The sequence below is a fragment of the Dendrobium catenatum genome, unplaced genomic scaffold (genome assembly GCF_001605985.2).
Source record: "Dendrobium catenatum unplaced genomic scaffold, ASM160598v2 fragScaff_scaffold_1504, whole genome shotgun sequence".
NCBI classification, from domain to species: Eukaryota; Viridiplantae; Streptophyta; class Magnoliopsida; order Asparagales; family Orchidaceae; genus Dendrobium; species Dendrobium catenatum.
In genome coordinates this window covers 478,149-545,247 of record NW_021319966.1, presented here as the reverse complement: position 1 = coordinate 545,247, position 67,099 = coordinate 478,149, and the positions used below count along the sequence as shown (strand labels likewise).

General features: G+C 34.9%; 3 protein-coding genes across 3 annotated transcripts; 1 reads left to right on the top strand and 2 right to left on the bottom strand.

The window, feature by feature from the left end:
• Positions 1 to 14,936: 14,936 nt before the first annotated feature.
• On the bottom strand, positions 14,937 to 16,905 carry LOC110109120 (cytochrome P450 71A1). The gene is made up of 2 exons (XM_020840046.2): positions 15,896 to 16,905; positions 14,937 to 15,756 (listed from the first exon to the last, which is right to left on the bottom strand). Exons 1-2 carry the CDS (start codon positions 16,820 to 16,822, stop codon positions 15,121 to 15,123), a joined length of 1,563 nt encoding a protein of 520 aa, XP_020695705.1. The 5' UTR covers positions 16,823 to 16,905; the 3' UTR covers positions 14,937 to 15,120.
• A 13,232-nt stretch (positions 16,906 to 30,137) lies between these two features.
• LOC110109131 (flavonoid 3'-monooxygenase-like) lies at positions 30,138 to 32,212 on the top strand. Its single transcript, XM_020840065.2, has 2 exons — positions 30,138 to 31,125; positions 31,223 to 32,212. The coding sequence occupies exons 1-2, from the start codon at positions 30,196 to 30,198 to the stop codon at positions 31,853 to 31,855; spliced, it is 1,563 nt and encodes a 520-aa protein (XP_020695724.1). The 5' UTR covers positions 30,138 to 30,195; the 3' UTR covers positions 31,856 to 32,212.
• An 11,157-nt stretch (positions 32,213 to 43,369) lies between these two features.
• Positions 43,370 to 49,206, bottom strand: LOC110109134 (serine/threonine-protein kinase RIPK). Its single transcript, XM_020840070.2, has 5 exons — positions 48,789 to 49,206; positions 48,555 to 48,690; positions 46,676 to 46,812; positions 44,575 to 44,698; positions 43,370 to 44,046 (listed from the first exon to the last, which is right to left on the bottom strand). Exons 1-5 carry the CDS (start codon positions 49,179 to 49,181, stop codon positions 43,544 to 43,546), a joined length of 1,293 nt encoding a protein of 430 aa, XP_020695729.2. The 5' UTR covers positions 49,182 to 49,206; the 3' UTR covers positions 43,370 to 43,543.
• Between the last annotated feature and the right edge of the window lie 17,893 nt (positions 49,207 to 67,099).

The following is a 67,099-nucleotide window of genomic DNA, read 5'->3' as shown; positions in this document are numbered from 1 at the left end:
AGAGCGCCAGCAGCGCGGGCAGCAGCGCGCGAGGGTGGACGCGGACGCGGTCGGGCTGGCTCGGACTCGGACTGCGTGTTTCGGGTCGAACGGGTTGGACCCGACCCGATTTCAAAACGCGTCGGGTTCGGGTTCCATAAATCGACCCGTTTGAAAAACGGGTCGGATTCGGGTTGACCCGACGGGCTGGCTCGGACTCGGACTGCATGTTTTGAAAGAGCATCTGCCTTCATTTTATCAATTCCCTGTGGATTCCTACCCATTCAATTGTGCTCATCCTTTTATTATATATTGACGGTTTGTGCTTCAGAGTGCTTCTTTGGAGATCATTAAAGAACATACATTTTGTTGATTACGAATAAGTTTTGTTAGCATCTGTCATCAACTAATTCTCTTTGTTATTTGTTCTACGAATTCAGTAAAGAGGATATCCATCTGGCATTAAAACAGACTCATTTATCTAAGCCTAACTCATACAACTTGGCTTTGTTGTTTTTCTATTTGTGTGCTTCTCTTGATTTTGCACCACTTGGGATGTCAAATAATAGATCTATAACTTAGAAAAACTTATCAGCACTAATGAAGATAATACGATCAAAATCAAAGATAGACTTGAAAAGATAAATAAATATTAAAATTTTAGATCCAAATGAAACAATACACTAATTTGATTAACAACTATTTTCACTTGAATCATCAATACTGAGAGAAAGTTAATGAAGAAAAATATTTTCAGTTGAGAATAATAAAGTAATTCAAAATTGTGCTAAAAAAAAAAATCAATCTTCATATGCAATTTCAAGAATTAAATAATTATTTTACATAGATAAATATTGAGTTTCTTCTATTGATTGCCTATTTGAATTCAAATAATTCATTTTATTCGTTCAATAAAAAAAGATTAATTCGACAAGCACAACTTTATATATATGATTCTAGCTCTGTTGATCTAACGATTTTTGATAATCAGCTGAAAACTTATATCATATACATATGCAATCTAATGCATAATTTTTATTATTAAAAGATATTAGAAGTTTTGCTGAGAAAATGATATAGTGTAGGAAGGATATTTTATATATCATTATTTTCAGGCCGTTAAAATTGACATTAGTGTTAGTTGTTATAACAACAGAAGTTGAATGAGTATTTTATGCAATAACTATCATAAAAAAATCAATCACAAAATAAAATTGGAGATAAGTGGATGAATGCTGTTTAAGTTGTTTATATTATTGAGAAAGAAATATTTGATTGTATTGATAATGAAGTTATTATTCAACTTTTGCAGAATATGAAGAGCATATGCTATAAATTATAAGTGTTTTTCAATTCATGTTTACTAGTTTCTCTTTTAAACAAATAAATTTAACAAAAAATTAAAATTAAAACTGTCAATGCTGATCCCAAATATGGATGAAAAAAGTTGGAGGAGGTTTTTAAAAAATTAAGTTATGCCCCCGCTGTAAGAAATTTCTAGCTCTTCTACTTTCTGATTTGATTCGAGTTCAAATGAGCTCATATCGAGCACTTGAAGCATCAGTAATTGAAAACTTAAAGTCATTAATTAGGTGAACAAATGATCTACAAATCTATTTTATTTATCGTCAAATTGAGTGTCTCAATGAGACAAAACCAATAAGTCTAAGATTCTATAATTCTTATATCATAAAGTTGTATACATAGCATACATAGCAAAGAATTAGTTAGTGATTGAGTTAATTAATATAGCTCGTTTGATGTAGTGTTTTAAAGCTAGCTTTATTCACAGGGGATGCTACTCTTCAAAAAGGTTATAATAAGTATGAGAGGATGATTATTCCAAATTGCAGGATTGCTAATAATGACGATTATGCTCCCATTTAAATCCACCCTTGATTTCTGATGCTGCTTGTTGGAATAAAAGTTGTATCAGTATAAGCTAATATAAATTATATTAGATGATGTTGGAAATTAATATATTGCTCTTAAATTAGTACAATACAAACTCTTCATAAAACAACAACAACAATAATATTAAGCTTTTGTCTCACTTTGTGGGATCGGCTACATGAATCTTTTTATCCATTGTATTATGTTAATTAAGAGTCAAATTCTCATTTAAATATGATCGATAAAGAAATGTCATTTCTAATATTTTCTAACCAAGTCTTTTTAGGTATAACTCTACCTTTCTTAACATAAGTCAAATTAATATATCTACTCTTCTAACCTGGTCATCTAAGGCGACTCTCTCTAAGCTTATTTGCCATTGGAGTTGCTCCAACATTTTCACGTATATGCTCGTTTCGTATCCTATCTCTAAGAGCAAAGTCACTCATCCACCTGAAAATCCTCATCTCTATAACATTTAACTTAATGTTATGCTTCTACTTTAACAGTCAACATTATACGCCATAAAGCAAATGCAAGATCTTCATATACAATACTAAATAAATTTAGCGATTCTACATGCATCATATCATAATACAATTTGTATATGAGTATATGCTCATATGCAGGCACGATTTTTCCCATGCTCATAAACTCCAAGATCTCATGTCAACGTTTTTAGAATAATATTTGAAAAGTGTATATGAACCAATTGAAATATAGACTATGCAACTCAATTTGATATGTTGGATAGGAGTTTTGGCTACTAATCCCGAGGCATTGAGTTTAAGTTTTGTATATATGATTTTTGTGTTAGTTTACTTTAATTGACCTAAATATTAAAAAAAAAAGACTTAAAGCTGCAATTTGTCACATCTAAAGCAGTATTTTATAGAAAGGGTGTTTTTTTTATAAAAAAATGAAATATATGTAAAATGAGAATCAATCGCTTAGATTAAGATGCTCATTATCCTATTAATAATAAATAAAATTTTTATTCTCTATGCATAAAAAACTCCATATAAATTCATTAATTATCTTAAAAATGAAATAACAATTAATTCTCAAATAAATAATAATTTACATAAATTTAAAAATAAATAATTAATATTTATGTATTAACCAACATCAACTTCTGTCGTATATTTATAGGGATATATCTATTCATCCGATCTTTCAAGAAAGTTGCAGTGAGATACAGTAGTGATCGATGACAGCTCCAAACACATACACACTAAAGCTGCTACTATCTCAACCACTGGATCATAATCGTCTGGCCTCATCTCAGCCATTTATTTACCTTGTATCTATTTCTGCTTGTGTATACATGGGTCTAGGCTCCCTCAGAGCTAAACAGCTTTTCAATAGAATTATCTTTCTGTCTAATCTATTCTCTCCTACGCTTTTCGGGAATATAGACTTAGGCTTCCTTTGGGACGTCTTTTTTATTGCTTTCTAAAACGGAGTTTTAGTTCAAAAATAAAAAAATTTGTACTAAAACTCCGTTTTAGAAAGCAATAAAAAAGCCGTCCCAAACGAAGCCTTAGATGGCAAGCTATTTGAGACTCGGCTTGTGATAAAAGTTCATTTTTTATCATTTAATTAAGTAATCACATAAGCTTGAATGTTTTCTTAAATATTCTATGCTTTAATTTACAAGATTGAGCGAATATGTGTTCGCCTAGTTTATGTTCATGAACAACATTGTCCGAAGTTTGTAAACATGCTCAATATGAAGATCGATAAGAAGCTAGTTAGGAGCTTGATTCTTGATTGATAAGAAAGCTTAATAAATCTAATATAATGATTTTATGTTTATTATAACTTTAAAATATAATAATAAGTGTTCTAGAACAAGCTTTATTATAAGAAGAATTATAGCTCATTTGTTTGTGAACGAACTCGTTCGGTGGTTCAAAAATACTCGTTATATGTGTTTATGTAGTAGCTTGTTTTATAGTTTTTGCTAGATAAGTTTATGAATAGGCTTGTTTGGTTGCTCAAAAGTATTCACTATATATGTTTGTGAAAATGCTCATTTGATAGTTCAAAACAATTGTTGAAAATGTTCATTGACATGTTTGTTAGTAGGCTTGTTAATGCATTTTCATTAAGCTAATGAATATTTAAAAGAAAAGCTTATTTATAGCTCGATAAGACTTATTTGTTTAAAGTTCATAATCACGAAGCGAATCGAACATAAACCAACACAAACCAAATACGAACATCCATCAACTTAAATGAACCAATTGAACATGAATAGGAAAGCTCGAGTCGTGCTCGAACGAACATGAACAAGCTGATAATAAACAAACACAAATATGAACAAGTACATGCTCAGTTTGACTCAGCTCGGCTTGGTTCGTTTACAGCCTTATATATCATTCTCAATTTATAATTTTATATGCCGATAAATAATGACCCTACACATCATGTGGTGCTGAAGAGAAAATTAGGTGGGAGATAAGGGTGATGTGACATATTGTGGTTGGTATCCGGATGAGATAAGGGTGATGTGGCATATTCTGATTGGTATCTGAATGACATTCGGCATCCGCATGGAATAATTAATCTGTTAGGTGGCGTGAGAGCATCTGGTTGAGGTACGAGCCGATGGGGGAGGTAGAGGCGTCCACTGTCCACGGGTTCCTTTTATTTTAAGGTTTGAAATTACTTATTTTATGCCAAAGCATTCACTATATTGATTGGAAGACTTCTGGAAGAAAGAGAAATAATAACAACGTCACATTATAAATATTAAAAAATAGCAATAATTTCAAGTATTAAATAATTAAAATAATACATATTATGCAATCTGTTTTTCGTCTAATTCATTTTCATTTTTCTTTGTATCATCATAAAATGATTGCTCTTTAATTTTCTTTAGTACTATTAACCTCTATCTCATTATTATTTATGGATGCAATATTGCTACCATTTTCATAAATCTTTTTATGTTCGCCTTCAGTATCCATTAAAGTTGTGCTTAGCTTTAGGCTTAGCCAATTAAAGTTGTGCTTAGCTTTAGGCTTAGCCAATTTTCTATTAGGTTAATTATTTAAGTTTTATTTGAAATAACTTTTTTATTGCTTCTTAGAACAGTTTTTTAATACAAAATTAAAAAAAAAATAGAAAGAAAACTGCCTCAAATGAAACTTTAATTTTAAATACTTTCATCAGTAATATCATTTTCAAATACAAACTTGCTTCTAAAATATCTTTCGATTTGTCTTTGATAGTCATTATAGAATTATAGTATTAAAAATATTATCAAATATATGTTTCTCCAAATATATTTACAGCAATTGAATGAATATTTTTTCTTCCGTTCTTTAAAGCAAAGGCTTTTGATAACTCCATGAAATACTGACATGTTAATTAGCCCATTGTATTTCATCCAGAGATTGAACCATAAGCAAGGAAGTATCTAAGATTTTTTTTTTTGGGGCAGCTTTTTTTTATTGCTTTTAAAAATAGTATTTTTTAATATTAATTGACCAATATGACAAGCTACATGCAATGAGTTCATCTGCATAAATAAAAAACTAAATATTTTATGACTCGGCGACAAATTTAGAACAAATTCAATCAAAATTCATGCAAGCTTCACAATCATAGGGGTGATAATTCACACGTGATTCTTAATTTCTTATTGGTGATGTTTATAGCATCTCGTATGTTTGGCAGGACCAAGTGAAGCTATTGTTTTTTAAGACTTGGTATTAAAGGTAAAGATTGCATTTTTTTTTTTAGAAATCACTTTAATTTTTCTTTTGCTAGGAATTTATATCTATAGAAATAGAGGAGTCAAAATAGGTTTTCGGGGAGGACAGGTTTGGATCAAACCCAAAAATGATATGCCATCAATTGTCTCGACCTGAATCGATTATGAAAATGGGTCATAGAACTAGATTTGAAACTGACCCAATTCAAATCAGGGTCGACCCGACATGACTGTTGAGCCTGGCAAGAGTGACCAAGTGTGGGGCCAACAAAACAATGTGCACGTTCGGCAGTTAGTGGTAGCAGGAGAGTGTGAGCAGCGTGCGAGCGATCACGAGCAAGTGAGTGCGTGCAGGTGACCGCGAGCGTGATGAGCGGCAAAGTTGGCAAGCGCAAGGGTGCGACGGAGGACATGTGTGGAATAGCGGGTTGATGTTGGGTTTTCAGGTTGACTCGAATCTAACCTAAATTTTCAATCGGATCAAGATTTGAAACTGAAACCGGATCGGGTAAATATTTGAATCTTGAATCGGATCCGATTTTTAATCAGATTGATCCGAATCCGAAATTTTCGAGTTAGGTTTGATCGGTTTTTCATATCATGTCAAATATTGACACCAACATAGATATAAACCACAAAATTTATAGGTTCTTAATTCTTCATCATCTTTATGATAAATCTTGCATCCATTAAGGCAATAATTACTTTTTTTTACTTGATCTAAGCCTAATTTAAAAACTAATTTTTTTTTGCTTGATAAAAATCATTAGGAACTAAATTCTAATTAAGCACAATTTGTTTTTATTAATCCACTAAATTGATTGTAGAACTATTAAGGGACATTATATTTTAACAGTATTCTTAACACATATTTACCGTAATATATTTCGATCATAACGGTTGTCATGCAATATCTGACCTATATATGGAGCAAATAAATATTTCAACTCCGTGACTAAATTCATTAGTCAATCCAGGAATGTGCCTATTGTACATCCAATTGCGACATATTTCGATGTCAATAATACTCTTATGACTGATATATCATAAATTAACTATAAATAAGTAATTATATGCTCAAACATGTATTACTACTATTAAAGTTGCATAAATTATAATTAAATTATTGAATTTAAAATATTTAGAAACATAAATGTATAAAAAATATACTAAAAAAATTTATGTAACTTACATTATATAACACATACATGAACAAAAAAAATATTTTTTATATGTAAATGATCTCTCCTCTGTATGTTCCATTGTATAATAAAAAAGAATAAAAGAAAATGAAACCTACGTATCTCATAAAAGAGTTTACAAGTTCTATTTAATTATAAACTCCCCTGCTTTGCTAGGGTTTTCCCTAGCGCCTTTTCGGTGGCTCTGACCGTCTCGTCTTCGTCTCAATCGCAGGGAGTTAGCCTCCTGTCTTTTGATTCTTTTGCTACTATCTTGGTTCGTCCACCTCTGGCCATTCTTGGCCAGAACGGCTGTGAACCGGTTGGTTGATCTGGGTTTTTTTTTGATGGAAGAACCAAATCTTCTACTTTTTGTGGTTTGCCATCTCTTTGGATATCAGAGGAGGAGATCCTAGAGCTTGTAGCTCCTTCTATATACTCTTTGGTTGAAAAGTTTTCACTTGCCGTCCTACCCTTGATGTTATTCGCAGGTTTTTCTTTAATCTCAAACACATTGGCACATTTTTGTTGACGCTTTTGAATCCTTTGCATGTTCTCATTAAGTTGGTTAATGACTAAACTATAGCAAAGTTTTCTTTCATAGATCCTACTTTGTTAACAATTGTTATAGAAAATTAACAAAATGGTCCCCTTTATTTGATATTGGTGTGGAATCTCCTGTTATCCACACTACCCTGGTGAATGTGACTTATGTGGGTACCCGTCCTTCTGTGGTTAGAGTTTTGGCTGAGATCGGCCTCACGAAAAAGTACCCTGATAGAGTTTGGCTTGGTCTAGAAGATTTTGGGTATATTAAACATGTTGAGCTGAAAGATTTTCCTCCATTTTTTGTTCAATGTAAATCGATTAGTCATTTGAAAGGTGAATGTCGGCCTCCTCCATCCTCTCTTCTGGTTACTACTTGTGCTAATGTTAATATCCCTATTAGTTTTGGTGGGAATGTGAATAGAATTATGAAATTTTCTAAAAATCTATCCCTACTTTGTATCCCCTCTCGATGGTGGCTGATCTAGTGGTTAATGGGGAAAATACTTTGAAAATTGTTATGGATGGGGCTATTAGTACTGTTGTGCTTGACAATGTGGATCAGGGTGAGGTAGGGGATAATTTTGTGTCTACTGTGGATGTTGTTGCTTCGTTGGTTTCTTTTTTGCTGGTTAATGACTTGGTGGCCAATAAGGAGGCTTGTATTGATAATGCTAATGATGTGGAAAACGTGAACATTGAGTTGGCGAATTCTTTAGATTCTTCTTTAGAAGCTACCACCCCTCCTCTTGTGGATGAAATTGTTAACGATCTCTCTTGTCATCCCAGCAATCAGTTAGCTAACACGCCCCAATTGGACAATTTGTCTTCTTGTCTACAACATGAAACTATGGTTGACCCTATTAATGTGAATTTGGTTGATCATGATGGATTTGTGGTTTCTAACAAGACTACTTTATTTGCCTTACCTTCTCCTCCTATTTCTAATGTTGATGATTCTGCTTTATGTAGTGGGGATTTTTTGGTTGACATTCTTGTTGGCCATGCAATGAGGAAACTCATATTTTGTATAATTCCCTGATTAATGATTGCAATTTAAATGTGATTCAAGTGAATACTGAGGGTTTCGCTGGAAAGATTAATAGGAAAAAAGATGAAGAGTTGTTGTTGTGGGTCTTAATTTTTGTTTTGGACGCTGGTCTCTTCCTTGGGTACTGTTGTTTTCCTTTGTTTTTTAGGTGGCTGATGTTTTTGGTGGTTTTTTGGTTGGGGTCATTAGTGTGCTGTGGTGCTTATGGTTGTTTTCTACCAATGTGTTTGGGATCAATGTTTTCTTTCCTTTGTTTGCTTGTTCTTTCCTTAACGTTTTTTACAGGTGTCATCCTTCTACTGTTTCTGATGGTTGGAGTCATCTCATGCTGACAAGCTGCTCCTGCCTTATGTGGTTCCCCGTTTGGATGACTACTAGAATTTATGAGTGTTTTGCTTATTTCTTGTTCTCTATATTTTGTACTTTGATTATAATTGATTGAATCATTTGGTCATAGGTTTTCCTTTAAGTATTGTATTTTTAGAGAGTTGATGATTTACTAAGGACTTGTAATTCCTATTTTTAATTAACGTGTAAGCCCCTCCATAGGTTTTATCCAAAAAAAAAAAACATTTTATTTAATTATCCTCAAGCTCCCGTACATTTTCCCCTTTCAAGGGGAGGGCTAGCCTCTTTCACTCAGGGAAGTCTCTCTGCATCCTTAATTAAGCCTTGTCCTCCTCTTATCTTGATCGTTTCACCATGCTTAGGCAAATAGTGGTTAATTAATAACAGTTGGATGACCATGGTATCTTGAACGGCAAAACCAACTCTCTTTCTTTTCTTGATGCCCTTTCGGGGGGTTCATCATCGGTTCCTTTTTCGGTCCTCAATACCACCACTTTTCAAGGGTTACCTACTCTATGGATTTCTGAGGAAGAAGTGCTTGCTCTCGCCGCCCCTTTTTCCTTTTCTCTTGTCGATTATTTCCCCAATCGAAAGTCGTCCTCTTTGGATGTGATTAGGATGTTCTTTTTTAATTTGAAATTGGCTGGTGAGTTCTCTATCACCTTGTTGGATCCTCTTCATGTGTTGATAAAATTGTATTGTGATTCGGATTATTGTCGTGTGCTTGTTCATCGTTCTTATTTTGTGAGTAACTGCTTCATGAAATTAACTAAGTGATCTTTTTTGCAGATATTACAAAAGAAATCCCATTGTTTTGGTTTGGATGTCATTCCTAAGCCTCCACCCTTAATTTTTTGCTCATCGTATTCTTCATTGTATGGGATCATTTTTTGTCGTCCCCTACGTATTGATGCTTCCACCGCAATTGACTCTTGTCCGTCGGTTGCTAGGGTGTTGGTGGAGCTTGATATCATAAAAATATATCCTAATAATGTTTGGATATACCTGAAAAATTTTGGCTATACTCAAAGTATTGTAATGGACGAGTTTCCATCATTTTGTGTTCATTATAAATATTTAGATCATTTTAAAAAAGAATGTGTTCGTCTTGATCCTCCTGTAGTTAAGGACTCTTCTTTGCCTAAAGAATATATGAAGAATTATGGTAGTTTGTCAGCTTCTCATTTATTTAACCCTATTGCAAATTTGAGTGCAATGTCTTCTGATGATGCACTTGATAATGTCTAAAGCAATGGTTGTGTTAGCTTTTCCTTGAATGATAATATGGATCCTGGGGTAGTGGGTCATTTGGGAAATGAAATAATGCTTAATCATTTTATTGTTGTTGATGTCGGGCAGTAGTCTGAGGTTTTGATTTGGGTTCTTTAGACCCTATGATTATTCATGCTCTTGTTTCTGTCTCGGATAAGGATCATAGTGTGGGTTTGGCCCTAATTGATTACGTTATGAATCAGCATATATACTTCTCCTTTATTGGATCAAGCTTGTTTTGTTTATCCATATGGTGTGGGGTTTGATTTGAATGTAATCCCTATTCAAACAATGGCTATACCTAGTGTTGTTGAAAAGGATTTTGGCCATGTTAATGTGTCAATGCTGAATGCATCTTCTATTGCTAATGAGGATTCTCCTTTAACTTCTTTGGAAATGAGCCATTTATAGATGTTCTAATTTCTTTTATATTAAATGATGCTTTCAATGCTCAATTGTCATTGAACATGAAGGATACTTCATTGGATCACTCTAACTGGTTGGAGGGGCATGTTTCATCGCCTAACAGGGGTATTGGCAGGGGTACGGTGTCAAAAATAGACACGACATGAAAACATGACTCGAACCCAAATCGAAATTTTCAGGTTCCGATGAACCTAGTTTTAGAACCGGTTGGGTTCGGGTTCTATTTTTGACCTGTTTAAAATTTTGGGTCAGGTTCGGGTATACGCAGAAACCGGATTATGACCCGATTTTCCACGCTATTTACGGTTTAAAAATTATCAATATTTATTTTAGTTAAATAAATAAAATTTTCAATAATATACGAATAAACAATTTAAAAGTTAAATTATTTCTAATATATTTAAATAAAATTATTTATAATATTTAAATAAAACTATTTATTAAATGTTTTAAGAATGAAGTGGATTTTTAAAAGAATCAAAAAATAATAATTAATAACAGTAAAAAACATGAAAAAATATAATATAAAATCACATTTTAATAGAAAACGTGATCACTATTCATGTTTTATATGAAAACGTGATTTCGAATGCAAATCCCCTTTACGTTTTTATCTTTTTTAAATTTAATTTTACTTACGACGCTTCTCCTTGGTCATACATCAAAGGCAAAATTTTTAAAAGGAGCAAAGTTAATAAATGTATTAGGATTAGGAGCATGAAATTAATTAAATTTAAAAAAGAGCAGAAATGTGATCATGCTTTGCGTTTTCTGAAAAAAACGCATTTTCTGAAGAAAACGCGTTTTCCATACAAAACGCAAAGTAAGCCTGCATTTTGTAAGAAAATGCAAAGATGCATTCCGTTTTCTTCATAACAGAAGAGGGATTAAATAATAGTGATTATTATAATTTTTCTTTACTTTATTAAAACTATAATAATAATTTCTTTTTGCTGCTTAGAGAACTAAGAAGCCTCACATGAGGCGTGAGCTTGCTTTGTGTTTTGTATGGAAAACGCAAAGCAGGATCGCATTTTCTGAAGCAGGATCGCATTTTCTTCAGAAAATGCGATCCTGCTTTGCGTTTTCTTCAGAAAATGCGTTTTCTTCAGAAAACGCAATGCATGATCGCATTTCTGCTCCTTTTTAAATTTAATTAATTTCATGCTCCTAATCCTAATACATTTATTAATTTTGCTCCTTTTAAAAATTTCGCCTACATCAAATATGTTCCTTTTAAAAATTATCGCATAGGCCCTCTTGGATCCACGCACAGAAAAAGAGACTATTTAATTATGCTTTTCGTCTCCCACATGTGAAAAACGTTGATCTTGGAAAATACACTGAAATATTTATATAATTAAATAAAATGAGAAGATGTGACACAAGTCATTCCAATAAAAAAAATTATTGTACCGTATTCAAACTTAAACTTAATTTCCAAAAAAAAAAAAAACTTAAGAATTGTTAAACAATAAAAAAACTGATTTTTTAATTAAATTTGATCATTTTTTATTAGATTTAAATTAGAATTTTTGTCTTGATACGTCATAAAAAATGATCTCAATTGAGTGCGAATTATATTTAAATTGAAAACTTTCAAAATTAAAAATGGGAACATCATAACTCCATTTTCGACAAATTTATAGTCAAATTGAACGTCTAAGTGAGATGGGGAACTCAACGACAAAGAAATCAGCTTAATTTGAGCCCAAATGTGTCCAAATATTGTGCCAAAGCTCAGTTGGAAGGTTTAAAGTATAAATTATATGATATTCAAATATAGCATGCTTACTGTCGAATCGACCGACTCAACAAGATGAATCCAAGGAGCTTAAAATCGCTTAATTCCGACATCATTAAGACACTAATATGTTTAATGATTGCTTTATGATCTAGGGAATCAATATGAGTCAACTAATGGAGCACTCCAAATTTATCTTAAATCTTCTCCATATTTATGGAGCATATCACTCTCAAAATCTATAAATAGACATTCTCTTTTCACATGAAGTGGGAGCTTGGACCTTTGCAATCTAGAGCTTTAGCTAAAGATTCCAAAGAGTTCTGAGGCTTCAAGGATCATATAGTTCTACCTAAGCATTGTCGTTGACGAAGTTCCATTCACCACCGCCCAGTTGCCAACAGTCGTCAGACCATCACCCATTTGCTGACCATCACCAGATAACTGCTAGTCTGGCAAATGCCTATGGACCCCCGCCCGACTGCCGACTAATGTCCACTTTGACCACTATTGCCCACCAACTACGTACGGTCCCTATGAGCATCGTCGCTTGTCTACTTCTATTCCTCTGACCTTAGGAGTCCGTCAACTACAATCCCTCTGTCCACAGTCGCCCACTGACTACGATTTCTTGGACCACCGTCGCTCGCCGACTACGATCCCTCCAGCTAGGGGTGTCAATATTTGACCCGACACGAAATCCCGACCCGGACCCGACCCGGAAAATCCGGGTTGGACCCGACCCGTTTGAAAAACGGGTCGGGTTCGGGTTTAGAAAGTCGACCCGTTTGACAAAACGGTTCGGGTTCGGGTTGACCCGTCGGGTTGCCGGGTCAACCCGAAAACCCGTTTATTTAAAAAAAAATTTGAATTCCCCTTATTCCCGCCTAGGCCCGCCCTTGCCTGCTACCCGCTGCCCGCTGCAAGCCCTACCCGCTGCCCGCTGCTTCGGCAATCGCGTCCGCGACTTCGTGAGTCACGCGTACCCGCTGCCCGCTGCTTCGGCAATCGCGACGCGTGCTCGCAGTCGCAGCCTCGCAGGCTCACAGCCAACTGCCGCGGTCGGACGCCGGCGACGCCGACGCGTGCTTGGTCCCGCGGTTCGCCGCTCCGCCTGACGCAGTTCGCTTCCGCGTTCGTGCTCGCGAGCCCACTGCCGTCGTCGCTGCGCCGCCACCAGCCTGCCACGACGTCGCTGTTGCCTCTGCCTCGAGTCGACGGGTCGGGTCGTGTCAACCCGGCAACCCGCGCGGGTCGGGTCCGGGTTTAGAAAGTCGACCCGTTTGCAAAAACGGGTCGGGTTCGGGTTGACCCGTTTAGAGCCGGGTCAACTCGGGTTCGACCCGAACCCGACCCGTCGACCCGAATTGACACCCCTACCTCCAGCAACTGTCGCCCGCCGACTGTGATCCCTTTTGTTGCCCGTTGACTACTATGATCCCTCATATCTTGATAATACAATTTTTTGAAGCTAACGCTTTTGCTCTCTTTTAGTTCTTTGTGATACACTTTGTACTACATACGTCTTCCACTGTATACCACATTACTATTCTTTTCTCGTCTACATTTATTTAGTTCTGGATTTTTACCATCTTTTCTTCTATTTTCATGATATTTAATGTCTTGTAAGTTCTGCATGTGCATAAAAATATTAACCAAACCTTGAGAATATTCTACAGTAAACCTTGAGAATATTCTACAGCATATCTCATCTCTCTAACAAATCTTTTCTCGTGAGCTCAAACAGTAAACAATCTTAATGAGCTCGTTAAGAAGTTTGAGTTCGAACTGGCTCGAGCTTAAGTATAAATTAAGTTGAGCTCAAACAGTAAACAATCTTGAGTACGAGTTTGATATAATTACTAGACTAAGTCAGGTCATGTTTTTAAAATATAATTTAAATATTACTTTCGATATTTAAAAAAATTAAACACGCTATTGTAATTTTCTTCATCAAATGGTTTTGTTTAATTTATAAAAATAAAATTCAGAAGCTACCGGTGCTATCATTTTCTTTGTCAGAAGAGTTAAATAAATTTAATGAGTAAGCCGCTTTGTCATTAAACTAGCTGCACGACTAAAAATTTTCTGACAAGCATTTTTTTCTTTTGAAGAAACTAAATGCAGTCCACTCAACCCTCCATTCACGACGTCCGCATGGAGACAAATTATTGTGTGGACTCGGCATAGGCCAATAAAAATGAGTCATTTTTAAAAATATATGGAGCTTGATACCGAGCGGTACCGAATGGTTCTCGAATCTGGCATCCCCATAGAATAATCTCTCCCGCATCGAGGACCTCGATGACTCCCGCATGAGCTACCACTGCATCACTCTCCCACATGCCTATCCAACGGAGACGAGCATCTACATCCAACCAACTTCGATGAACCGGTCAAGGTCGAGCTTGCATTTATTTTACCGAGTCGAGCCCGAATTTCATACAAAAGCTCCGTTCGAGTTCTATACATAAACTCTAGCTCGAGCTCATTGTTAATTGAAGGGCCTAAGTTGAGTTAGATGTGACTCGAGCTTAATTTTGCCCCTATTCCAAACTATCACATTAAAATTCTTTTTCTTCACTATTTCTCTATTAATTTAGCGGATAAGACAAATTAATTTTAAAATATACTATTTTTACACTATAACTATTCGACGCAAAAATGTGTGCTGTGTGCAAAAACCAAAAAAGCTATGAAACTTTGATCGCTTATAATTAAAAAAAAAAATTCAACATGCAATCCTGAAATTTCTCAACAGATATTAACGACTGAAACGGAGAACACAGAACTTCTTTATTTATTTATTAATCTCAGCCACACTATATATCAGGTTCCAAATACGACGCAATTGGCACTAAGTACGTAGAGACTAACATTTATATAATATCTCACGATAATTATCATATTACATATTACTTTCTTCGGGCCCGGCTCAATAGTACAGACTATAGAGTCAAGAGCAGATTCTGTACATCTTTGGCGGCAGCCTGGGCTCAGCGACAGCCACAAGAGGCACCTTCTTTGGCGTGGTAAGGCCGAATATCTCTTCCGTGCTGAGCTCCTCCGCCTTGATTCCATCGGGCAGTCGCCAGTTAAAGCCATGAAGGATGTTGGCGAGGCTGGATTGAATGACCCTGAGGCCGACTGCGTAGCCTGGGCACATCCTCCTCCCAGACCCGAATGGCAGTAGCTCGAAGTGATGACCCTTAACATCGATATCCCGGCCGAGGAACCTCTCCGGCAGAAACTCGTCGGGCTCTTCCCAAATGGTGGGATCCCGTTGGATGGCGAACGTGTTGACGAGGACGCGTGTGCCGGCGCGGATGTCGTAGCCGTCGATGACGACGTCCTCGCGGGCTAGGCGAGGGATGAGCAATGGCACAACAGGGTGCAACCGCAACGTCTCCTTCACGATAGCTTCTATGTAAGGGAGGTCCTGGGCGTCCTTCTCCTCCACCCACCGCTCCCTGCCGATGACACCGTCAAGCTCCTCTGTTGCCTTCTTCATGATCTCTGGCTTCCTCAGAAGCTCCGACATCGCCCACTCCACCGTCACCGCGGAGGTCTCTGTTCCGCCGGCGATTAGATCCTGAAAAAAAAAAAAAAAAAAAATTCACTATATGCAATTTTTTTTTTTTCCTGAAAAAAAAAAAAAAAAAATTCACTATATGCAATTATGTTCTTTTAAATATGAAATGCATGAAACGTGTTGATTAAAAATTAATTACCTGTATTATACCCTTGAGGCTGTTCCTGTCGAGCTTGACCTCGAGGCTTGGATCCTCCGCGAACTGAAGGAGGACGTCAACCATATCCTTGGGCGAAAAATTATCTCTTTCCTTTACTCGGCGGCTGATGTGCTCATCCAGAACGTGCTCGAAAAAAGGATCGAAGTTGAGGGTTAAGGCCTTCATCCGGCGAATGTAGCCCTGTAAATCAAGAAAATTTAGCCATGGGATGAAATCGCCAATGTTCAGCACGCCGTTAAGGATGAACAGTTCATCCATAAGCCTCTTGAACTCCTCTTCCGACACCGGCGGCGGGGGCTTCAACTGGTCCTCGTCTGTGGGGTCAAGGTACCGGCGGCCTAAGACCATGCGACTGATGACGTTGAAGCTGTGAATGGAGAGGTAGTCCTTAAGGAGGAGGGGTTCACCGGCGGCGTCGAAGAGGCGGCGAAGAAGCCCGCGCAGCTCGGCGGAGCGAATGTGCTCGAAGGAGTCGATGCGGCGAGGACTGAAGAGCTCTGATGCACACATCTTACGCGTCAGACGCCAGTGGGGTCCATAGGTTGACCACGTGATGCCACAACGGTTATAGGCCGTGATCTTGCCGGAGGAGGTATTAGGCCGGCCAGCGAAGGCTAGGTCGTGGGTCTTTAGAAAGAGGCGGGCGATGGAAACAGAGGATCCTACCACTACAGGGAAGGAACCGAATTGAAGTTGCATGAGCGGGCCGTACTTCTTGGAGAGTTTTTGGATGGATCGGTGTGGAAGCGCGCCGATGAGGTTCAGGTTCCCGATGATTGGCCACTGCCGTGGCCCGGGAGGAAGGTTCCGTCGCCGGCGGCCGCTGATGAAAGCTATGACGAAGAGGGCCAAGAAGAGCGTGAGGATTGCAGAGTACGTCAGCCATGGAGACGGCGGAAGCTCCATCACCGGCGTTGGTAATCGCTTGCTTTGCTATGTTTTGGAAATCCGAGGTTTAAAGCTGGGTAAACTACACACAGCTCACCTTGGCTTGTTGGTATGCTTCTAACTAAGAGGTCTTGAGTTCAAGTCTTTGTATATGCGTTGTGTATATGAGTTTGCCTTAAATGGCCTAAATGTCAAAAAAAAAAAAAAAAAAAGAAAGCTGGGTAAACTGACCAAATTGTATCATAGAAGGCTAAATATTTTTTATTATAAAAAAAAAATTTACGACCAAACTCATGCTGCGGCATTTTTACTTTTTAGTACTAAAACAGACAAAGATTTTTTTTTTTTAATCTTATTAGGCGGTCTCTCTGAAAAGTCAAAACCCACAATCATAATTTATATAATAATAATAATAATAATAATAATAATAATAATTTTGTGATGTGTTGGTAAACCCACAAGCTTTAAAGAATGGTTGATAGCAAGATTGTTACTAAGGGAAATTTGAGAGATATGTGCATAGTATATTTTTACTCAAAAAGGAGAAAAAATTATGAAAACATTCCAATTAAATATAAATTAACGTTTTACATTTTTTTTAATTGATTTTTCTAAACATTTGTGATGGTCGATCAATTAAACTTCTGACAACTCCGATTGAGCATAGTTCCAACGACTGAGAGGTAGAGGTCTTCTCACGTGAAGCTCCAGGATTCTTCAAGCTTGAAAGGTATCTTTCTTCTTTAGCCAAGGGTCCAAGCTCTCACTCTCTTGTTGAGAGTGGGGGTCTATTTCTAAATTTTTATGAAAGGCATGCCCTATGAATATAGAAAAAATATGAAGTGATTGTGAAGCATTCCATTAAAAAGCCAATACTGATTATCTCAATCATAAATTATCCATTCAACATTTAGATGCTTAAAAGATATCAGAATCAACAGATCTTGAGCTTGTTGAATTCATCTTGTCAAGTCACTTGATTCAACAATATGCATGTCATATTTGGAGATCATTTGATAACCCAAATAATATTTTGAAGCTTCCAAATATGTTTTAAGCTTTGATTTGGACCCATTTGAGCTCTGATTGGACCAATTGTGATGTAATTGGGTTTGTGTTATTGAGACGTTCAGTCTATCTACAAGTTTGTTAAAATTGATGTTCGAATGGTCCCAATTTAATTTAAAAAATTTCTAATTTGAATATGCCTCAACATTCGTGCCTAATCATGACAATGTTTTGTGACATATAAATAACTACTATAAAAATTAATTAATTAATTAATGCTATATTTAATTTAAAGCATATTTAATTTTTTTTTAAACTCATAATGACTGAATTTTAATCTATTTTATTTTTTAAAAATTCCATGACAACACTTGCACATATGGTTTCTTATTTTGTCAGCTTCTTGTCAGAAATTTGAGGATCACACATAAATTTTCATTGATATAACATTGCTTGCATAGATAAAATTAAAACAATGAGACCAAAATATAAAATCAACTATATTAGAATACAAAAAAGATAAAGCAAACGAAGGTATGCCAAAATTACATTACAAATACAACTTTCCAAGCATTTGAGTAAAAAAGAATAAAGAATTAATGAGCTCGATCAGTATTGAAGTCAAGTGCATCTCGTGTGATGTGCTTGGTGTTTTACTGTCATTTTAGCTCACTACAATAAATTTATTGAAAACCAGCAGTTTATTCGGGAAGCATTATAATTGTCGAAAAATTGTCGGAAATTAGAAATGCCACCGGAAAGAAGTCATTTCCTTCAGAAATCACCACTGGTACTGAACATGCAATTTTTCTGTAGTTGTTGTAAGTTCGAATAAGAGAAATAGTATCTATGATTTTGGAGGCAACAATGTGGGTGTGTTCCATCTCACTAATCTTCAGTGACTTCATCTAATCCTGTTTAGGAGAATTATCACTGCCCCAAAATATTTGCAGCAATTACATACCCAACACCAAAATCTTAGCCATTTATAAAATTACCATCATTTTTACAATGTACACTCAAATATTAAAATTTATAATAAAATAATAATCCATGAGCAAAAATATTATTGTTCACGTGTCTTGACTTCAAACTTAATTATAATCATTAAAAACTAGACTAATAGTTTTATGTATTTTTTATTCTATTTTGATGAGATGAAGGACACGAAAAAATTATTTTACTTCAAAATAATAAATTGTGATAAATCATAAAATCTTATCATTATATTTCAGTAGAATATCATACTCTATATTGAATGCCCCATTCTGCATTTATATATTAAAAAAAATCATTTGCATTTATTTTTATCAAAAGCCATTCAAAGTAAATTGCATCTGTTTTACTCTATCTGAATTAAAAAATCAAAATACTTGCAATAAAAAATACTCTTAAATTATAATAGGATTATAAAGTATGCCAATGATCTATACATCATGACATTGAGCATGTAACTAAATACTGTAGAATATCATACTAATTTTTATTTTTAGTATATATTTATATATGTCGCAATGAAATAAGAAAAGAGAAGGCTAGCTAGATAAAATCGGGTATTATCAATATGCAAAATTCTTCTACATTAGTCATTATCTACTTACAAGTTTAGATAGGACCAAAGCCAAGCTAGTTGATCCATCGCTTGTCACTTCCTCTTTACTATTATATAGAGCCAATCGGCTCACAAATTGAATAAATAATCTTCATTAATTTTAAATCTAAGGGCTAGAAATAAATCTTTTTAAATAAATTTGTGTAATTATAAATCCAAAATTACTATTATACCAAACATTTGCCCTCAAAATCATGTATCTTTCCCTTTTGCCTCTAGCATGCAGCTCCCATCTTGCATTCAGCTTTCTTTGTCGACCATTCACTGGCCATTTTTTTCAGTGGTTGTTGGCTCACTTCCTCGACAGTGATTCATCATCTCCAGCATTTTCACATTATTCGAGCGCCTCCTCGAATGCGCTTCTAATTCGGCGGTTTGGGACAAATTTTTTATGAGAAAAATTCAAGTAGAAAAAAATAATGAGGTCTAGCCCAATTGTGATAATTTGTTATATGCTTGTATGTACAATAATCTTCTCTTCTTCACAATTGAATAATATATGATTATTTGCAATTGAGAGGAATTGTAAGATTCCCTTATAGGGATTACAAAAATTTGTTGACCACAAGCAGACAATTAAAGCTCAATAATATGATTACATATTAATAGTTAAGTGGCAATAGTCAAATGAAAAAAGTTTAACGATGGTGGTAGTGCTTAGTGATAGTAGTCGTCGTTGATGATAGTTGAAATACAATAAAGTTCTTTAGATATCTCAACTCTTGAACATTGCCTTCCCCAACAAATGAGGCCTTATTTATAGCTCTTTTTAGATGGGCATTTTGATAATTTGGCCTACATAAAAAACACTATTGAATATGCCATGTTGAGCCATATGATCATAGATAATTTATCCAACATTTGAGTGCCTTAAAAATGTCATAATTGAATGATATTTGACTCATTAGATCTGTGTCATCGAGCCACTCAATTCTACTATGAACACGCCAGAATTAGAGAACATTTGGTCTTTCAATTAAGGTTCAAAAGTTTTCATATATGCTTCAGATGCTTGATTGGGTTCATTTGGTCTAAGATTGGATCACTTGTGGTGCCAATGGGTTGACGTAAGTTTGACTATGGGGCTGTTTGGTTTGCTGCATTTAAGATGTAGAGTAATCCAAATGCATGAGTTTTGATAATTTTGGTGTTTGGTTTGATGAAAAATAAATTTAAGATAAAGTAAAATAAATGCAATGTATTCCATTCTAGTTTATTTTTGGTGTATTTTGAATTCCGTCGATTTGGGTGATTTTCAAATACACCGCTAACTCAAGGGTATTTCCACCTCTTGCTGGCCACCTCTCTGCCTGCCGGTAGCCGCCGTCTCCTTCGACCAACGTCGACTCCAGCTACTGCTATTCACTTTACATTCAATCACTTCAAACCAATAATAATAATAATAATAATAATGTCACCCTGAACCCTTTACTTTAAATCATATTTCTTTTGCATTTTATTTATTTTATACCATATTTCTTTTCAAGCAACCAAACAGCCCCTACAAATTTGCTAAAATCAAAGAATGGATGGTTTTTAATTAAATTATTAAAAATTCCACTTTAAATATTATCTTAAGATTCTTGCTCATCATATAAATTTTTGGAGACATATGAGATTAACAATACATTTAAATCCATTTAAACTACAGAACATTGGGCCTCATTATTTTTATATCATATCCGATCTAATTTTTTAATTTTTTTTATAAGAAAAAATAGGAATTGCAATATACTACTTTTTTTTAATGAAAATGAACTTTAAATTTTTATATTTGAATTAAGGATTGAAAACATGGGACGTTGATATTACTAGGGGCGGAACCAGCTTCAATTTTGAGAGGGGGCAAATGCAACACATGAATAATTAAATATTTAAAAAATAATATTATATATCTATATATATTACAAAATGCAAGAAAAATAAAATAAAAATGTGTAATTAAACTGTCATGAAAAACTTGAAAGAAAATTTTAGAACTAAATATATAGAAATATATAGATATTTTAGGACAAGTTAGGACAAAAGAATTTTTTAGGTCAGAATTAAGAACACTTGGACAGTTGGACGAAAAGGTTTCTAAGGAAATGATTATTTTTATTTTTATTATTTTATAACGAAGTGTCTTATTTCAGATTTGTTTACGTTTTATTATTATTTAATATATATATATATATATTGTTTTAAAAAAAAACTTATTATGGAAAGATTATTTTTACAGTTAAATTTACTGAAATGTGAAAGCTGTAATTTTTTTTTTAATTTTCTAAATCAGAAGATATTTATAATACCCATAATACTTTTTAAAAAATTTATTTTATCACAATAATATCATAATAAAAGGCGAAGCCATTCATTTGTCTAACAGGGGCATAAATTAATGATTTCAAAAAATCCTAAATCTTTTTTATTTAGTCTTGGGTTTGATGTTGGCTGTCCAATTTGTGCATTTTAATATAAAAAATTACAAAAAATTTTCTCCAAATCTTTATAATTAAGTCACGTAAATTTTAAATATTTGTATAAATTTATATTTTGAAATTTTTCTCTCATTCTCTCTCTCTATATATTAAGTTGTGAAAATTTATGTATAAATAATTAATATTTAAAATTTTGAATTTTTTTTCTCAACTCTAATTTATTAAAAATTTCTTACATATATTTTTATTTACATGAAAGGATTTTTCTATTCTTTATTTCTTCTCCCTCAAATAGAACTGATGGCATTTAATGGATCCATTTTACTTCAAACTACCTAACTAACTGTTATGTGTTGCCTCGGACCTAAAGTTTCTCGTTTTCATTGGTGGGTGAGGGCGGTTTACCCCCTGCTTGGGTTCAGGTGCTTTGCACAAATTTTTTTTTCCATATAACGCTATGACGCCACTTACCCGAGCGCCTCAGCACTGTGTTCCTAAGCACCCCAGCAATGAAAGATAGAGAGCAAAGCGCCATAACGATATAAATACCATACTGCAACAGTACAAGACAAAGGCTTGAGCAGACTAAACAATTTTCTTTCTAGTTTTCAGAAAGGTTGCGTCCCTTGGGATTATTTTACTTGGCTTTCTCTTATTTATTTAGTATGTAGACATTGATAACGATGCAAGTGAGAAGAGAAGCACGGAGAGAGTGAGAGAGAAGAGAGATATGTACTTATTTCTCCCAACTTTCATGGTGGATTTCTTGGGATGGTGATGCTCTGTGAGTTTTTCCCTATTTGGGTTTTTCCATATTAAATCCGGGTGTCCTTATTTTTTTTGCTAATTTTACTTTCTTGTTTGTTTTATTGTTGTGGTGTTTACTCCTCCTCATTCAACCCAAACCTAATTTACTCCCTATAACCATACATACGAAAGTGCTAGCAAATATATTTCTCTCCTGTAATTAGAGTTAGGAAACCGTAACCTCCTCTCCAGAGGATAAGCATGTGAGCTACTAATCTTTTCCTTACATGAATGACAAGTTTCTAACTGCTGCTCCTCTCCTTCATGCATCACCCTGTGGCCTAACGGCTAACGATGACGACAACCACCAAGAAAAATGCAAGTGGCGATTTGAGCTTGTAGGTGTTGTGCCGTCCATTAGGGCCCCACTAATTATTGATCTGCCCAAGATCATAATCATATTTATAAGAAATTATAGCTATTGAGGGGTAGTATATTCGTGCGATAGAGTGAGAGAATATTTCATCCCGACGATGCAGTGATATCCAACACATAAATATATAGTTGAGAGAACAAGAAAACACTAGAACTTTTTTACGTGAAAATTCCAAAAAGGAAAAAACCACGGGGTCTTGCCCAGGTGAGAAGATTTCACTATACTCGAGTGAGTTATAAAGCTTGATCTTCCCTTTAACTTGGAGATGGTGTAATTACAATAGTTTGGTGTGGTGGTCGAATTTCATATGGATAGTTGAGAGCTTCTAATGATCGTGATCAGACGACGGAAGCAGGAGTGTAACAACTCAGAATATGCAAATGTATTTTAAGATAAAAATTTTAAATTTATATTTGAATTGGAGCATTGTGGCGCTAATATTGTGAGTGCTGAGGCGCTAGGCTTGAGACTAAAGCGGCGACAAAAACTACCATCCCAGCATTGCAGTTTCTGTTGTATAGTAAATATAACTTCCACATCCAACATGACAGCATTGAAATGGAGCGTTGTAGCACTAAGCTACTAAAAGTAATATGTACTGAAATGATTGATAGAATCGATATATACTGGAATGTGATAATGATCCGATTAAAAAAATATTGTGATTGATATCAAATATATGATATGATAACCCATGCGATATCCTTAAGATTCACTGATGTGAGTCATAACGAGTTGCAGACTAATTGAGAGTTATAAGGAGTCAGGGTGAATGTCACTTGATTTAGCAGGAGTTATAAGGAGCTCATTAATTAGGAGTCATAAGGGGTGGCTGACTAGGAGTCATAAGGATAGGAACAAGAGTAAGATCGAGATATCCACTTCTGAATATCTAAAAACTATTATTAATACTCTAAAAGTGATCACACTTATCAGTCTTATTGATGATTTCTGATATGATTACTAATGCTAACACTGATATTGATATATGTATTGATGTTATGATTGACAATGATACTATTTACTATTAATAATACTGTAACAATTGATGTAATACACTAAGATATAATGTATTATAGAAAGATAAATTGATGCATATGACTGATATGACTAACTAATAATTATGTAATATTTATTTTTTATATGAGCTGAAATATACTATTTCTCTTTTGTCTTGCACTGAATTTGTAAGATTTTATTTATTTGCTGAGTTATTCCCTCATTACGTGGTTTTATTTTATTTCAGGTAAACATAAGGAGCTTGTGAATTAAGACTTAGTTGTAATGATGTTTTAGTTTTCTTTCGGTTCTCATAGTTTTTCTATATTCTTTTCTAGCCTATGAAAGCCATTGTATGTATTATTTTAAACTCTACCAACATTTCCATCTACTTCAAAATTGAAAAAAAAAAATACTTGATGGGTTGCCTTCCTTGAGCCTGACAATTTTGTGACATGCCAGACATATGAAGATTAAATTTCAGACTTCAAATCCCTTCTGTTTCCTTATGTTTCCTTCTTTCTCCTCTCATTTCTTCCCCAGATAGTTGAAGGGCGATGGGCTTTGTTGAGTGACTTTATATACTTATTATTTAAAAAAAATACTAATTCATCCTAACGCCACGATGCTACCACTTCCAACATTGTAGTACCACCAATAAAACACTTAAACTCTCCCAAACTTTCTATACTCCATCCCCAACACCATTGATACACAATCATACCACCACACTTTCCAATATTTCATCCCGACGATCGATGCAGTGATATCCAACACATAAATATATAGTTGAGAGGGCAAGAAAACACTAGAGTAAAATGCAACACCGCAATGCTCGCAGTGAAAATTCCAACTTGTGGTTTTCCACTTTCTCAACTAACATTTCCTAATTTTTCTATTCTCCATTTAATTGAAGCATACTTACAACTAATAAATAAGTTTAAACTACAGGAGAAAATAATTACTTGGATCTCATACGATGGATATTAGAATCTCCCCTCCTTAGAGAAATTATCATCCTCGATATTTAATTCAGAATAGGTGCAAATATAAATGTTTCATTTCAACTTCTTTCTTTCAAGTTGCCTCCATTTTTATCTTGTGTTTTCATAAACTTTCACTATTGGGCCTTGCTTATCCCTTAATTATTTTGTTTTAAAAGCCAAAATACCCTTAGTTTCTTTTTTATAGGTCAAATTAGATTGCACTTCTAATTCTGCAACAAGGACACTTTGCTTAGCTACATATTTCCTCAATACTGACACATGAAATACATTATAGATATCAGACATGATCCAACAAAAATAGTCTATAAAGCAGATGTTCCAACATGTTCGATTACTTTAAATGCTCAAACATATCGAGGACTTAGCTTGCCATCTCTCCAAAATTTGCTTCTTTCGTCCAGCTAACCTTCAAATAAACAAAATTCCCAATTTAAAATTCAGAAGATTTATGCTCATGATCAAAATACTTCCTCTACCTGTCGTGAGCTCTTCCTATTTTTAATTAATATGATCTTTTTAGAGGCATTGTCCACTAGCTTTAATCCTATTGCTTTTCTTTATGTTGCTTCAGCCCAAGACAACGGACTTCTACATTCCCTCTCTTACAAAACTTCATACGAAACCATGTCACTTCTTGCTTGGAAAATATTATTATAGGCAAACTCAATAAAAAAAATGTGATATTCCTAGCTTCCACCAAAATCCAAAACACAAAATCTTAATAGGTGTTCTATTATTTGAATCACTCTCTCAGATTTCCTATCTGTCTGGGGATGAAAATATGTACTTAAATTCAACTAAGTCTCTAAACCTTCTTGAGTACTTTTTCACAACCTTGAAGTGAACCTTCCATCACGATCATGAATAATAACCTTCTCAAAAGAATATATCTTATGACAATGGCGGTGGGTTTTGGGCACTGTTGTGTTAGGTCGAAACTTCTTATTTAAAATATGTTTTTTCATATTATGTTCTATTTTGATTCGAGCTGTCGACACCAAGCAAGCAAAAGAGGAGGTTTCCTAGAGAGAGTAAGTTTACTTTGAGTTACTTCTGTCCTTTTTCAACCATTGGCCCCCAATTCAAGAAATTGTCTTGATCGAGGTAGGTGACCTCTGCTAGTGGTGTTAATACCTGACCTGACTTGCAACCCGAACCATAACTAACCTAGAAAATTTTAAGTTTGGATCAACCCTTTTGTCATATGGTTTGGGTTTGAATTCAAGATTCTGACCCATCTTTAAAATCACGTTGGGTTCGGATTGTTCGAAAAACTTGAAAGGTAACCTGAATGACTTGGATCCAGCACTCGCAAGTAACGACCATCTGCACTCCTCAACGCTCTCGTGCTCGCGAAAGCCCGCGACGGGTCGTGACTGCATCCACACTGGCCACGATCACCCTTTTGCCTCCCGCGCTCGCGTCTATATCAGGACTCGTGTTAGTGCTAGCGCTTGCATCATCATCATCCTAATGTGCATCAACTCCCGCAATCGCAAAAAATTCACTCATGCGATCGCATCTTAGCTCACTCTCACGCACCCTTTGCACTCGCTTTCGTGCCCGGACTACTGTTGTATTTTGGGTTAGCTATTCGAGATGGGTCAGCTCAATAACTCGGTGGGTCGGGTTTGGGTCACAAACTCTAAGCTATTTGCAAAATCAGGTTGGATTCAGGAAAGCTGAATTGGACTCGAGTTAATTTCGGATTTGGCCTGAATTTGACACCCTTATCAAGCCTATCTCTATTTTTAAAATTTCAGAGATTTTTTTTTTAAAATTTTTATTAACTTTATATTTCTATTATTAAAAAATGAAGATGACATTGCACAGAGCATAACTTTCATCGTATAATTTTATCTATGTTGTAGATACATTAGTTCTGAACATTCAAAAATTTTCTAGAAAATTTTGCACCATATTTTTAAAATGTGTACATTTTTAATTATTTAAAAATAGTATGAAGTCTAGAAAACAATTTTGTTATACAACTAAAGGCTTGAAATAGTGTTTTGCGTAATCTTTAGTAATTTGGTTTTGTTTTAAAATAGTAAATTTTGGCTCAGTAGTATATTATGTTTCCTACCGTTATAGCACTTTGTGAAAATTTGAAATGAGTTCATTTATAATTAATGCACAATTTGGTACCCAATGGTATATGTTGGTGCTGAGAGCATATCTTGGTGCTATATGCACACTTTATTATCAAAATCTCTGATTCTATCTATATAAGGGGTCATAATCTTTGGATTCTTTTTAAAATAAAGTGAGAGGAATGAGGGGTCAGAATTTTTTAAGATTTTGTTTGATAGAGAGTACTAGTTTGTTTATTTATTTTCTAGCATTGGCATTTAAACTTTTTATAATTGCAATTATAATTTTTCTCAACACTCTGATGAATTATGTTTCAGTAAGTTAAAATGCTTTAATAATAAATTTTTTTAGAAATTTATATTAGAAAAATATTAGTTGTTAGGCTATTTTAGCTCACAGTGATTTCATTTTTATTTTCAATACTTCTTTCCATTTATTTTTTTATTATCATGACTATTTTTTTGCTCTATTTTGTAGCTTTTTCTATAGCCATATATTGTTGTTGCATGTACATTTTGATGATAAGTAAAAAAAGAAAATTTGGCAGTTTAGCTTACTTACAACACTCGATATTAATTGTAGCTATGTAGCATGTGATTATTACTATTTTAAAGTTAAAATTTGGAAGCAACTTCTTAAAAATTTTTAAAACTAAATCTTAGTGCTTATTATTGCAAGCCAACATGAAAGGACATGCCCAGTCTGTGTTATATCGAGTTGTGTTGTGACACTAACTTCCAGGATTACACCACAAACTTCTTTATTTAATAGAATGCCTGTTGGCCCACCTCTTATATTGGAAATTAATGTTTTAAGAATCAACAAGCATTAATTATAGTGTTGACAGCCAACCTTCATTGCTTACATGTAAATGTCACATTTATCTTATATCAATTATATCATTTTTCTCCATATAATGTAAGTCACTATCATGTATGAAATGTAAGAAAATCTATATATTGTGCATTAACTTCATAAAATTATAACTATCAATCTACCAGTTGAAATTCAATAATATTACAATCAAAAGGCTCATAAGAATCGTATCTATCATATAGAAAAAATTACACGATAAAAATTGGGTAAATTAGGATTATATATATATATATATATATATATATATGGTAGATTTAGAAATAATAAAAAAATATACAAATAAAAAATATCAAAAACAATAATAAGAGTATAGTCACTTACATTAATTAGAATAAATTTTTTAATATAAGTGATGGACAAAAATATCCCGAAACACGTCCACTCTCTTCTCTCTCCTCCTCTCTCATCCATCTTCTCTTCTCCTCCTTTCTTTCTTTACTGGCCAAATAATATGAGAATGAGTAAGGGTGGTGGGATGACAGGGATATTTAAATGAAAAATATCAAACAAATCATTTTAGTGTCCAACGCTGTGGCACACACGATTCAGCACCGTTGCATTACATGCTGCTCCTAGAGTTGTTGTAGAATAAAGAGCTCGGCACCGTGATGGCTCATTGCTAGCGCCGCTGTGCTTGTTAGCTCAGTTCTACAACACTGACTGCTGGATTATTTTTTTATATATCTTAAACAAATTTATTTTAAACTTTTGGGTTATTACAAAATGCACCCTAAATTATCTTCTTAATTCAAAAAATGAGCTTCCATAGGGATGCTCATTATCTCCATTCATATTTAGCTTTATAAAGAATTCCTTCTTCAAAACTATTAAGGCCTTCCATGCAAACATTCAAATGCCTTATCAAAAAGCATTAGAAGTTTCACATCATATACATGTAGTTGTTCTCTTGGTTTTTGGGATTACTGGCAATTTAATTATTATTTGCCTTGAGTAGATTATAAACTTCTTTAATAATGCTACTAGACTGATTGCAAATGTAAATAAATTTATTACTTACTTTGCAAAATCGATTCATTCTACTATGTAGGAACATTTTTGTAATGTTCTTGATTTTAGCCACATGACACTCCCTTGGGATTATTTGGGTATTCAACTCTTTTCATCCTTGCTTAAATTAGCCAATTTTATAAAACAAAGAAAATTTGAATATATGGAGTGGCTAAAAATAGAAAGTTATCCCATTCACTAGTTAATTTTAATTAATTAGATTCATTATTTGGATATGCTTACTTTATGCCTCTCTCTCGAGTGCTTAAGGAGGAAAGTTGTTAATCTGATCAACAATTTTTTTTTTGGCAATGGTACCAATAACAACTTTTATACAATATCTTCGAAGATCAATCATTTGTCAAGAGAAAAAGGTGGTTTAGGGCTCCCCTGTCCCCTCCCTTGATACTCTTCATACCCTTAGCAAAGCTAAACTAGTTTGAATATTGTATTACTATGATTCTCCTCTATTCAATTGGTATTCCAATGATTATAGATCCCTTTGTATAAAACCTACTTACAACACCTCAAAATTTTTTAAAACAATTACATAAATTTTATTTTTTATTTTTGGAAAATCAGGAACTACATTACTTTTGATCCTTAAATGTACAGTAAATCTTTAATTGAAATTTTGAGGATATTTATGGATTGGTTTCATTGCAATCAACATGTTAAGAATTTTGATTTTGACTTCGTATGAGACTACTTTCTTACTGCAATATTATAAAATTATTTTAAGCGGCAGGAAGAAAACCATCTCTAATATGCAGAAAAATTCTAAGAGGAGGTCTTAAAAGTAAAAGATTTTTTTCTCTTGTAAATTATGGGATCAATTTGATTACATTCTTGAATTTAATTAGTAATTTCAATTTCAATTAGTTTAGTTTTCAGTTCCCACATATAATGATCAATTGACTCCGTTTTCAAATCCGTTCACCCTCACTAACTCGTCTCTCGAATTCACATCGAGGGCATCCCCTTCCATCCATTATTATCATATTGATTGCTTCCAGAAAAGGATATTCAACCATTCACATTAAGGGTTCATACACTATTTATTTAAAAAATAGAAGGTACAATAATTCATCAGTTAGGTCTGCTATAAATACCCATTAACCCCTGCTTCCTTATCAAGCATTTCACTTTGCAAGCAGAGCATACGGCCGTCGACTCTGCCGGAGATGGAGTTTGGGGCGTCTCCATGGGTGACATACTCTACAATCTTCGCGCTCTTCTTGGCCATCATCATCAGAGCTATGACTAACCATCGGGGCCGGCGACCGAACCTACCTCCTGGACCCCGGCCGTGGCCCATCATTGGGAACCTGAACCTCATCGGAGCACTCCCGCACCGCTCCATTCACGAACTCTCCAAGAAGTACGGCCCGCTCATGAAGCTTCAATTTGGTTCCTTCCCGGTAGTGGTGGGATCCTCTGTCTCCATGGCTCGCCTCTTTCTAAAGACCCACGACCTGGCCTTCGCTGGCCGCCCTAAGACCGCCGCCGGCAACTACACCGCCTACAACTACTCCGACATCACGTGGTCTCAGTATGGACCCTACTGGCGCCAGGCTCGAAAGATGTGTATCACCGAGCTCTTCAGTCCTCGAAGCCTCGACACCTACGAGCACATTCGATCCGCCGAGCTACGTCGGCTTCTTCGCAGCCTCTTCGACGCCGCCGGCAAGCCCCTCCTCCTTAAGGACCATCTCACTACTCTCAGCCTCAACGTCATCAGTCGCATGGTCTTCGGCCGCCGCTACCTGGACCCCACAGCAGAGGACCAGGCGGCGCCGCCACCACACGTGTCCCCGGAGGAATTCAAGAGGATGCTGGACGAGCTGTTCCTCCTCAACGGTGTTCTAAACATCGGAGATTCCATCCCATGGCTAAACTTTCTTGACCTGCAGGGCTACATTCGTCGGATGAAGGCCGTCGGCAAAAAGCTCGACCGATTCATGGAGCACGTTCTGGATGAACACATCGCCCGGCGAGTGAAAGAGGGGGAGAATTTTTCGCCCAGAGATTTGGTCGATGTCCTAATTCAATTCGCAGAGAATCCCACCCTCGACGTGAAGCTCAACAGGAGCAGCCTCAAGGCTTTCTCTCAGGTAATCAATTTGGAGATCGATTTACCCTTCAAAATTGCAGTTTGAATAATTTCATTTCAATTCCATGACGCGTATCATTGATTAATTTTGACTTCAGGACCTAATTGCTGGCGGCACAGAGAGCTCTGCCGTGACTGTGGAGTGGGCAATCTCGGAGCTCCTGAGGAAGCCACACATCATGAAGAAGGCGGCGGAGGAGCTTGACCGCGTCATCGGCAGGGAGCGATGGGTGGAAGAGAAGGAAGTGCAGGACCTCCCTTACATCGAAGCCATCATGAAGGAGACGATGCGGTTGCACCCTGTAGCGCCAATGCTAGTCCCTCGCCAAGCCCGCGAGGACGTCGTCATCGACGGCTACGACATTCCCGCCGGCTCACGCATACTCGTGAACACGTTCACCATATCTCGGGACCCTTCCATTTGGGAAGAACCCGACGAATTTCTGCCGGAGAGGTTCCTCGGCAGGGAAATGGATGTGAAGGGTCATGACTTCGAGCTGCTACCATTCGGATCTGGGAGGAGGATGTGCCCAGGCTACACACTCGGTCTCAGGGTCATTCAATCCAGCCTGGCCAACATCCTTCATGGCTTCAGCTGGCGCTTGCCCGATGGGGTCAAGGCGGAGGAACTCAGCATGGACGAGATCTTCGGCCTTTCTAATCCGAAGAGGGAGCCTCTTGTGGCTGTCGCCGAGCCCAGGCTACCCCTGCAAATGTACTTGTCTTCTTGACTATCGACGAGAAGGGCAAGGGTAAACAATAAAAATAATTAAATTATATATATATATATATATATATAAGTGCTAGAGTGCCCAGTACTGGATTTGGAAGAAATCAATGAAGAAAAATTCAATAATTAGTATGCCTTCGTGCTAGCTGCTTTCTTGTCGTAATTAGTGGTTGCAATGATATAAAAATTCAAAGTAAGAGCTTATTGATATATAGCTACATTTTCTTGTATTGGCTCAAGTAAATTTAAGCTATGATTTTGTATTTTGGAATTTGGATTGTTAGGGGTTGTGTTTCTATAGAAATGTTATTTTGAATTCTCTGCATCTTTCATCTTAAGGCATATGATTTTGTGGTAATGTTATATTTTAAGAAAATTTTTGTTGACTCCAATTGAGGTTCATCTTTGCCTTCACTGAATGATAATATCTTAAATTTTTTTAAGGTACTAATTTTTAGGTGAAGAGTTTTGTAGGACTTGGAAGTATTTTTTTAGCACGTGGATGTAATTATTTGAAAGTAAAGGGAAATTATTTGGTTTTAAGAATTTCAAAGATCATGCATGAATTTTGATGCAAATTAGAAAGCACTCAATATTTTGAGCCAAACTGAAAAAAACTTACATAAAAGTATTTGGAGGGAGTTAAAATGAGCTTCAACTTCAATGAATAAGCAAACCCATTGCTAGTACATCACTTTTGCCAAGAGAATAAATAAATAATGTTATATAATATATGATTAAGGCTATGGGGTGTCAGTATTTGACACAACCTGAAAATTCAATCTAAACCTAACCCGAAAATTTCGAGTTAGGGTCTACCCGTTTTCAAATGGGTTGGGTTCGGATTCTAGGATTTGATCTGTATGAAAAGACAAGTCGGGTCCGAGTCAACCTGCTTACCCAAAGTTAACCTAGATATACCCGCTCGGGTTTGTTTTTTCTCTTATCCCTCGAACGCCGCTCAACTACCCACGGCCGCTCCACAACTTCTTCGTCTCCTTCAACAACATTCGTTCATGTTGGCTCAGTAGTCAACATCTCATGCCATTCTTCAGTTGGATCGAAAGTCATGATAACTCGTCGTTCCTTCCTATTAGCTTAGAAGTCACACAACTTGTCATTTTTTGCCTCCTTCGATGACTTTCATTCCTATCGGCTTGGTAGTCACGATAGCTCGTCGGTCTTCAATTGGATCGGAAGTCACGACAGCTCGTTTTTCCTTCCTGTCGTCTTGGAAGTCACATAGCTAGACATTCTTCGCCTCCTTCGACGTCGTTTGTTCCTATTGGCTCGGTAGTCATGACACCTCGTTGTTCTTTAGTTGGATCGCAAGTCACAATAGCTCGCTGTTACTTCCTGTAGACTCGGAAGTCACGCAGCTCGTCGATCTTCACCTCCTTCGATGATGTTCCTTTCTGTTATTTCATGTCGGAATGGGTCAACTCAAAAACTCGGTGGGTCAGGTCGAGTTTGACATTTCTGACCATTCTACAAAAATAGGTCAGGTTCAAGTCATGTCAATCAATGGCGGGTCAATATCGGATTTGAACCAAACCCGACCCGCAACCAGATTTTGATACCCCTAATTAGGTTGTGCCCTCTCATGTCACCTAATGTATAATTTGCCATGTGATTGATTTTAAATGTTGATATTTGAATTGTGATATGTTTTGATGCACCAATCAAGAATAATTTTGATTTAAGTTTTAACAATTTAAGAACTTTATGATTTAAAAAGGATTAATCATCTTAGTGAATTTTAATAAATAGAGAGATTAATCAACAAAAGATTTGAGCACTAAAGTGGCCGACATAATCAACTAAAAGGTAGATTTGGCCACAACATTATCATAATCTACATCTCGAATGATTTATAAATTTTCATATTTTCATTTAAGCGTTCATTAACGAGCCCACGGACTAAAATAAAGCATATATATCGGCAAGGGTGAATCACTTCACAATATAGTCCAAGTCTAAGTTATTTTTAGAGTTTTGGAAAATAATCATATTTCTGGACATAATTTAAATTTTTTATTAGTTTAAAAATATAGAAGTCTTATAAATTTAAAAATGAGAATGTCTTGGGCAGTCTTAAACACCATTCTTACTTATACGTCAATAAAAATCATCTTGATCATGCATGAATCTCGAGACATTCAAGTTTAAAACTTCTGAAGTCAAATTCGGGGTCATCTGAACTCTAATTTCAACAAATTTATCATTAAACTAAATGTCTCAAAGAGATGAAACCAACGACACCAAAATCGGTCCGATCCGAATCCAAATGGATCCAATCAAGAGTCTAAAGCATATTTAGAATGTTCAAAGCATTATTTAGATGACAAAATGATATCCAAATATGCAATGCTTATAATCAAATCGAACGTCTCGGCGAGATGAATCCAAAGAGCACAAGATCGTTGAATTCTACATTGTTAAGGCACTTAAATAGTTGAAAACACTCTTTGATCTGGGGAATCAATACGGGCCATCTGATGGGGCACTTCAAACCTATCCCAAATCTTCTATATAATTATGGGGTGTACCACTCATAAAAATCTATAAATAGATCCACACTCTCTACACGAAGGGGACATTTTTTTGCTGGATATTGGAGAGAGCTCTCAGGCTTAAAGAGCTCCAGCACTACCATTGACGAACACCCAACGACTATCGCCAGACTTCCACTTGACCGTCGTTAGACCACCTCTCGACCAATGGACTTTCACTCGGCCACCGTCGGACTTTCACCTAGTAGCCGACCATCGTCGAACCTCTGCCCGACCTTCATTGAACCGCCGACCACCGTCGGACTTCTGCAGAACCATCGTCAGATCATTCTCCATAAGCTGAACTTCTACTCGGACATTGTCGGACTTCTGTCGAACTGTCGTTGGAAATTTTTATCAACTCTTCAAACTACTGTAATTCAACCGCCTTTAAGTCAAGGGATGGGTCAACTTTTGTAATTCACTCAAATTTAGTATAATCTTTTCACTATTTGGGTTTTCTAAGTAAACAAATTTCTGTGATTTACTACTCTATCTCTGTTCGTGTGCTGGATATTCGTGCATTGCTAAGACGAAAAGTTTTCTCACTCTACTGTCACGAATATTCTAGCTCACAATAGTTTGGCACTTTCTATGAGAAACTCAATCCCACCTTGGCTGAATGGAGATCGCTCGTAAATTTAGGAGCTAATTTTGAATGAGTAGAAGTTGTGAAACCCCTTAAGTAATAGAAAACCTAACTCTTAAACATTGAGGAATTTTCATAAGAAACTCCACAGTTAAGCATGCTCATCTCAGAGCAATTCTGGGATGGATGACCTACTGGGAAGTTACACCAACAGGACAAAACCGTGAGGCTCTTAAGCCAAAGTGAATAATATCTCGATAGTTAAGAGTTTCTGTTGTTACAAATGGTATCAGAGCAATACACCAGCAGGAAGATTGGAGCTAAGTGCAATACAATACAAAGTGTTACGCCATGAGAGCCACCTCTTGAACCCTGTATGGGACAAAGTGCTACATGACGGGAGCCACCACTTGAACTTATAGGGGGCCACCTCTAGAGTTCTATCTGCCTAGTGGATGATTCTAGGATACAGATGTTGACGAGGATGTCAGCTACTTAAGTGGGGGAGATTGTGAAACCCCTTAAATAATAGAAAGCCTAAATCTTAAACATCGAGGCGCCTTTTGATGTAACGGTTGGAATTTCCGTAAGAAACTTTGCACTTAAGTGTGCTCATCCCAGAGTAATTCTAGGATGAGTGACCTACTGGGAAATTACACCACCAGAACAAAACCGTGAGGCTCTTAGGCCAATGCAGACTATATCAATAGTTAAAAGTTTGGGCTGTTAGAGAATGCACCTTAAGCTAATCTACGATGGTAACTTTTGATCACCTATGATTACTTCTATTATAAATTTCTTCTTTGATTAATTTCTCTTCTATATGACGCACTTTCGATTGTCAGGATTTATCCAATAAATTTTGAACCTTATTGCTTTGTTTATGTGTAAATTAATTCCAAATGTTGAAAGTGCGTCGCATTATTGAGACCGTACAATTGCATGATGAAATTAACTCAATCGTTATTAGATCTCTTATTGACATGTTTTATTATTTATGCTCCACCTTGAATTGTTTTGCCTAGCATTCGCATCATTTTGAGCAATTTGAATACAAGCTTGTTTTTCAAGTAATTGCTCGCAACCTAATACATTTGTAATAGTTACCATAAAATAATCTATTCTCATACATATAGGTATTTCTGGACTAATTTTCATTATATATTAAAACACTGTCTTTCCTTCGGTTGCTAACGAGTATGATGAAATTATGTTTGATACAGCTTCAGAATTTTGTGCAGGGGTGTCAATTTCGGGTCAGGGGTCGGGTTCGGGTCAAACCTGAATTGACCCGGGTGCAAAACGGGTCGACCCTAACCCGACCCGGGTAGAGAAACGGGTCGAAAATCCGAACCCCGAACCCGACCCGTTTTGAAATCGGGTCGGGTCCAACCCGTTTTTTCGGGTCGGGTTCGGGTCGGATTTTCGTGTCGTGTCAAATATTGACATCCCTAATTTTGAGTACAAAATTTTAGGACTTGGTCATAATTGACGCGTTTGATTTATAATTTTTTGAATACAAAGAAATATAGATTATGTTTGAAACTAGAGATTCCATTTCATTTGTGTATGATTCCACAATATCGGTTCTTTGGATTGGTGCTAAGATAAGGAATGAACAAGTTTATTGATTGTATTCATTTTGCGCAAACCAACACTTGTCTAGATTGTAGGTTCGTTAATTTATTTATATTAGTTTATTATTTTGAATTAAGTACTTAAAATTATTTTTTTAAAAAAAAGAATTAACTTAAAATTGAGATGCAGTTATTTAATCAAATTTGAGATGTAGTTATTTTATTTTGCTTTTTTTGTCAGCGTTGCATAAGGCCGTGAATCTTTTTTGAATTATTTTCACCTGTAGCATTAAAATTTTTTTTGCAAATCTTATCAAGAGTTTATAATACAACAATTAAGAAATTTTGTGGAGCATCTGCAATATGGGAGCAAGATGTGAAGATGATATTTTGTGATTTATGTATAAAAGACATTGAACTTGACAATCGACTGACAACACACTTCAATACAGAGGTTTGGCTTAATTTAATGAAGAATTTTTAAGAGAAAACTTGATGAGAGTGTGATAAAGTGTAGCTATAAAACAAATTGAACCATCTAAAGTAAGATTGAAATTTATGGAAGGATATGAAGCGTGGCTCGACTCTATTGGGTTGGGATCATAGGAGAAAGATCATTGATGCACTTGATGAATGGTGGAAAGAAAAACTATATGTGAATATTAATTGCATACATTTTTATATAGTTGGCTCTTTTAAACTTAATATTATTCCATTCAGTTGTATAAAATAAAATTTGTTTTTCTAGGTTTTGTCAAATGCCAAAAATTTATATATTATGGCATTAATCCCGAGCTTGAACATAAGCTTGATTTGATGTTCATGGGTGTCATTTCTATTTGTGTTCATACTTGAACTCCCAACCAAGGGTTTGAGCATGAAAATGTTTGTGGATATTTTGAACAATCCTTCACAAAATTTTGATAACATTAGAGTGTAGACAGTTCAAACGATCATCCTCTATGACTTCAACTGCTAGTAGGAAAAAAAATTGGATCTGAATTTCTACGAAGCTAAATTACCTAGTTTATCAATTTATTCACAAACATTAGCTCAGAAAATAATGCATCACGATAAATAATTAAGACACCATTGTTATATGCTGCCATTAAAGTTTTTTATCAAACAATATAAACATATGAAAACATGCAACTTTACTTGTTCTCTACAAAGCTTCTTGATGATCCAATTAAACAATAAATTTTTATGGCAATTTGTCCACATATCAAAGAGTTTATTATCATCGTTACTTCTACAAAAATCATGATACATAAACAACATAGTTTCAAAGATGGTTATAGTCAATAACTTTGTAGTGTCTTTCTGTAAGTACAAACACATATGATCTCTTCTTGTAAAGAGGCTTGCTGATTATTTGCTTGTATAAGAGAGAAGAATGCTTACTAGAGAATGTTGCTTCCTCTTTTATATTGAGATAAATGAAGTTTGGCTATGCATTTAAGATAAATGAAGTTTGGTTCAAGCTGCTGCTTGCATCTGTTTGGATTTGACGACTGCAGCTGTTCTTTGCTTGCATCTAGCAGCTACTGTTGTTAGTTGTAATCAATGCTATAAATGTAGAATTTTTACTTGTTTAATTATGTTCTCAGTTTTCTTCTTCCAAATTCCAATTTTTCATTAGTTTTGTTGCTCTTATGACTGTAACGTTTTGCAGGATCTTCATTTAGAAATTTTTTTTTTCATTTTTCTGTTTTCCATATAATGTTAATCTATGACTTCAGATGCTGAAATTGAAAATTACATATATATTTGAATGATAGAGATATTGATAAGTTTATTGCTTGGTTATGGAATCTGATATATAATGTTGATGCTGCTGCTGCTGCTGTTAATGCTGCTTTTGGCAATCAAATTATCATGAGAAGTACTTTGTATTTGCCACTCCTGCTTTGAATCGTTCTTTCTTCTCTTTTTTCTTTAACATTTCTTGTATTTGCTAAAGGTTTCGTTTTTCTTCGATTACATGAAAGGAAAAGTAAATTATACCCTTATTGTTTGTCCTCAGTGATTGTTATTCTTGTAAGGAAAACTGAATTATATGAAAGGTTTATGGCATAAAGTTTTTGAAAGGATGTTAATGAAGAAAAGCACACCTATTGTTTGTCCTCAGTGATTTTTATTATTGTTAAGCATTTAGATATCAATGCATAGGTAGTAATCCAAAGGGATCAAAAAAAGAATGAATAGATGCAGGGAAGAACATTTCTAGAGTTTTGTTTAAAAGCAAAAAAGAACTCAGTACTGTTATCTTCATATTAGTTAAATTTAATATGTTATCTTCATATTATTTAAATTTAATATGTTGTCTATATCTATAGGTTCAGATCTTAAATGTAAGTTCGTTATGAATAAATGAATATTTTTTATATTTTTCATTTTGGGTTTCATAAGTTTTACTTATACAAACATGCTATTCATGCTTACTATTCTCTATGCAGAAATGGAATGAATGGGAATACAAATGAGTCACCGATATTGCAAAACTCAAGAAAATTATACTTGCGGCTTTATGCCTTATAAATGAGTATTATGAAATATATATTTGCAAGACATCATGCCTGACCTTGTCGTAAAGAGGAGACAAATGGATTGGAGAGCAACTACAAGGTCATCAAACGAGATTTCATAATATGTTTTGTATGTCTCAAACAATTTTTGTAGATCTCATGCATGGATTGTTAAAGACAACAACTAGAGAAGTATTCGTGATCACTTTATATATTTTATTGCATAATAAATCAAAATGGTCAACATGTGCGCAATTTTAACACTCAACTAAGACTATCAGTTGGTATTTCTCAATGGCATTACATTACTACATATAGTGTCATCCCTCTCGATATGATTCAGAATTCAATGTTTGCGATAGAGATCAATCATATATACCTACAAAAGTGTATGAGTATTTAAATGACCAATCATTATTAGGTAACGAAGGAGATGTAACATATCATGAGGCACACAATTGCGAAGGTGCTGAGGAGACGATAGAGCTGTGAGAGTAAATTACATCTAAATTGGCTGATGAGATGAATTAGAAATCATCTTTCTACACGAACTTCTCTAGCGGCATTGTTCATATGTTTTATAAGATTAGAGTGATATCATATCATTTGATTGTTATAGAGATGAACTTTTGATGTGCAGTCATAATTGATTATCTTTTGCAAGTTTTAAGAGGAGATTTGGTAATCTAGTGTTCCATACCTAGAAACTTCAAGTTTTTATCGTATTTAATTGTTCAGATTTTGCTGCTATAAATGTTAAACATTGTATATTCTAATTATATCAACTTATATAGTTCTATGCAAAAATCAATATACACTTTTAGGCAGAGTATAATATTCAGTATACACTTATAGCCATGGTAGCCTCTCCTGTCTAGCTAATAGCCTAATTTATTCTTAATTGCTCTAAAATCATATAATAGAAAACTTTGGATCTATTGTTACAAATGTGATGTATGTGTGAGTTTAATTAATCTAATTCTTTAATTATCTTAATCAGGATTAAACAACTATTTTATCATTTTTTAATTGTGAGCAAGGTTAGTTTGGCAAATTTATGATTCTTTCATTTAAGTCATTTGGAAGTGTGTAGTCGGGGGACTTGAAAAAACAGATCCTTCTATACACATTATAGAAAAATGTTATTTTTGACCGCGCTTAATAACAGCATTTTTATAACCACTGCTAAATGGGTTTTTAAGTTTTTTAGAAGCGGTATAAACCGTGGCTTGTAACCTCCCTGACTACTAATCTCCTGTGAGCTCCTTCCCTTTGTAATCTCCGTCTCCCTCAAACTCTTTCCCTTTGTAATCTCCATCGATTAATCCTCACTCGCGCTCTAGCTCCCGCAATCCGTCGTCCGTCTCAACAGGCATCGCGCACGTACATCTCTGCGCTGCTAGCTTCCTTCTCAGGCTCGCCTACATCTCTGAGGCTCACAAGCGTCTCCTACTTGCATACGTCTTCGCTGGCCTCGTTTTCCGGGGTGCCTTGCCTCACATCCGAAAGAAGTGACAATCTGTATTTTTATTTGCAAGTCTTAGTATCAGTCATCAGAAAATATTCTAAATATGTTAGATTTATGATATAACATGAAATAATTAATTTAATTCAGTTGCTTGTAAAAAACATTAATATATTTAAATTCACTAAATACATTAAAGTTAATTGACGATAACAACATGATTTTATCTTTAAGTTTATATATATATATCCCTTGCACTTGTGAAATTGTACCAATTGAAAGAGAATGAAGTTATTGTGCGGCTGTTATTAATGGTACTAGCCCGGCTGTTGTTGTTCAGTCAGTGCTTGATGTTGGTGTAAATTTGTCGGAAGCTGCTGATACGTTGTTGTCTCATAATGCCATTCCTTTTATTCCTTCGTGTTTGCTGGACGGCTTTGGTTCTACGGATGTGATTGTGGACTCTTCGGCGGTTGTTCTGGGGCCGGAGTTGGTTTCTGCTCCTGTTAATGCTGCGACTATTCCTGTCGAGGGTGGTAGGGGGTCTGGCGGTTCGCCTGTTTTGGATGTTGTGGAGCCAAATGTGTGTGGTCAGGCAGTTAATTCGGAGGTGCAAGGCATTTTGGACAATTCTCAAAATTTGGTTAATGTTCCAGTAAACTTAATGGCATCCCAAAATTTGAAGTATCAGGTGGGTGATGGAGTGGATGTTATGTCCAATGGTGATTGGTTGGATAATTCGTCTGAATATGAATCTGATACTGAGTCATATTCAGACCCTGGTAATGAGGTTAAAGTGGTTCGTAATCTTCCTATTAAGTTAGTTTCTCGTGGTAAATTTTGGAATAGAGGAGGGAGAAGAAGATAATTCGATTCCAACTTGGTTTGTCTTTTGCGGTTTTACGGATTGCTCTTTGCTGGGATTGGAGATTGCGGGGCGATGATGTTGCTGGGGCTCGTGTCCTCGTTGGCTACCCTGTGGCAACCGTTGGTGATTCTCACCCTTTCTGGATGGTCCTTGCGCTCTCGAGAATGCTGGGAGTCTCGGCTGTCTACTGAGCCCTCTTGTGGGATTCTATTTTACTGTTTTATTGTGTCTGTATCTTTTTAATGGTGGTCTCTTCTTTCTGCTTTCTTTTCTCCAACTGTTGTATTTTCTTTTTATTAGTTTTTAATATAAGTTCCTTTTTGGTTTTAAAAAAAAAAAGTTATTGTGCGGCATCGCCGAGGAACTTTTATTTGGTCTGGTGACCGGACGTAAAGCTACGTTCGGCCGGTACTGAGATCGTGCCACGTAGCATGCACAAAATCACGTATTTGTCAATTTTGCTCGGCAATGACGAGAAATACCATTATGTGAAGACAAATACCGAGCAATACCGAGTTTTAATTAGAAAACTTGGTATTACTCGGTATTGCTCGGTATTACTCAGTATTGGTCTTCACATAGCGGAATTTTTCGTTATTGCCAAGCAATACCGAGCAAATACCGAGTAACTCAGTGGTGACCGAAAGTAGAGCTACGTCCGGTCACCGGACGTAATAATTGTTCCTCGCCGAGCCTTTAGTGATTAAGCTTGATCAATTATGCGTGTGACCTAACATGAGTAAACTAAATAAAATGAAAATGAAGTCTATACACATAACGATTATTTTGAGCTATTTCTTTGTGGTCTGGATAATGGCAATTGATCTTATTAAGGGGCTGGTTTATTTGCTGAAAAAGAAATATGAAGTTTTTAAATGTGGGGATTTGAAAATTTTTATGTTTGATTTGATGAAAAATAAATACAAAGTAAAACTTTGATGAATTCATTTCACTTTGTAGTTCAATTTTTTAAAGTACTTTGAACTCGCTTGTTTTTATTGAATTTCTTTTCATCACAAGTTAACTTCAATGTAGTCGTCATCGCCGTAAGATGTCCAACGCCTGCGACCTCCTGCCTTCGCTAGTTGGCCACCGACCATCACAATTGTTAGGTTATTTTTACTTCAAGTCAAACAAAAAAATAATCATGTATATTTATTTTATACTTATTCAAATAATTTCAAACATGTCAAATATATTACATTTCTTTTAAATTATATTTTATTTCACTCTTTTTTTTTTTTTCCAACAAACAATACATCCCCTAAGCATTATCTAATTCCAAAAATAAAATCAGGAATTTTTTTATCATTTCATATAATATTCACATAATTTCCTTATATATTTGTTTGATAGTAATCATGAAAATGACTTAATTTTACTCACCTAATTAAATAATTCCAAATATTTTAAATATATTGCATACCTTTTACATTATAATTCATTTTATTTTGCATTTATTTTCCAGCTAACCAATGACGCATGACGCTGGAGCGTCCCTTTAAATAAATTGTATTTTCTTGTTAGTGATTGGTGTAGCTCTATTTCTTGTGTAGCCTATTATGTGACTACCTGAAGTCTATAAATATAAGTCAATGTCTTGTAATAAGGATAGATTTTGAGATATGAATATGTTGTGAGTTTAGTCTCATGTGTTTCCTGTATCCTAAGAGTGATTCTTAGGTGGTGGATTCGTCGAGCCCCTACCTGGCCGGTGTCAACCAAACAATTACAAAGCAATATCTAATTCCAGCAATAGCGTACCTCATCTTGATCTGTTGGTTGAGATCTTTGACTACTAACCAAGAAGTTTTAGGTTTGAAATTTGTGCATGTGTGTGCAGATTTGTCCAAAAAAAATTTTTCTACCAATAAAATCAAGAAAATTATTTCCTTATCACACAATATTCACATAATTTCCTTATATATATATTTGTTTCACTTCCACAGTAATTAACAAAATCAATGATCATGACAAGGTCTCTTACGCCACATCACAAAATCATATTTATAACTACAAAATTTAATTTCTATCTCCCATTAATTATTTCTCAGGAGGTGTCAACTTCCTCTGTGTGTTGCTCGGCCTGTAAACCTTGTAAAGTGCTGTATCAGATTGCCCGCCCGACTGCGAAAACTTTATCTTGTGTCTGTGCCCAACAACTTTTCTTTTCCCATCTTTCTTTCACTTCTCCCTTCTCCTTTCTCTCACTACTCTCCTCGTTCTTCTGTACTACTTTCTCCCTCACTTCTCCTCCTCTATTTTCAGTCACCACTGTGTATACAAATGGGCCCATGGGTATATCCTTTAGGTCCAACAGAGGCTCGAGGGCTTCGACAACGGCTTTCATATCGGGCCTTGATTTTGGGCTATGGCATAAGCATTGGTGGGCTATTTTCGATGCCATTTGGGCTCCTTTAGTTGAATATTGTCCGTCGAGTCTTGGGTCCATTATACGATCAACTTTATTTGGATTAAACAAGTAATGCTTCGCCCATCCGACAAGATTCTGCTCCCTGTTTGGCCTACTTTTGTCCACCGAGCATCGTCCTGTAAGCAACTCGAGCAGCACAACACCGAAACTGTAGACATCGCTCTTTGCAGTGAGATGGCCTGTACAAAGCATTAAAACAAAGCTTCTTTCAGTGACTTATAAGTTTGACGAGAAACGTTTTTTTTTTTTTTTTATACATTCAATTAAATTTAGATTACTGATAGAAAAAGTCTCTCCGGAAAATTCTATAAGATGGCTGTGAGACCTATAATGATTTATTCTGTAGAATGTTAGCCATTAAAAGAGAAGCATAATATAAAGTCGAGTGTTGCAAAGATGAGGATGTTCAGGTGGATGAGTGGCTTTATTCTTAGAGACATGATATGAAATGAAAATATACATGAAGAGGTTGGATTAGCTTCAATGAAAGATACATAAGATTGGAGAGAGTCACTTTAGATGGGTTGGTTACATAAAACAGCGGCCTTCAGATGACCCGATTAAGAAAATAGATGTATTATATTTGACTAATATTAAGAAAAGTATAGATAGATCAAAAAGATTCGATGTAACTAATCCCACATAGTGGATAAAATCTTAATGTTGTTGTTGTAGTAATAAAATATAGATTATATGAAGGCACTTACCAGTCATGATGTACTCTGGAGCTGCGTAACCACGAGTTCCCATAACACGTGTTGTGACATGTGTTTCATCGCCTTCGGGGCCGTCCTTTGCCAAACCAAAATCTGAGAGCTTTGCATTGTAGTCCTGGTGAATAAAAAATCCAAATTTTTTTATTAGAATAATTTGTTAGCGATATTAATTATATAATTTAGAACTAAGACTTATATCTATTAGTTTCTTGTAAAATGTAACCGTTTGATTTTTTTGAATGAATCGAGCTCTGGTTCAATCTCTCCACCATAGCAAAACGTAGAAAACATTTTAAAACTTCCCGTTTGCTTTAAAAAAAAAAAACTTTTTTTTTTATGGGCAGAAAGAACGTGATGTGAGTCAAAAAAAAATTCAAATTTTTTTATTGCTATGCCTCCAAACTCATTCTATGAAACACACCATTTATTTGAAGATTGGTTAAGATAAGATACTTTCTAAACAAAAAGGTAAATAATGTTGAGATGAAATGTTTATGACGGTTTTTTTACTGTTTCTTAAAGAAAGTTATTTTAAGAAGTAGTAAGAAAGTCTTTATAAATGAAGTCTTAATGACATAAATATTAGTGATTGGAGGCACGTGTAATCTTGCATTTTGAGATTTGATTTAGGGTATATTTGAAATGGTTACAATTTTTTATATAGTTGATTATAAAGTTATTTTGGGGAAAATAGCTTAATAATTTTAACTATACAAAGAATCTTTTCATCACATAACTTTTTAAAAAACTATAAGAAAGCAACTAAAAAGTATTAGCCATTCAAAATTATGACTTTTTTTTAGACGGCTTTTTTACTGCTTCTTAAAATAGCTTTATAGTACAAAAATTAATTTTTTTAAACTAGAAAACTGCTTTAAGAAGTAGTAAGAAAGCCGTCACAAACGATGCCTATAACTATTGTCTGAAATCAAAACAGCAATAAAACTGTCTCAAATATACCTAGATTTTATGCTAGAATTAATTTATAATTTATGATATCTTTAAGATCATCATATTCGTCCAAGTATTTGATTGTTATGTTGATTTTAGGAAAATATAATCTAAAATTTTTTAGTCCTGAATAATATTCTAAATAAACTCTCTGTTTTTTTCGTTTCCTTGCGCTAAAAGAAAACTTTGAGGATCAACAGCTACGGCTTACGGTACAAGCCAAGAAGGCAAGAATAATAACCAATGACGATCGACCTTACAAATCTATTTATTTACTGATGATGTCATAGCTGACAAGCATGGTATATACTTATGGTAATTAATTAGCTGGGAAAACATTAAGTAATGTTAGAAAGTTCCTCAATTAAAACTTATATGCCTTGATTAATCTGGCATGCGTCACTCTCAGAGGACCAGCTGCTCTTCCTAATCCACTTGCCACTTTGGCTAAAAACTCGCCAATGGGAGCAGGCTATTTAGGATTTTGACTTAGGCTTTGTACTTTTTCTAAAAAGTAGTTTTAAAAATATTGTTTGCAAATCAGACATAATTTTCTAGATGGATAAACTTATAAGTAATTGTTAGCAGATATATCAAGAGTCCAAGAGGACAATACCGCCTGGCCTAGTTCGACCTGCCATCATCCAAATCAGGGCGGGGTCAAGGGGCAGTGCCCCCGGAACAAATTTTGATTTACTATTTTCTCTTTATATTTAGTTTATCGATCCCTAACAATAACACTTTTATACAATGTGTTTAATTAGGTTTTGGGCAATATCATCGTAGTTTTAAACTGTTATGGGAGGCAATTGCCTAAAAACTTTATAATAAAGACTAAAAAAAGATTGAGGGGGACAAATTAACTAAAGAATCATATAATAAATAAAAATTTAACTTTTAGTGGGGCCAATTGACCCCCTGGGTTCAAGGGGGTTCCACCCGAAAACAGAGTTTTCTAACGGAGAAGTTAATATCATAAAGCTTTTGAAAACATTACAAAAATATAGTTCTTTAAAATCATTTTTGACGTTTCAAAACTGAAAAGGCGAAATTAAGCGTCCCAAACGATGCTTTAATTATCATTAGTAATACCGATCTAATTATTTAACTTTCTAACAAAGTAGAAAGAGTAATAAATTACCTCATCTAACAGTATGTTAGATGCCTTGAAATCTCGATAAATTACTGGTTTGTCAGCCTCATGCAGGAAGGCCAGACCCTTGGCAGCTCCAACTGCTATCTTTAACCTTGTCAACCAAGGCAGCGAAACGAATACGTCTGCAATTAATCATAAGTTAAAAAGATTTAGGTCAACTAATTAACAAAAATTTACACCTAATTAAATGTTTAAACTGTGTTATACACAACTTGGGACCGTAAGCATAAATAAAGTCAGCAGAGCATTTAAAAATGATGAAGAAATGCGTCAGGACTTGTCACAAGCTGAAAGAAAACTGCCCCTCGTGTACAATAGTCGTTACTTGCTTACCATGTTAATTGAAACGTGAATCTTTGTATTATTCTATATGGGAATTGGTTACAATATAATAGCTTGCTTGTGGTTGAAGGTTAATTTGTTGAATTTTATTTGTACTGAAGAGTCATTCTTAGCTGAGGATTATATATTTTTTCTATAAAATAGTTAGTAGGTATAGGTATATTCTATAGGAATTAATAATCAGAGGATCAATATGATATTTTCTACTATAGCAGCTTTGATAAGCTCAAAACTGGAAATTAGCGAGAGAATTTTTTGAAATTTGACTCAGTTTTGAATAATTTCAGCTGATTTGATTCAATGTTGAGTTTCGTTTCATATCATGATTATTCAACAAGTTTATGCTGACTTTCGACTACCTAATGCAACCCTCCATTTTTCTCATATAAGACTTGGGATCTGACAACGACATGATTATTCGACGGCTTTCCGTTGACCCGGTTAGGAAAATAGAGGTATTAGCTAGATTTAACTTATATTAAGGAAGTTAAATGTTGAACTAATAAAACTTGGTTAGAAAATATTAGAAATTATCTTTCTTTATTAGATTTAAGCAATAATTTGACTTTAAGGATTCATGTAGCCGACTAATGTAGCTGATCCCATGTAATGGGGCAAAGGCTTAATGTTGTTGACATTGTTGTTGAGGTTCATTCCATATTCAAAATTGTAATCGGTTTCGAATGTACTCCAATTAGAATCCATTTCACATCCACTTGGGCCAAAAGTTGCTCAACTAAAATTTATATTCATGCAATCATTTCACATCTTATTTGATGTTGTTGTTATTTTGAATAATTTCAATTGAATATTGAAACTACAACTAAAATTTTTAATCTTAAGTTGAGCCAAAAGTTGCTCAAACTCAACTCGATATCATCAACTCAAATTTCTACAATTTTAATCTATCTATACTTTATAATATTTGAAGAGTTTAATCTTTTCGTAAATGCACAATATAGTATAATGAATGATAATGTAGATAGAGAATGAATTATCTCGAAATTAAAAGGAAAAAATATTCATATCCTGCCCGTAATTTAATTATTTATAACACTAACACTTTTGTCATAAAAAATAATAATAAAATTTATATTTTTATTCATATCACAATTACTTTATTTAGAATTTTAATATATAAAAATTACATACAGTCTGCAAGTTTCCTTGCATGCGCTCTTTTGAAATATAATTCTTAATAAATTATTAATTTTATAATGGATAAAGTTAAAATATAATAATATGCTTTTTTTTTAAATAAGCTCCATTAACAGTGACCGTAGACTTTGACATGTAACATCATACAACAGCTTGCTTTAGGGGGGGTTCAACTAACCTGAATAAAGTCTTTATATACCTAAACCACCACCATATATTTACTCTCCGCACCAACTCTACTTCGAAACTACTTTGTCTTTCTATTCCCTTTATATTTTCAACTCAAAATATTTATCAAAATTAAAAACGCCATTACTGTATCTCTGCAATCTTAGAGAAATAAAATAAATGCTGGAGGGCTTACTCTTAAAGAGATGATTCTCCAAACTCCCCTTTGACATGTACTCATACACCAGAAGCCGATGCTTTTCCTCGTAGCTGTATCCAATCAATTTTACCAGATTTTGGTGCTTTAATTGCCCAAGAAATATCACTTCCGCCTAATCAAAATTATTTAAATCAGATAATTAAGAACACAAATTGTGTTTAATTAGTATAATCTTTCGAAATTAGTATGTGTTATGTAGTGCATCCTCACCAGCCATTCCCTGTGTCCTTGCGACCCTTCGAGGTCTAAAAGCTTAACGGCCACTGACTGCGGCGTCAGACCGGGCCGCAGCTTCTCGTCGACCGACCCTCGGTAGACCGGACCGAACCCGCCGCTACCAATAAAGTTGCTCGTGGAGAAGCCTCTTGTGATGGCCTTCAGTTCTTCCATGCTGAAGATATGGAGGTCGGAGCCAGGTAATGAGAGAGAGAGGTCCTCTGGTGTTAAAGAAGTCGTTGAGTTGCTGAAATTGGATAACGAGATCCGCTGCGGCGAGCTTTCGATGGCGGCGACGCGCCGCACTGGGAGGGTTTTCTTCTTTGAATCGCCGGCGAAGGTGGCTCCGCACCAGCAGTCGGAGAAGGACTTGAAGAGTTTGAGCATGTTGGGTTAATGGTTTATTGGATGCAGAAATAGAACGTGAAAGTTGTGGGAGAGAGAGAGCGATTAGCCTACGCTTTAGAAAAGGTATCGCAGGGAAATATATAGAGGGCCAAAACGTGTTGTGGCCTGTGGGCGGTGTGACCGAGTTCAGAGTTTAATTTCTTAATTTTAAGCAAATTAATTTTGAGGGGTAATTAATTTTGTACTAATGATAATAATAAAAGTTCAACAATTGTGCAAGATTTTAAAACTTTATGATTTTTAGTTCGTAATAAATATATAATTCATACGCTTTGAATATTAATTACAAGTTCAAAATTAAAGTGCAAAAATAGGATTAGATTAAAAGTTATTGTTTTTTTCAATTAATTTAATTTTTTTTCTTACTTGAAATAAATATATATTTGTCATGTTTTAAAATTTTTGAAATAAAAATTTTGTTTGGAATAACCAGCAATAAATTATAAAATATGTGATTTAAAATTATTTTCTTAAAAGAATCATATATTTTAATCAATCACTATTATAATCTAGTAGTTAAAACAGCACATATAGCAGCAATATTAAATTACCTGCTAATTTTGATATTTTACGACAATAAAAATTGCTGCTTAACAACGTCAACAGTGTTAGGTTTCATTTGGGGCAGCATTCTTGCTGCTTAATAAAAAATGTTTTAGTAAAAAAAAAAAGAGTTACTAGAAAATTATTTTATAAAATAACAAAGAAAGAATCCAAAATGAAATCTTAATTAATAGTTCTTATATCTTAATTGCGGTCAAAATTGCTATATAGCTCTCCTTAGTAAATATTATGAATCAATTAGATTTTCAACACGCAGCTCGTCTTGATATACCATTCACTTAAGGAAATATATTTTTCAAATTATCTCATAAAACCTCAAAATCACAATTATTACATGGAGCATGCAACTATTATTAATATGGCAAGCCCAGTTGTGTTGTCTTCCAAGCACAGCGGTGCTCGTTTATGCCTCACAGAACGACGTGGCTCTTCCCTGGTCAGTTGGCTTCCTATCCGTTTGAAGTCTTCCTGAAGTTTTTCTTCTTCTCAAACATTCTGCACACTCAACTTGTATTGTGCTGCCATCTAATACTATTGTTTTTTTTTTTAACTGTCACCAATAAATATAACTATGAAAAATATTTTGTAATTTTTTTATCATAAAAATATCAATCTATTTACTGACAACTTATCATAAAACAAGTCAAGCCGACCAAACTAAATTATTCATTGTCTTGATCAAATTGAGCAACGACCTTGATTAACGTAGAATTTTCTGTCATCGTTCTTACTTAGTTCAGAATTGCTATATGAAGTTAACCAAGTAGTCTACTCCTCTGGTTGATGTTGGTGTTGAGTCGCCTGTGATCCATATATGGGTTTCCTTCTCTAATTTAAGTTCTCATTTATTCTCTCCATGTATCCTTTTTTGTTTGGGATTGATTTATGATCGGCCTCTTAAAGTTGATTCGGCTACTTCCATGGATTCCAGACCGTCTGTAGCTCGTGTGCTTGTTGAGCTTGATATCACCAAACCTTATTCGGATAAAGTTTGGTTGGGTCCTGAGAACCTAGGTTATATTCAGCATGTGTCAATGGAAACTTTTCCTGCATTTTGGCTTCGTATAAATGTATAGTGCATTTGAGTGGTGATAGCCGTCCTCTTCAGACTGCCCCGTCAAATGTTGTTCCTATTACTCTTATTACGTTAAATGTAAATGTTTACGGTGAGGGTGATAAGGTGGAAAATTTGATTTGTTGTGATGCTATGGACGGAGCTCAAATTTTGTGTCCCGAGATTGGGAATGTTGTGGTATGTGATAATACTTTTATTAATATTGTTGATGAAGTAATTAATGTTGTTTCTAATATGTCTAAGGATTTGGTTTTGAACTTTGCTATTAATGAGGCTTCTAAGCCTGATTTGGCATTAAGACGTTTGCCTAATGCTTCTGTCACTAGTGCTGATGCTATGGTTGTCGAGGATATCCAATCACCTATTTTGGATGGGATTACTACTCCTGTGGGCTGTAATAACTTGGTTGTTCTCAATTCCGCTAGTGTTGATGTCGTCCTTACTGTGCTCGTTTTTTAGTCGTTGAATGAAGTTAACTGTAGCTTGAACTTGATGGTTAGTCCTTCTAGTGGGAAGGATGAGGAGATGTTGAGAGATGATTCTTCTGAGGAATTGGCTTTGACTGTTGTGCCTGAGGGTAATTCTTTGGTTGTTTGTGATGTGGTCACTAATGTTTCTTCTCCTGCTGTGCTGTTGGATGGACATCTTGTTGTTGTCCCAGTTAATTTAATCTCTTCTAATGCTTTGGTTGCCCATGTGGGTGGCAGATCGGGGGATAGTGTTAGATTGCAAACTGATTGGCTTAAAAACTATTCTTCTTCTTCTTCTGAGGCTAAAGAAGTGTAAGTTTTAGCTCATAAAGGTCTTTTGTGAGATGATCATTTTTGGGTGGGTAAACGTCCAAAGCGAAAATCCAAAAAATAGCTCTTTCTGGTATGCTTGGTGGATGTCGTGTTGGTGGTTTTGTGTCTCCTCCTATTTGGCTTCTTGTTTCCTTTTCTGGTTGTATCTTTTGTTGGTCATACGGATATTGCTAGTTTTTTGGGGCGATGATGTGGCTCGGGCTCATCACTCTGGATTCGTGGCTAGTTGGCAACCTTTCTTGGTGGTTATTCTTAGCGTTGTTGGCGGTTGGTTAGCTTTTTGGTGGATTTTTGCACATTCACTTCTTTGGATGGTCCGTGTCTAAATTCGGAGTGGTTGATAGTCTTTGTCAATGCTGAGCCTGGTGGCCTTTGTGCCTACTTATATTCTCGTTTAATCCTCCCTTTTGTAATCTTCTATTGTATCCGGTTTCTTCTTCCTGTCTTATGTTGTTTTGTCCCTTGTTGTACTTCTTTTTGTCTTCATGGAATAAAATTTTTTTCTTAAAAAAAAATATTGCATGATTTTTTTTTTTTTAGTTAAAACCCACAAACTTTGAGTTTAATTCGATCTACAATTTTGGACTAGCTCATAATTTGACTTGTTTATTTTGAAAGAAGGAAAATGATAATAATTCAAGGAATGAATAAAACGATTAAAAAATAGAAATTATAAGATAAATAATAAATAAACACTTGAATAAAAGGAAGAGTACAATAATTTTTAAATATTTTTTATAATATTATACTTAAACTCTTAAATAATAATATATTTTAAGTATTTTACAACAATATTTTTGAAATGAGATAACGAATTGAGTCAAGATTGGCTTAAAATTAACCCATTAGCTCAGTGCGTGAGACCAACTCACGTGCAATTTATCGAGCGAAATCCAAACCAAATCACAGAGTCGGCTCTTAACTCACTTACACCCCCTCTAATAAAGGAAAAAGAAGTCGACTCTTCAAATTATCTTAGTCAAGAACTGACTCCATGCATTAAAAAGAAAATTCAGAGATCGGGACATTCATCACATAACTTTCAAAGCCAAAGGCCAATCTCAACCCTTCTAAGTGCAAAAATTGCTTACTTTTAAGAACAACGCGCATATATTTTCTACTTCGTTGCTGGCCAACTCGCACTTTTTACATGCTGATTAGATTGAAACCTGTTTGTGAGGCCCTGAGACTGGAAAATTTATTTTGTGGACATTGGATTGTGTTTGGAGACCAATCAAAACGCAATATATCACTGTTTTGCTCGGTGCTCGATACTGCTATATACCGGATGACATTGCGCGTTCTGATTGATCTCCGAACCATCCGATGTCTGCACAGAATAATTTATATTGCGACTCCTATATTAATGTATAAAACTAAATTCTAAGTCCACATTAATGATTGAACAAACAAAATTATAATATACGAAATATATTATAATGGACTTCGAGATCGTTTGTTTTATATTGAAATTAACGTTGAATGCGATAAGTTAAATTATTGTAATCTTAATCTGATTATTTTATATTAAAATATTCTGATAAATTTGTTCTTCATAATTAGGATGGCAGTGTATCACGTGATCTGTCGCTGTTTACCATAGTTGTCTGATTCCTTGCATTTCCACTATCTCTCTCTCTCTCTCTCTCTCTCTCTCTCTCTCTCTCTCTCTCTCTCTCTCTCCAACCTTCTGCTTAACTTAACCAATTAAGCAATCATCATTGTTTCTGCTTAACTTAACCAATTCTTGATCGATGAAAGTAGATCAAAGAGATCACGAACAGCACAAATTAAGCCCCATTGCTAAAATATTAATTAAGCAAATCGTTGCAGTGGTTATCCTAAACAACGTACGTAAGAGGAACAATAAAATATAAATATATTCCAAACAGCTAATTAATTAAATGCAAACCAAATCATAATGATTGTTCAGATTCATTTCGAGAAGCATTTGTTGCAAATGATGAGCCTATAAAATGTAAATATTAACAAGATTGGAATAAATGAGAATGCAATGAAGGGAAAAAAAAAAGTCGGCCTCTAACAGCTTTTCATGTATTTGTTCCAACAGAAATGTCACCGTCCATCATATTTTTGGTAGCTTTTTTGGAAGTATGTGATTTTCAATAGATTTTAGTGCACCAAATCTCATACTTGAAATCCCAGACTTGTACTGTGTGTCTCCTACCAATGAAAGAGAAACAAGAAAATAACGAAGGCAAAGGAAACTTCCATCTGAACGCAGGATAAAACGTAGGAGAAAACACAGAATGCGAGTTTCATGCGTATGGCTGGAACTTTTATTTTGTCCAGTGTAAGGATGCAGAGGAACATCCAGTTGTAGGTAAAATCGTGCCTATACCGAGGTGTACCGAATTTTTTCAAAAAACTCGATACACCTCGGTATAGGCACGATTTTGTCTACAACCGGATGTTCGACTGCATCCGGTCGGAGGACATAATAATTCTTCGTATGATTGACTTCTAATATTATTAGCGTACGGTTATCAGAAGCTAACTTATGAAATTTATTTATATTTTGTTTCTTTCTCTTGAACTGTATTATTTATTATCTTTGGAAGGAAAGAAACAATCGTTGTTTCTCTAATTTTTGGTGCAGCCCCACGTCTATTGTTATGGCTATCAAAGTTGTTGTTTTGGCTAAAGTTAAGAGATGGAAAAATGTGGACACGCTCAAAACGAATTTTGCTGGGATGTTTTAACCTTTTGGGCTACATTTGTTTTGATTTTTGTTGGACGATGATGTTACGGGTTAACTCTTGGGGAGTAATTCTGTTGCTAACTGCCCCTTAATTTGTGATGGTCCAGTGCCTACCAGTTTATACTTGGCAGGCTTGTGGCAACCTGGGCTCCATGAGCACTATTCTTTCTCCGCCAATTCTAAATCAAATTGATGTTTTTTGGGTTTTGAGTTATCCTGTCCTCAGTCCTTTTTGATCCCTTTCCCCCCATTTTCTGGTTGGGGCTATGGGATTTCTTTTTTCTATAATTGTTTTTCTTGCTTTATACAAAATATTTATTTTTAGGTTTAGCGTTGGTCCTTTAATATTTTCCCGTTGAAAGCTCAACGATTGGTTTGTATTCATTGATCGCTATCAATTAAAAGCAACATGTGTGTTTGTAAGGAAAATTGCCAAAAACCTTCTGTTATTTAAGGTTTTTTTTTAAATATCGTAAATACCATATTATATTCTAAAACAAATAAATAAATCTATATTTTTATCTATATTTTTATGAGATGCCATAAAAAATTCAAAATATATTTAACTCATTCTTCATACGAAAGGGACATGGAGCTTGGAGATTGGTGTCAAACTTGGATTTGGACTTGGAAAGAGCTCTATTTGATGATCGACAATGATGAATTGCCACTCAACAATCAACATCCAATCTCATAACTACCATTGCTTGATTAAGGTCCCCCAGCGATTGTCATGACTCTGACCTCCCAACTACTATCACTTGGCTATTATCTTCTGTTGGATTCATCACCAACAACATCAAAATATATAAGACTCAACGAACACCATTAACATCAATGCTATTAGCTAGCCGATTTCATCGCTTTTCATCATCAATAATATTCTGTCAACACACATCATTACCTATAAAATTGATGCATTATATTGATGAATAACATCGCCAATACGGTGATTGTATGGCGCCAACACTAAAGTTAATGCCCATTAGCTATCAATGTTACCTACTATTACTCATAATTCTGATGCAACAACTTTGCCAATAAGGTCGATACATATTATTGACACCAACTCCGACTATTAATATCAAAACCTAGAATCTACTTGACTTATTAATCTCTAGCCTTCTCTCCATAAATGAGAATGACCAAAAATATCACAAATTATTTCTAAAAAATAATTTAATGCCTTCATTATTTACAACTTTCACCATAAAATCCTTTATATTTATTATATTTTATCAACACCTTTCTCATTTATAAGAAAGAAGATCATTTGAAATCAACAAAATATGCTAGTAGAATCATTTTATTTGGGTCACACCAGTGGCTTTTTCCTTTTTCAAATTTAAGCATAAAACCTCTAGTTATCTTACAATATTCTTTTATTTGTGTATAATGTAACTTTCTAAAATTCTTAAACATCAAATTTAATCTACTTTTCTTTAATATTTCAGTACGCAATAAAAGAATTTGTTTTGCAAATCTACCATTTTGATGTTTACTAAACCTTAATTTTACCTCAGTTAATTGACCCTATGCTTTTTAGGAAATGAGATTTATTGGCTGTCATTCTTTATTTCTATTTAATAGGTTCCTATATGGTCCATATATTTAATACGGTCAGAAAAGGGATATAATAATAGAAACCAAAATGAACAGACAATAAATAAAGGAACCATATAGATATAGTAACAAAAAAAAAACAACCAATAAATATATGAACATTTTTGTATTGTTAATAATAAATAATATTTTTAATGGTCAAAATTATTCCTAATTAACTGGCCATTTTCAGTTTTAATTTAGCAATTAAAATTGAGCGTTATTCAGTTTTAATTCAAAAATTAAAACTAACCATTTATTTGTTTTAATTCAGATCTTAAAAAAGAAATTTCATTTATTGCTATGATAGGTAACAATTAATTCAGAAGTTCTATATATATTGGGTCCATAAGCCTTTCTCTCCAATTACAAAGTTGGCGGGCTACGCAAGTCAGGAGGACCGTAGTCGGCTGGCGACGGAGGTCGGAAGGACTGTCACTACAGGAAAATCGCCAAAAAACAGGCAATTTTTTCCGGCGGCTAAGATGGTTAAACCGACGGTTTTCAATACTACCGGCGGCTTTTCGGCGGTCCTCAAGCCGTCGGTAAAAATGGCGTAGGAAACAATTTCCGGCGGTTTATTTCCGGCGGTTTTATTAGCCGACGGCTTTCCGGAGGCTAACATCGCCGGTGATTACCGAATTTTGTACCGGCAGTGTTTCGGCCGTTGAGTCGCCGGTTATTTTACCGACGGCTAACCGGCGGTCACTTCACCGACGGCATGCCGGCGGTTACAACGGCCGTCGTGCGTTCGATCAACCGCCGGCTAGCGTCGGTTTACCACCGGTAAAATTGCTGGCGATTACCCGGCGGTAATGGCCGACGGTACTACCGGCAGTTTACACCGCCGGGCTTTCACCGGATAACCTCCGGTATATTACCGGCGGTGTAAGGAAATTACTGTCGGCGTCAATCAGCCGTCCGGTATCGAGGTTTCCGGCGGCCGAACCGCCGGTTGGCCACCAGAAAGCTGTAGCACTTGAAAAAAAAATTAACAGCATTTTTTCTATTTGAGGAAGGTTCACCCTAAATTCTAAACCTGCAGAAATAGCAATACATAATAAGAAGTTTTGGGAAACACGCCGTTATATTCATCACAACTATATACATAAGCACAAATTAAACAAACAAGTTTATAATCAAACATTAAAAAGTTCTAAATAAGTTCATCAAACAAAAAACATGTTCACAAGTTCTAAATTCAATAAAGTTACAATCACAAGTTCACAAGTTCTAAATACAATCATCAAACATAAAAAAGATCTAATTCTCAGTTGTATCGTCACTGTCTGGAGATGGCTGCTCTTGCTCCTTCTTCCTTTGATTTTTAACTCTGTAGGATTGCAGCTCTACTTGCAAGTTGATGTCTAAGCGATTTATTTATAATTTGAATAATTAGGGATTAACCACAACATCCGTTTTTATGAAAATAATATAATTAAGTTCTACAAACCACATTAATGACTAAGACATTAATTATAATTAATTAGATAAATATAGTGAAATTATCCTACAGGTTTTTTACTATATTTATAAAATTAATTAAAATAAAATATAAAATTGTATTTTCTAACTTATCTGCAGGAATTAGAAAATGAATATAATTTGATAGTTCTATTACAAAAACTTAAGTAAATCTATTAAAATTAAAACTTTAGCTCGGAGGCAAGTTTTATGCTAATAGATTTATTAATCATCTTAGTTTGTTATTCATAAATATAAAAATATCCGCTAATATTCATGGTTCAGTCGATTAGTATAATAATATTAGAGAGCTAATTAACGTAATTGATGAACAATTCAACACTTCAACCAAAGCTCTTGCTAGTGCGCTGATTATGAAGTAGTTTTCCTCCCTGAGGTAAATGAAATTAAAGGTTTAAGAGAGCACATAATGCAAATGCGACATTACAGCTCAGCTTTAGACAGTTAAGGTTGATATATCTGAGTCCTTTCTAGCACATTTTATTATGAACACTCTTTCATAATAATATGGTCCTTCTAAATTATCATATAACACACATAAGAATAAATGGTCAATTAATGAGCTTATGACGACCATCCGTGTTTAAGAGGAGTAAACATTAGTTGAAAATGGGTGAGAGTGTAATTTAGCTACATATAAAAAGGAGTGAAGTTAAGCAAGAAGAAAGAAAAGGGTAAAATATTATGTCAAGGTGACATCCATAAGGAATCAAAGAATTTCTTTTATTAAAAAAAAAAAGGAACATGAAGAAGGATTGCATCAATTTTAAAAATTAGCTTGACAAGAAAGGTAAAATAATATCATTTGTCTATTATGAATCTAATATGGCTAATATTATTTATAGCACGTACATGATTGATTAATTCAGGATCTATAATTATATTTATAATACTTTGTATGATATGCAAACTCTAAAGAAGCCAGTGAGAAATGAGTAATACATTTATTTGAAAAATAAAATGAGCTCATCTATTGAAGCTATTGGAACATACTATTTAGCACATAGTATAGGTTTCATTTTAGCATTAGAAAATACGTTTTATGTGCCTAGTTTTTCTAGAATTTTGATTTCAATTTTCAAACTTGTACTATTTGGTTATACCTTTAAATTTTCAGAAACTTCTATCGATCTACATTATAAATATGAACTTATTAAAAAATTTATTTTGCCTAGTGGTCTTTTTTAGATTAATATGTTTATAAAATAGTTTCAATAATAATATAATGCATATTTAAACTGATATTAAAATATGTGTAATAAATAAAAATTCTTTTATGTTTTGCATGGCACTGAAGATTAGCTAGTATATATCTTTATAAATATGATTAGAAGATTGTTGAATGAAGGAGTGCTTAATACCTTTGATTTAACTAATTTTAATTCTTGAATATGTTGCATTAAAGGTAGACCCAAGGACTGTTAATATATATATTTTTGGATATACTAAAAAGTTTAGGGATTGTAGATTTTATTATCCATGTAATAACACTAGAACTGTAGAATTAAGAAACACAAAATTTCTTTAAAATGATTTGATTAGTGGGAGACTGGAGTGACCAATTATGAAGCTTAGTTCCTAGAAAGGAATGTATATATATATATGCACAAACTTTCATTTCAACTGACAGGTTAATTATTACTCATAATACTCCTAAAGTGTAAATGGGTATTTTACAACCATTAATAAAGATCCGACAAGCTGCTAATAAACTTGTAGATTTAGTTGAACAACCAACTTCATGGTAGAAGGTTGTTACAACATTAAGACGATCTATTAGGAAAAGATATAATGTATTCCTTATGACTATATTGTATATATTCAAGAATTTGACTATAATATTTGAGCTAAAAATGATCCTGAAATAATCTTCTTTATGATTTGATGTCATAAAATATGAGATAAATTTAATGGCACATAACAAAGTCTGAGATCTTATTAAGTCACCTAATAGTATGGTGTAAATAGGTCTTTAAAATATAAAAAGAGTAATTAGGAAACATAGAAAGATATAAAGCAGGATGTGTTACTAAATGATTCACTCAACAAGAAGTGATCAAGTACTAAGGGACTTTTTCTCCTATATCTAAAAATGTTTCCTTCAAAATTATCATGACACTTGTTGGGCATTTTGATTTAGAGCTGTAATAAATGGATGTGAAAACTACATTTCTAAATGGAACACTTCATGAGTTGCAGGTTTACATGAAACAACCAAAATGATTTACCTCTAGTGAAGGTGAGCATTTATTGTTTAAGTTTAAGAAATCTATATATGGATTGAAACAAAACTTCTCGTCAAATTCTATGATGTAATCTCTTCATTTGATTTTATAGAAAATATCATGGATGTATAGACCATAAGATCAGTGGGAGAAAATTTTATTTTTAAATTTTATATGTAGATGATATTTTACTTGCAACTAATGATAAAGCCAGCCTTATTGTGTGAGTTGAAATAATTTCTCTCTAAAAATTTTGTTGAACTCATCAGCCTCATTATGTCTGAGCCCACGTCCACCTCGTTCTGCATCTGAGCCCACGTCCGCCTCATTCCTCTTCAGTAGGATCGATCAAACACGAGCTAGCTAACACAACGAGCCCAAAATTCTGCTCGAGCTCAAGCTTGAAACTCCATAAGCTCAACTCGCGAGCTCAAGACGGCTCACGAGTTGGTTTGAGTCAGCGCACCCCTAGTCCACTCATTGTCTCTCACTCAATTAGATTCTGCCCCAAATTTATCTCCTTCATTGTTAAATCACATATTTGAAATCATACCAAAAAAGTATACATGAAATTCTTCAAATCACATATCTCTAACCGGCTTTAGGATCTTCTTCCAGGTTAAGTAAGGAACATCATATTTATTCTTTATAATATCACGGATCATCTGTATAAGTGGCTTTGAAAGATTGAAGCTGCATGCTACTTTTTTTGTCAATAACATGTAATATATTAAAATACAAACAACTTAATAACATAAACTGACTTACTTATCGCCCTTAGGCTCAATGTATTGACGCTTATCTGTTGCAGCTGCATGATCGCTAATGCCAACCTCTGGTGGTATAAATGATTCACCCTGTTCATGCTGCACCAGATAGAGGTAGTAATATGGGTAAGGGTAAGGAGGGTGAGGACCAGTGGATAGACCAATTACCTATGATGATGGTGGGGGATAATATGGATAGAATGGAGAAGCATGTGTCTGATCTGGAGAGGGGAAGTGAGGACTCGTCGAAGGAGGAGGGAAGTGGCAAGGAAAGTATGGAGGTACAATAGCAGGTGGATCTGAAGGTCCCTGACCCTGCTCACTCAGGGACTGTTACTGGCCCCTAGGTGGTTGTGGTGGTGTAGGTACATCACCAGGTGGAACTGATGGTCCCTCCCCTTCATTAGGCTGTGTGGCTCTACTAACAGTAAACGTCTTCCACCAGATCTTTGAGGCAAATAATTTATGAGAAGAATCGTCGCCTAAAGTCATCTCAATTAAAAGAAATAATTAGTAAAGCATTGTAATATATAAAAAGTACAAATAAAAGAAGCAATTAATAAAAAAGTACAATTCTACAATTCTAAATATAATATAATACAAATACAAGAAGCAATTAATAAAGCAGTTAATGAATTACAAAAATAAAGAATGCTAGAATACAAGTTGAAAATTAACATTTTCATTTCTTAGATTTTAAAATTCTACAATACTAAATTACAAAAACTATTCATAATCATCAAAACTATTTTCATTGCTCTCAAGGGTATCTTCACTTTCATCTTCATTCTCATCTTCGCCTGAGCTAGTTGAATTATTCACATCTTCTAACTCCATTTCAATACTAGAGGTTGTAGTTGGCATCTCCTTAATTTCAACAGGCCTATAACTTGACATCTCATCATCTTGATATGCAGTTGCTATAATATATTGTCGATCAATTATTTTTCATATTTTTACTTTATGACAACTAGCCAATCTTGTTTGTCTCTACGACCATTGGGATATTTGTTGAAATAAACGAATAGTTTGACTTGCTAACACAAATGGATCAAACTTCCCGTATCTTCTATTATATTTTACATCTACTAAACCATACGCAGGATGAATCTTTATGCCTCTATTCTGTACTGGATCATACCATTGACAGTTAAACAAGCATATAAAGTTCTCATCTTCGTCTGGGTACTCCAGGTTAAGAACCTCATTCAGAATACCGTAATAATCACACTCATCTTCTTCATGAGTGTTCCCTCTAATACATACTTCACAATTTTCAGTCTTTCTTTCTTCACTCCATGACTTGGTATGAAATATGAACCCATTTACTATATATATTGGCTAAGTTCTTACTTTTCACATTGGATCTCATGCTAGTACTTACAAATCTTTATCAAAATATTTGTTATCAGGGTTTTGTACCTAGAAATATTTTTAAATATTAGTATTTTTTATAATAAATAAGATTTAAATTTTTAAAATTGATGTGCTCACATATGATCTGAACCAAGTTAGAAATTTATTTGTAACTGCTAGCTCAATATCCAACGAATCTGTCAAAGAAAAATTGCTTATGAAATACCTGGTGACAAATAATATTTTAGTATTTTAAATTAATAAATATTACTCATTATTAATATTATACAAGAACTTACTCTAAGATTGGCTCAACTTCTTTACAGTTCAGTATCATATATAAATTCGTTGTATTTATTTCTAAATCGTTAAGAAATCTTTCAACACATTTGCTACTGGGCTTTTTTGGCCTTCTAAATACTGATAGTGTAGCATGTGATTATTCTTCTACATCGAAGTTCATAATTACGTCCGATCTTTGTTCTTGTACTACTTACATGGGGCTCAAAGTAGTATGAGCAAAAATGAGTTGTTTCTTAAGACAAGTAGGCTTCACATATTGATCCTTTTGGTCTTGCTTTATTCTTAACATATTTCTTCATCTTATTCAAATATCTATTAAACAATTACAATCATAAAGTTAATAAAATTATGTTATCTCAACTTATTCAAAAATATTTGAGACTTAATAAAAATTTGAACTCATTTACCTTTCGAAAGGATACATCCAACGATATTGTACAGGTTCATCAACTCTAGCTTCATAAGGTAGATGGACTATAAGATGTTTCATAGAATCAAACCAAGTATTTTTTTCCTCCATGTTTTAGTGTGGAAACTTTGCTATTCTCCATGTAGTAAGGACATGCTAATTTTTCTGCTGTGCTCCAATCAGACAACATACCATAGGCTAGAAAATTACCAATAGTCCACAACAATGCAGCTCGAAGCAGAAAATTTTATTTTGTTGACATGTCATATGTGAGCACTCATTCTCATAATAACTTAAGATCATCGATTAGTGGTTACAAAAAAATATCAATTTTTACTTTCAAATTTTGTGGTCCAGGTATTATAAGAGTTAAGAATATGTACGGAGTAGTCATACACATCTCTGGTGGAAGGTTGTATGATGTTAATAAAACTGGCCAACAAGAGTATGGTGTAGTTGTTTGACTATAGGGTGTAAAACCATCAGCGCATAATCCCAATCTTATGTTGCGGGGTTCAGCAGCAAATGAAGCATGCACTTGATTAAAATATTTTCACGCTTCAGCATCTGATGAATGAGAAAGAATACCACTTTTTGCTATTTTCTCCTTATGCCATCTCATATGACCTGCTGAACTCATTGATGCATAGAGTCGCTGAAGTATTGAAATAATTGGTAAATAAAATAAACAGGAATATGACACATCTTTCTTTGGATGATGTTATTTTTTTGAGTTTGGCTTAAACCGAGGAGCATTGTAGGTGCGACAAATAACTTCTGCTGCATCATCTTTATAGTATAACATTCATCCATCAATACAACAATCAATTTTTGTAGTTGTGAGACCTATCTTGAATACTAATTTCTTTATTCGGTACAAATCTGAGGAAATTAAATTGTCCGCTGGATTATTTTCTTTCATAAGACTAATAAAGTCATTAAAACAATCACGAAAAATATTATAATCAGTTTTAATACTTAGCATCCTCACTGTAATGGATAATTCTGAATGTGTACTGCAACCATCCCAAATTGGCTTTTGAGCTGAATGTAATAACTCAAAATTTTTTTGTATTTCTGCATTTGGTGGCTCTTCCATACTAGACCTTAAATTATGACCTACTACATCAAAAATGAGGTCTTCATAAGGTCTACTCATTTGATCTTCATCAAATATTTCATAAGTTGTAGATGAACCGGCTTGAGCATCTCTATGTGGCTCGTACTCGCCATGTGAAGTCCAAATCCAGTAATTTGGAAGAAATCCCCTAAGATATAAATCAAGCTTCACATCTTCAGGCTTGAGGAATGCTAGATTTTTATGCTTCGAACATGGACATCTAAACATCTTATCAAATTGAAAGGAATGCAGTTGAGATGCAACTTGAATGAAAGTTTCAACTCCCTATATAAATTCAACTGTCAATCCTTTTCGATCCGGCAATAATCTGTTATACATCCAATATCTCTCTTCTTGGATAGTCATTTGGACATTGAAGCAAGCGTTCCCCTACATAGTCATGAAAATATTTATTAGAACGCATGTGCAAACATGTTATACTTTAGGTGGATGAGTGGATTTAATCATAGTATAATTTTCAATGAAACTAATCTCCAGAGCAAAGGGCATTAACCCAAAAAAGTTGCTATATAATAGCTTGTGATTACAGCTTCATACGAGGATGAAAATTAAAGATGTTGTATAAGCTTGGAACTTGTGGTCTTAAAAAATTCACACCCCGACCTTTGCTGAGAGACTTCTAATGTGTGTTCTAGATGTATGATATTCTTAAGCTTTTCTTGATGTATGATTCTTAAGCTTTATTCACGTATCTATCTTAACATTCTTATTTTTGTCACATTCAAATTAGATATCAATGAATTATTTACAACCTAACAGGATAATCAAACCCAAATATTGGCTGCAGGATAATCATCAACACAAACTAACCATCTATATCAACTATCAACAACAACAACATTAATTCTTTATCCCACTATATGGGGTTAACTACATGAATTCTTTTTCTTCATTATGTACTGTTAAGAGTAAGATTCTCGTTTACATCTAAAGAAAAGTTCATTTTTAATACTTTATAACTAAGTCTTTTTATTGATGCTTTTAACTTTCTTAACATGGTATCAAATCTAACATATATGTTATTCTAACTGGGACATCATAAAGGTTGATGTTTTATGCGACCAAATCATCTAAGGCAACTCTCTCTAATCTTATGTACCACAAGAGCTACTACAAACTTTTCACATATATTCTCGTTTCGCATTCTATTCCTATGAGTGAACTCACTCATCCACCTGAGCATCCTCATCTCTACAACGCTTTCTGTCTTTCTCTCTCTATATCTCTATCCCACTTTCTAACTCTCTCTTGCTCTCTCTATCTATCTCTCTTGCTCTCTCTATCTCTCTCCCTCTCTCTCTCTTTTCTCTCTCCCTCTCTCTTTTCCCTATCTCTCCCTTTTCGCTCTCTCTCTTCTCTCTCTCTCTCTCTCACACTCTCCATCTCTCTTGCTCTCTCTAACACTTGCTTGCTCTATTTCTCTCTCTATATCTCTCTCCCTCTTTTTAGCTCTCGCTCTTGCTCTCCCTCTATCTATCTATCTATCTCTCTTGTTCTCTCTCTCTCTTTTCTCTCTCCCTCTCTTTTCTCTCTCCCTCTCTCTCTCCTTTTCTCTCTCTCAATCTCTCTCTTGCTATCTTGCTCTAACCCAAAGTTATAATCAACATAATAGATCTATCATTACTAAATTTACACTTAATAAATAAAAATTTAGATCTACTCAAATGATTACAAGATTACCTCTTGCATATGTCTAGATTACTACTAAAATCATACAATAAATTACAAACTCTTGCAAATGTCTAATAAGAACAAATAATCACAGAAAAATATTAAAGATTACCTTCAAATCTTAGTTTTTCTTCAACTCACACGAAAACTAGGGCAGTCGGTATGAGATCGACGGCGGCAAGACAACAGAGCTCGATCGAGCGAGAGGCGGCCGGTGTGGGGTCGACGGTCGGAGTGAGTTCGTCGGCGGTCGGAGAGAGGTCGTCGGCGGCAAGACAGTGCACTTGATCGAGCAGAGGCGGGCGGAGGCGACGGTAGAGCTCGTCCGAAGTGAGAGAAGGAAAGAATATAAATGAAATGCGAGGCTCGAGCCTGTTAATTTTAGGGCATTTACCGGCGGTCTTCCGGCGGCCACGGCTGTCGGTACTGGGATCACTTATCAACGGCGGTTTAAGCCGCCAGTAAACCGCTGGTAATATTGAGAGCCGACGGTTTATCCGGCGATTACATGACCGTCGCTATTACCGGCAGCTTAACGTTACAAACCCCCGGTAATAGCCGGCGGCCAAACCGCCGTTCTTACTGACAGTCCTATAACCGCCGGTCATGACCGCTGGTAATCAGTGTTTTTCTTATAGTGTGTAGTCTAACGATGAAGATCATAAGAACAGCGTTAGGTAGAAGTCCAATAATGGAAAGAAATCTATCTTCGCGTAAACATCCAGCGAAGTCCGACAACAGGTAGAAGTCCGGCATCAGGTAGAAACTTGGCGAAGAGTGAAGGTCCGATGTCGGGTAGAAGTCTGACGTCTGTTGGTGGCAGAGGAGAACTCCGGCTTCACTTGGGTGGAGTTTCATCGTCATGAGAGAACTTTGTTGTAAATTAGGAAGAATTTCAGCATCACGTGGAAGTTGGGCAGAATTCATGCGTTCTCCCGAATATCACGCAGAATCCCGACGTACTCGGGCGGCAGGATGAACTTCGACGGTGGTGGAGGAGGAGCTAATTCTCCTCCTTCTCTTCTTCTTCTCTTCTCTTTCTTGCTTCTCTTCGCTTCCGCCCTCTTGTGAAGAATGAGGACTCTATTTATAGTTTTTCTGGAGTGGCATGGCTTGTAAATAGGTATGAGATCAGGGGGCGAATAGGGAGTGGTCGAATGGACGGTTGATGTTGAACCCTTCAATTATGCACCATTCATTGGACATTTGAAGGCCTTAGTGATGTTGAAATTCGGCGATCTTGAGCTCGTTGGATTTGTCTCGTCGAGCCGTTCGATTCGAGTATAAGCTCGTTAAAATCGGAGACCGTTTGGTAACTCAAATTGTGGTTCGAACCTTCCAACAACACTTCGGGTCCTTAATTTGGACCCATTTGGGCTCAGATTGAGTTGAATTTGGTGTCGTTGAGTTCGTATTTCCGAGACACTCAGTTTGACTATAAGCTTGCTGAAATCAGAGTTTAGGAGCTCCCGGATTTAATTTTTGAAGTTCCCAACTTGATTTTTGCCTCGAGATTCATGCCCGATCAAGATAATTTCATGATGACGTATCATTCTTAATGCAGTTATGCAATTAGTTAACATCTCTGATATTAAGTGTGATATTCCAGAATTAAAGGTGATAATTATAAAGTATGGAAAGAGAGAATTCTCCTTCATTTAGGATAGCTGAATATTAATTATGCTATTAGAAAAAATGAACCACCTACAATTAAAGATACTAACACTTCTGATGAGATGAGATTACTCTTTATGAATATTGGGAGTAGTGGCCG

Coding starts and splice junctions, on each gene's coding strand:
- LOC110109131 (XM_020840065.2), top strand. CDS start 30,196: ATGGAGTTTGGGGCGTCTCCATGGGTGACATACTCTACAATCTTCGCG. Junction 31,126..31,222: donor GCCTCAAGGCTTTCTCTCAG/GTAATCAATTTG, acceptor TTTTGACTTCAG/GACCTAATTGCTGGCGGCAC.
- LOC110109120 (XM_020840046.2), bottom strand. CDS start 16,822: ATGGAGCTTCCGCCGTCTCCATGGCTGACGTACTCTGCAATCCTCACG. Junction 15,757..15,895: donor GCCTCAAGGGTATAATACAG/GTAATTAATTTT, acceptor TTTTTTTTTCAG/GATCTAATCGCCGGCGGAAC.
- LOC110109134 (XM_020840070.2), bottom strand. CDS start 49,181: ATGCTCAAACTCTTCAAGTCCTTCTCCGACTGCTGGTGCGGAGCCACC. Junction 46,813..48,554: donor GGAGAATCATCTCTTTAAGA/GTAAGCCCTCCA, acceptor GATTAATTGCAG/ACGTATTCGTTTCGCTGCCT. Junction 44,047..44,574: donor TCCAGAGTACATCATGACTG/GTAAGTGCCTTC, acceptor TGCTTTGTACAG/GCCATCTCACTGCAAAGAGC.